General features: G+C 34.3%; 2 protein-coding genes and 4 long non-coding RNA genes across 8 annotated transcripts; 5 read left to right on the top strand and 1 right to left on the bottom strand.

The window, feature by feature from the left end:
- Positions 1 to 11,725: 11,725 nt before the first annotated feature.
- Positions 11,726 to 13,170, top strand: LOC107938054 (uncharacterized). Its single transcript, XR_001694812.2, has 2 exons — positions 11,726 to 12,194; positions 12,452 to 13,170. It is a non-coding gene; the product is annotated as an uncharacterized lncRNA (long non-coding RNA).
- A 12,170-nt stretch (positions 13,171 to 25,340) lies between these two features.
- LOC107938047 (uncharacterized) lies at positions 25,341 to 26,426 on the top strand. The gene is made up of 2 exons (XR_001694811.2): positions 25,341 to 25,816; positions 26,074 to 26,426. It is a non-coding gene; the product is annotated as an uncharacterized lncRNA (long non-coding RNA).
- Positions 26,427 to 30,770: 4,344 nt separating this feature from the next.
- Positions 30,771 to 33,169, top strand: LOC107938044 (uncharacterized GPI-anchored protein At4g28100). Its single transcript, XM_016871078.2, has 2 exons — positions 30,771 to 32,143; positions 32,578 to 33,169. The coding sequence occupies exons 1-2, from the start codon at positions 31,523 to 31,525 to the stop codon at positions 32,914 to 32,916; spliced, it is 960 nt and encodes a 319-aa protein (XP_016726567.1). The 5' UTR covers positions 30,771 to 31,522; the 3' UTR covers positions 32,917 to 33,169.
- A 13,583-nt stretch (positions 33,170 to 46,752) lies between these two features.
- Positions 46,753 to 48,801, top strand: LOC107938049 (putative cyclin-D6-1). Of its 3 annotated transcripts, none has more exons than XM_016871084.2 (6): positions 46,753 to 47,126; positions 47,215 to 47,295; positions 47,413 to 47,508; positions 47,595 to 47,796; positions 47,902 to 48,032; positions 48,123 to 48,801. In XM_016871084.2, the coding sequence occupies exons 1-6, from the start codon at positions 46,941 to 46,943 to the stop codon at positions 48,363 to 48,365; spliced, it is 939 nt and encodes a 312-aa protein (XP_016726573.1). In that variant the 5' UTR covers positions 46,753 to 46,940; the 3' UTR covers positions 48,366 to 48,801. The 3 variants fall into 3 exon arrangements, with proteins under 3 accessions (XP_016726573.1, XP_016726572.1, XP_040938908.1); XM_016871083.2 differs by having other exon boundaries at positions 47,410 to 47,508; XM_041082974.1 differs by lacking the exon at positions 47,215 to 47,295 and having other exon boundaries at positions 47,410 to 47,508.
- A 1,231-nt stretch (positions 48,802 to 50,032) lies between these two features.
- On the bottom strand, positions 50,033 to 50,931 carry LOC121210940 (uncharacterized). The gene is made up of 2 exons (XR_005906228.1): positions 50,656 to 50,931; positions 50,033 to 50,420 (listed from the first exon to the last, which is right to left on the bottom strand). It is a non-coding gene; the product is annotated as an uncharacterized lncRNA (long non-coding RNA).
- Positions 50,932 to 70,062: 19,131 nt separating this feature from the next.
- Positions 70,063 to 70,869, top strand: LOC121210939 (uncharacterized). Its single transcript, XR_005906227.1, has 2 exons — positions 70,063 to 70,206; positions 70,514 to 70,869. It is a non-coding gene; the product is annotated as an uncharacterized lncRNA (long non-coding RNA).
- The last annotated feature ends 1,220 nt before the right edge of the window (positions 70,870 to 72,089 follow it).

Raw genomic sequence — 72,089 nt, 5'->3', positions numbered from 1 at the left:
TTCGTGAGGGAGATGGATTAGCAAGTGCACTATAATTGTGAAGAACGAAGGTGGAAAGATCTTGTCCAAGTTGCATAAAGTTAAGGCAGCTCGATCTTTTACTTTCTCAAGTTCTTCAACAATCAAAACTTTGTCACAAATAGCTTTCATTATATTGGATAGTCCAATTATACAAGACGCCACCTTTTTTGACATACAACAGTGTAAAGCAACTGGAAATAAATCTTGCATCAAGATGTGATAATCATTTGATTTTAGAGAATATAGTATTTGATCTTTAAGACTCACACATCGAGATATATTTGATGCATACGCATCTGGGACCTTTATATCCTTCAACACCGTGCAGAACGCTTCTTTTTCTTTCTTCGACATTGCAAAAATAGAATGCGACAACCGAAAATTTTCATTCAAAAGTAATTGAGGATGAAGATCACGCCGAATTCCCATGTCAACTAGATCAAGTCATCTCTTAATATTGTCTTTCAATTTTCTATCGACATTGAGAGTTGTCCCGATGATGTTCTCACAAACATTCTTTCCAATATGCATGACATCAAGATTGCGTTGAAAAATGTGATGCTCCCTATAAGGCAACTAAAAAAATACTTCTTCTTTTTTTCCACAACTCCACCTTGTTAGGATCATCCTTTTCATCATATTCATCATCACTCTGCCAGTCAACATTGCCAACATACGCCTCCTCCGATTTTTCCTTTGTTTGTGTGTTGGGTGGTTGATTTATCTTCCTATAACTAAAATTGATATCTTTTAACATGAACAATATTTCAGATCCAATGGTTTACTCATGAGCTTCTTTGAACTCTTCAGTACTATCAAATAGAGTCCTCTGAAATCTAAATATATGATTTTAATCTAACTACCGACGATGCCCCATATAAGAGAACTTTTTCCCATTATATAACCACTTCGAACATGTTTGCGCAGCACAACAAGGACAGGCATAACATCCTTTGGTACTCCAACCAAATAAATTGGCATTAGCTGGGAAATCATTAATAGTCCACAACAAAGCTACACGTAAATAAAAGTTCTCCTTTCTCAAGACATTATATGTTTCAGGACTCGCTCATAACTGTTTCAACTCTTCAATAAGTGACTGCATATAAATGACAATTTCTTTCTCAGGATCTTTCTCTCTAGGGATAATCATAGATAAGATAAAATAATATTGTTTCATACAAAACTACGGAGGCATATTGTAAGAAACAAGCACTACAGGCCAAATATTGTACAAAGTACTCATGATTTTAAAATGAATAAATTCATTAGATTCTAGCCCAAGCCTCACATTCCGAGGACTGCTTGCAAAGCTTGGAAATTTCCTATCAAATGATTTCCAAGCTAAAGAATATGCATGATGCCTTAATAATCCATCATCGGTTCGTTTATCATGATGCCACCTCATAGACTAGGCTATCTTTGACGACATGAAAAGCCTTTGAAGCCTTGGTATTAGTGGAAAATATCGTAAAATCTTTACTGGCTTCTTTCTTGAATGTGTCTCACATTCATCCTCATTCATATCTTCTGCATTCCTATTCATACAACGAGATTTACCGCAAACATGACAAGACTATTGGTTTTTCCGATCACCTCAATACAATATGCAGTCATTTGGGGAACTATGAATTTTTTTCGTACCCAAGGCCTAAATCCTTTTATCAGTTTCTTCATATTTTTGTATAAATGAGATATTTTTGCAAATGGAAACATATATCTCAAAAACTCTAACTGCAGTGTAAAAGAGTTTCTAGTCCACCCCATAAACATTTTAAGTGAAAAAGACGAATACAGAAGGACAATTTTGAAAATTTCGATCCCTCATAAAGTTTTTCATTCATTTCATTATGTAACTTATAGAACTTTGTCGCTTCTCCATTTAGCTCTTGATCAAGTGCACTTCTTCCCATTTCGGTAAAAGTATTTCCACCATTATCACAATCATTAGATGTAATAATTTCATGTGGAAATGATTACAAACCATTACTATATATATTAAATACATCTCATGACATACCTTCCATGTCATCTTCTCTAACAGACTGATGGTGAACATTATGAGGATAACACGGATTAATTGCTGAAGAGGTTCTATGATGTGTACACTCTCCATGGAAAATCTATTTTTTATACCTTCAAATAAAGTCATCAACAATTAGATGTTCGTAGACAACTTCATGAATATGCCAATTGATGTTGCCACACTTCTTACACGGGCAAAGAACCATATTCTCTTGGTTTGCATTTTGAAATGCAAAATTTAGAAAGTTTGTACTCCATTTCGATAGTCGTTGCTTACCCTTGACAAATCCATCTAACTCTTATTCATTTCGTAGTTCTTGAAGTCTAAATTTGACAATAAATTACGGTTACTTAAGTGTTCTAAATAGATTTAAATTATGTCATTGTACTAGAATAGATAATATATATCAAGTATCTAATTCAGTTGATTTCTAATTCTCTGTTTCTAATTAAAACATATAAGTAATAAATTTACCACAACCAAATCAAATAAACAAACAATTTCAAATTTTAATTCAATTAAATTAAAACATGTAAGTAATAATAGGTATTTACAAATGCAATTAAGGAGAGCTTAAAATGGAGTTGTTTGATTAGACAATTCAAATGAGCCTATCGAATACTTCTTTTGTAGGGATCCAATTCACTGTTTCAATAAAAAACATAATAAATAAATGATAAGATAAATTGACATTAATATATATATTAATTCATGTTATTTAAATTTATTGAATCCCAAGCAGTTAGATGTACATGCAAAATTGCAAATTGGTGAATGCATAGTAGAATTAAGTCTTGCACATGTACCTGAGATGCCGCACTCAAATCTGAACTCTTCTCAACTATTAACTTGGGATGCTATGCTACATTCAAACCATAATCAACATCATCTCCAAAACAAAATCAACTGCATAAAACAAGTTTTGATAAAGATAATATACTATTGTATAAAGTTGATCCATGCATACCAAGTGGCTAAATTTAAAAATATTTCAACTTCAGAATCTACACAAGACCAAGTTCAGAGAAATACTTTAACGGAACTAATAAAGGCAAAGATAAGCTCAAAAAAGTATAATTGTGACCTATCTTCTAAACATGCAAATACCTTTTGGACTAGCATAAAATGTACAACATCATGCATTTAGAATAAAAAATAATAATACACTCTCAAAAGGCTTCCAGTTATATTAAGCTATGTTACTCGAACTCTGATGTAAGTGACATAGGTGATTTCAATTTTTTTTTAAAAGTTACATATATTTGGAATGCTTAAGGAATATCATATCACTACACTCCCCAGACCAATATTCGAACATGCGTCAAGACATGGATGTTAGACATAGATGCTTCAAGAAAAAATGAATAGTCGGAGCAACATTATTTAGCTTTTAACCAAATAAAAAAGGCTGAACAAAAACGTATTAAGTCTAAACAAAATATGGAAGCTAGATAATTTAGTAAACATTATACCTAACATCTTAATTATCTAATATAAATCAACTACATAAGCTTGTGTTCAAGAAAGCAGCAAAATAAGAAAGTAGAGAGGAAGAATTATTACATGTTGTAAAGTTTCTTCATTGTTTGAATTATTCGTGTAGCATCACCACCAACAACTTCAACCTCCTGTTTTCTTTCTTTAAAGTATTGAATAGTTGGCTATATCCAAAGATGAAGATTTAGTTATGGAACAAAGAATCTGTTCGTGCAAAGAATGAAAAAGACTATTGGAAGCTTAATATGCCAAGCTGAAATTATCTTATTTTAACAATAAAATTGCAACGACAGACATATAACAAGCACTTAAAATCTAGTTTGGTAATTGAGATGCCCAAAATACTTCAAAAAGTTAACAAGATGAAACTTATAATTGACATTGACCACTGTTATACCAAAAATTATAATGCACATAGACATGTTATATAAGTACCATATCAAGCATAACTAATTTAAATTACTAAAAAATCAAAACTAAGATTTCAAACTAAAACTAAATATAAAAATCATGCTTAACTTGGTTCTCATCATTCAAGAGAAGAGAGTAACAGCAAAAAATGCTTGGCCGCCATATATAAATGGTAGCAAATGCCTCATTTTTAGTTCAAGAATTGAACAACCAATAGTTAAAAGAAATGTCATTTACCATAGCTGTAATATTTAGCTCTTTTAGTTTTCTTGCAAGGCCTTCTTGCAACATGTTGACAACACTAATTCCCGTATGTAAAACATATTGTCAGAAAGTGTTTATGAAATGCAAAAGTTAAAAGGGGTAAAAGTTTAGCTTCTATTTAAAATTAATAAAGCCCAATAAAACTGTTACTCAGACTCAGATGAGTTTCAGACACAGATATATGTATGGCACAGATATGTTCATTTCTTTCTAAGTTTTTCCATGTATTTAGATTTCAGATTGTTCTTAAAACATCATATTCTAGTACCCATGAATTAGTCTGAGGTATGCATAGGTGTCTGAAACACGTACTTCATGAAAAAAAAATAAGAAATGGCTGGACATAGCAAAAAAATATTAAATCAATAAGAATGAATGCAATAATAAACAATCAAAAGCTTTCTTAGGTATAGTTTTGCAGAACTTACATTTACAAATAAAATGACTTGAAAAGATAGTAATAACTTATTCCAAAGGAATTTTAACAACAAACTCTACATAATATGCCATTTTATTCTCAAACATTTCAATCTCAAACACGAAATAGAATTATACTAAGTTTATTGCCTTTCTATAACAAATCCTTAAACAGAGAATTAATGAGCAGCGTCAACGAAGGAGACAGAGATCGATGGAAAATGTAATATCAACGACGATGCAGCAGATGGATGATCGGACAGACGACTAGCAACAGACGGATGGGAAAAAAATTATGTTAGGGAATTGGGGAAAAAACTAAGTTAGGGATTTGGGGAAAACGATTTGAGGGAATAAGGGTTGGGGGTCAGCTATCAAAATAGCATCATTTTAATAAAAATTTAAAAATATTCGCAGCGTTTATAGGCAAAATACCGCTATTACTTTACCTTTAACAGCGTTTATGGGAAAACGCTGCTATTGTTTTACCTTTTGCGGTGTTTATGGGAAAAACATCGCTATTGTTGTTATACCTTTAGCTGCGTTTAGGGGAAAATGCCGCTATTTCTTCACCTTTCGCAACGTTTATGGGAAAAATACCGCTAACGCTACTCCCATTCGATGTACCTTTGTGGCACGTAGCATAAAATGAAGCTAAATATGTACTATTTGTGTCGTTATTTCGACAAACGCCACTATATACTGACTTATTGCGGCATTTTTTGGTTAGCACCACTAATGGTATATATTTGTGGCGTTTTTCAAAACAAATGTTGTTAAAAGTTCAACATTTGCGGTATTTTTTATCCAAATGCCGCTAAAAGCTTAATTTGCTATAGTGACTACTCTTATCTAAACTTGGTAAAAATATAGGCCCAATAAATGAGCTTGGGTAAAAAAATATGGCCTGTTTAGAAAGTGGATCAGGCATTGAGTAAGACTTTTTCGGTTCGACCCCGGCTCGAATATGTAAAAAAATTACATTTTTTTATGTTTTTTACTCTCTCTTTTTTTTTGCTATTTCTTATTGTTTTTTCACTATTTTGTTACCATTTTTACTATTATGTTGCTACTACTTTGTTGTTATTTTATGTATAACTCTTGTTTTATTGTTAATTTTGTTACTATTTTAGAGACATTTGCTTGTTAAGTTGTATCTATCTTAGTATTATTTAAGTATATATATTTTTTAAAATTTATTTTCAATTTATTGAGAAACATTTATTTTAATATTTTTAGCATTTTTGATGTATTATGATTTTTTTTAAAATTATATAAAAAAATATAATACGGCTGGACCCAAGTTTTAATATTTTTATCTGGGTCGGGCTTAGGCGAAATTTTATACCCTTTTTTGGGTCAAGTAGGGCCCAATTTTTAATATTTTTATTTGAGCTAGACTTAGGCAAAATTTTAAGCCCATTTTTCAATCTTAGCAAACGGGCCTAAAATTTTGGTTAGGCCCGACCTGAACCCGACCTAGCCCATGAGCATCTCTACTCTTGTCACTAGGCCAAAGAAGTATTGGCATTTAGGATTTTATTTCTTTAACATTTATTCATTTTTTAAATATTTTTTTGTAATTATTTCTTTCTTTTATATTTTTATTGCACAATAAGTGATCCATAAAAATATCTAAGTTATCAAATATCCAAGGTTCAATCGTCTACTCTTGTAACACATTCTTTTCTTTTCTTTTTTACTTTTCTTCGTCTCTTTGTTCCATAGTAACTAGTATCTATTCTTTTGGATCTTACTTGTTACTTGATGGAGAATGTATTAGCAAAACTCTCAATTACTGATATGAGGATGAATCGTTGAAAGAGTCGAGTAGGGTGGAAGATGCCTCAAACCCGTATGAGTTTTGCCTTTGTTAAAGTTGTGTAACTTGAATCTCATTTGATCTAGCTTGAAAAGTTCGAGGTGAAACTCACTTGTTAAAGAAATAAAAAAGAGCGGCAAAATTGGGAATCTATGAGGGCCTGAAAAGTTCAAGGTGCAACTCACTTATTAAAGAAATACGGGCCTTGCCGCACAATTTGAATCCATATAAGACTATGCTTCTTCTATTAGATGGGTTGTTTAACTCTTTAAAAATTGCGCATAGCCACAAACCTTTTGTAATTATTTTTTTCAGTATTAGTGAATTTCTCCTTCTCTGCCATGGTTTTTCCCGATAAGGGTTTTCCACATAAAATCTATGTGTTCTTTTTTTTTTCTTATTGCTTTGCGATAATTCTTATTGCCATTATTGACGTATAGTATAACAACCTTGTTGAATAATAAAATAAATAATATAGAAATATAGATTTATAAATCGAAATATATTAATATAAATAGAATAATATAAATATTATTAATTACTTAATAATACTAACAAATAATATTAATTAATATTAATTTCTAATAACTTGTAATTTGATTAATTGATAAGCATTTGAATTGTTTTATAATTTCGATTGTTAATTGGTTTAGTAGTGGAATTTGATAAAATTGCCCTGAACTGAAGAAAGTATTTTCCTGACTACTACTATTGTTCATTTCCAATCAATGAGAAATACCATGGCTAATATCTGGCATCACATTGGAGGAGTATCAATTAAAGATTTGGGGGAAAAGCATTATATTTTTCATTTTAATTATGAAATCGACACTGACAGGGCAGTGGATGGTGGTCCATAGACGTTTAATAATCATCTGTCACTTATTTAGTGAATTATAGAAGGGAAGAAGCCTATGTAAGTCCCATTATTTTTCGTCAATTTTTAGATTCAGGTTCATGATCTCCCTCGATGGCTTATGTAAAAAGTTATGGCTCAACAACTTGGAAATTTTATAGGGAGTTCCTACAGTATGATGCAAAAGCCATTGTTGATGAAGTTAGAGATTATAAGAGAACTCGAGTAAAGTTAGATATTAGAGTTCTATTGATACATAAGGAGAAAATAATGGTTAATACTAATAAACACGTCTATGCTCAGTTCCATATGAGCGTTTGTCTGTTTTGTTTCCTTTGTGGTCATTTAGGGCATGATGAAGGTTTTTGCCCGATCAGGGCAATTAAGGAGAAGTAGAAGCTCATAATGGAATCGAGTGTATTTCTCATGGCAGCGAGTGGGCGAGCTAAAGGTGCTCAGAGTTGTTGGTTGTGTGACGAAAAGGAAAGGCAAATCCCTAATATTATGATATTTGATACTATTGTCCCTAATATTATAAGAACTAATAAGAGTGTTAATTCTATGCATAATGTTAGGACTAATCTAGGTATTAACCTAGTTGGTAATTTGGTGAATAAGGAAAGTGGTCAAATGTTTTCAATGGAAGATTTTCAACATGATAGTACATGCATGGGCCAACTGACGTGAAAAAGCAACCCATGATGGGCTCATTATTTGTTTCAACTACTTCTGACATGGGTTTAGAAGAGATAGCTTTAGAGCATGGTTTAGTTCCTAATACTCGATTATCGACAATTGCCATTGAACGGGTAGATTGATTGCAATGAAAATCATAAGCTGGAATTGTCGAGGTCTCGACAACCTCCAGAGCAATGAAACAATATAATTCATATGTAATTTTCTTAATTGAAACATTGACTCATAGTGATCGAGTAGAGAATGAAAAGAAAATTAAAGTTTAAGAAGTGCTTTTGTGTTGATTGAATGGAGAAAGAAGGAGATTTGACACTGTTGAGAAATTCTAACAATATTCAGATAAATCAATACTCTCAAAATTTTATTGATTTAAAGATAACTTATCTCAAAAATAGGGAGTGGAAATTGACTTGTTTCTATGAATACCTTGAGCGGCATCGTAAAAGAGTTTTATGGGATTTGATAAAATCATTGGCGAGGGATAACGATACACCTTAGGCCGTGATTGAGGGACTTTAACGACCTGACTATCTCAAGTGAAAAGGAAAGGGGCAGTAACAGCTCGAATTATTTATTTAAAGGTTTTCGACAGTCATTGTTGGAAATAGATTTACAGAATATGTCATAGATTGGCTATGAATTTACGTGGGAGAAAAGTAGGGGTACAAAACAATGGGTTCGAGAAAAGTTGGTAGGGTGGTTGTGAATAGCGCATGGTTTGATATTTTTTGACAGCTGGTTGTTTGTACACTTGTTGTCTTGACATCAGACTATATGCCGATTATACTAGATATTGAAGTTCAGTTTAAACAATCCATTAGTTAACTAGAAATTTGTATAGCCTAAAGTCAATGAAGTTCTGTGGTGAACATTACGGGATGAATTGTCGTCGAAGGCTCGCTTGTGTACAAGGGGAGTGGATGTTTAATTCAGACACCTAACTGTATATAAATTTAAGGGCGTCAATTTGGGCACTTAAACAAGGCTTTGCCAAAAATTAAAAGAACTTAGGGGAGCAGGACTCAAACCTTTACTTCTAAGAAGGATGCATTAGCGCCTAACCATTCAGTTTATGTCTTATTTCTTGCTTATTTTATTTCTTAACCATCTATATTTATTTCGAGGTGTGACTTTATCCTAGTTTGCCAAAAATAATAAAATGGGAGGAAAGGAGATTTTACACTTAACCATTAAGCCTGAAGCCTATTTCTTATTTAACAAATGCCCAATAATAACTTTATATATCAAGACGTGACCACTCTCAGTTTCACAAACTAGACCAAATGTGGCGTCCCACACCCAATCGGGGTGGACCAACTCGAATCTAGAACATTATATTAGTCACTTACATGAACTCTGTACAACCACCAATCACACTACACAAATTTATATACATGCATATTCATCAATCATATAGTTCAAGGTAACATACAACTCTAAAAAAAACATACTTCTGCAGCCTACTCTTGATCTAGCCAACATCAGGGAGAAATCGTCATTTAACACACGACATAAGTAACATTCGTAATTCAACAATTAAATCATATTTATAGTAAAAAAACAATTTAATAAAGACAATATTTGAAAGAAAATATCATAACTGATAAGTAAAACTCATTTAATTTTTAAAGTAAAGTTTAATGACTAAATTGTAAATTTAGTAAAATATTTAGTAAAACTTTTTTGTAAAATCGAGAGTAAAATTATGGACTTATTCATATAAGACTTGATCATGCAAATTTTCAAGTCATTTCATAGCATTTAAGGACTCCAATTGCATAGCATAAAAATCAGGACTCAATTGCAAATATAACAAAACATGCCCAAAAGCTTCATATGACACACTAACACCTATCCACACGTGCTATTTTGCGTTTTATTTCTAATTTTCCTATTCTAACATATCATATAGTATACATGGATTATTCAAATCATGCTCAATTACACTAAAACATACATTAACATGTCAAATTTGCATTTTATACAATTCATGTTACTCAACGTGTCAAATTTCTATTTTATACATTTCTGAGTGCATTATAGGTTCATACCTAACCATTTGGTCTTTTTAAGCTTGTCTCAATGTTTAGCAAGTCATTTAAGCATCTATAATTGTCGAAACCATTTTTATTTTGAAAAATGGGGATCGACTTTAAAACAATGTATGGGGTCGCCACTAATCCTTTTTGTTTAAGTGTGATCGGGTCACCCTGTCGTCAATCATTTTAATAAAATATTTTTGGTTTATTAAAACAACGTTTTTGGTCTACAAAAAACTAGAAAACGGATTCGGGAGTCGATTACGTACGAGGAAGGATTAGCACCCTCGCAACACCTAAAATTGGTACCGTATTGATCGATTAACGTCCTAATGTTAAAAATTTGAAAAGATTTTAAAATAAAATCTTTAAAAACTTTTGGATAACTTGAATTGGATATTGAGGTTCTCTCGCTTAGAAGGAATAAAATATTACGTCCAGCACGATTGGATACAATATTTCGAACCCTCGACACAAGATCATCTCAGGATTTCAAAAACACATGCACTTAAAAAAAAGGATATTTGGCTATTCGGCTCAAACGGCAAATCGAAACCCAGCACTATTGGGCACGATTTATCGAATTTCTAAATACGAAACATTTCCTTATTTTAATTTGAGAAAAAATAAATGAAATTTCAAAAGGATATTTTGTATTTTAGTCGAATGCAAAGTCGAAACCCAGCACGATTGGGCACGATCTCCCAAACTCACCAAATACGAAATACTGCCTCATTTTAATTTTAAAAAGCATGGACGAAAATTCCAAAGGATATTCTGTATTTCAGTTGAACGAAAAAAAATCGAAACTCAGCACAATTGGGCACGATCTCTCAAGCTCCCAAACACGAAATATTGCCTCGTTTTAATTTAAGAAAACATGGATGAAATCTCACAAGGATATTCCATAGTTCAGTTGAATGAAAAAGTCCTAACCCAGCACGATTGGGCACGATTTCTCAAACTTCCAAACACGAAATATGTCCTTATGTTGAGGGTTTTCTTTTTCTTTTTTAAAAACGCAAGTGGTTGTAAAATAAATGAAGATAAAAATAAAATGTAGAAATAATGATTGATGAGAGTGCTTTTCAATTATGCTAAAGTAAGATATTTTTAAAGCAATAGATAAGTACATAAGTAAATCTTCTAAGAAAATCCAAATATGATAAGCATGAGGTTTATAATATACATAAATAAAGCTAATGTCAATTTTGCGTATGCAACAATATATAAAGGTGATCTCATTAAATATCTTACATAATTTCAAAACCATATTATATGAGAGTTTTTTGAACAATAAGAATAACAAAAAAAGGAAAAAAAAAATAACGTTAATGAACCACTATGGTATCTAAAAATAATGGTAAACTAATAATAATAAAAATAGTACTAATACCGCATATAAATAATAGTATAAGAATACAATAATAGAAATAGTAACGATAATAATAATGTATAACAGTAAGGATAATAACAATAATAATATTAATGAAAAGAGTAAGAAAATATATGGGAAAAAATGTAATAGAAATAAATAATAATCATGAAATGATACGAATAATAAAAATAGAAGGTAATAAATAATGATAAAAATAATATTAAAGTGAATTAATCTAAAAAACAAAAAATAATGGAAAAGACTAAATTGAACTTCAAATGGGAGTTTAGGGCGAACTTGGAAATAAGTAAGAGGGAATTGGACCAAATTGAATGCACACATAACAAAGGGAGGACAAAAAGCAAAAATGATCCAAATCCCAATAATACAGTACGCAAGCATGGGCTAAATTAAAACAGTGTAGGAGTTTCGGGGAAAATTTAGTAAATTTAAGAAATACTGAAACACGGCTCGATTCAACACTAGCGCGAAGGGGGAGGATCGATTGTGCAAATGCCCCACTTTTGAGCCAAATGCATGGGTACAACACCAAACGGTACTGTTTTGTTTTGTCTTTTAAGCCCAAAAAAATCTGCTTGAAATCATTTCAATTTTATTTTAAGAAAACCTAATTTCCAAAATCTCTCCCCTTATCAGCCACATACGTTGCACGCCCAAACGGAGAACAGAGGCAATCCCGACTCCCTCCTGGGCCCGATCTCCTTGACGGAGGAAACTTCGACGACCACGTGACCACCAGAAGTCAGGTAAACTCCCTCTTTTTTAATACTTTAGTTTCGTATAAATATAAAAAAATCTAAAAAAAGGAAAAAAAATGGTAGAAAAATAAAACAAAATGACACAAAAAGTAAAACCACAGTAAAATCACCTTGATTTCTTTTTAAAATATGTCTTACTTTGATTTCTCTCATTATATTCTTCAAAAACAAAAAAAAGGTCATCTACAAAATCTGTATATTGGTCTTTTATAGCCAAGTATTTTACATGTTTTTTCACATTGCAGGTACGTGATCGAGCACGTCTCTGACGTGGCGTGGAGTGGCGCACGACGCGGAGGGGTGCGCGACGTGCGGTGCCTGGGGACTGCTTCGGCTGCAAATGGTGGCTCTTAGGGGTTTTTTTGCTAAAATTTGTTTATGCTTTGGGCCATTTGGGCCTTGTAGTTTGGGTTTCAGGATTTGGGTTGGTTTTGGTCTTGACTAAATTGGGTTTTGGTCTCTAGTAGTTTAGGCTGGGAAAATTTTGAGTCCTACAGCTGCCCATCTTTACTCATTGTCGTGTAACGAAAATAGAGCAAATACTTCAAAAGGGGTCAAAATTTCCTGGACCTGTCGAGTCTTGATTTCTTTTGGTGCTCCTCTTCTTCAAGTAGCTTTGCTTTAACCCACTGCATCTCTAGGGATATAGGAACTCATATTCAATCTACTCCACTACTGTTTTGGGGAGATTTGTATTTTCTAGCTTGTTACCCTACTGCTTAGGGAGTTAAGGCTTGCTGTCTTGACCAATGCCCCTGTCCTTTGAGGGACACAATCTGTAAAAATTAGTTTCCTATGCTTATGCCAAATAATTAGGATGCTATGATCGAAATGAATCAAATGTTCCTAACTAGAATGTAATGCTCATGATAAATAACTAGGATTCTATGATAAAAAATGAATCAAATGCTCCTAACTAGATGTATCATGAATGCAAATTATCATCAGAATGCCCTTTAATGTTTAGGCTGTTATTGCTCACTGTTCGTCATTAACGTATTTCTTCTCATTCAACTGATTTCTTTAACAAACATCTGAAGCAATAGCCTTAACTTCAACTTTTTAATTCTCACGTAACTCTAACCCTTAAGCTCGGTAGGTTCTGAATAATTGACCTGTTTCGGGTTCTTGCACTACTTAGAAGCTTCTAGAGTAATATGCAGAACTCCTTTTGTGGAAGTGTTATTAGTCCATTAATCAATATTTCAATAAGAAATACTTGACAAAGACTATCAGAATGGATAAGATGAAACTTTATTTAGAGCGAAGCTCGAAGTAGAAAATTAATCAAGATAACAGATTTTACTAAGGTACAAAAGATGTATAAGCTGGAAAATAGGTGCCCCAGATATCGTAGCGTGAGCTTCTTTATTCGGACTGTTCGAAAATTATTGGGAGACAGATATGTGTCTAGGAGGTCCGAAGTATTTCATTGATGTCCCAAGATGTAATGTTTCCCCTTCCTGTTAATTCTGGTAGAAACAAGGTTGCAACATGCCCCATCTTTGATCACAATTTGAGTTGCCCTTTTTCGGGTTTTCAATTCAAAAACCCCTTTGGTCTTAAAGCGTCCTTTGCGGGTTTTCACCTTGGCCTCTCCGTTCTCTCTTTTTTTTTTCAAAGCGCCCTTTGTAGCTTTTTGCCTTAGCTTCAGGTGAAGTATTTCTTGACCGAATTTGAATTTACCGGGTTGGGAAAGCTTTTACCATCCATTTCTGCTAGTATCAGTGCCCCTCTAGAAAAAGCCTTTTTCACTACATAAGGTCCCTCCCAATTTGGCATCCATTTCCCTCTGAAATCTTTTTGCATAGAGAGCATTTTTTTCAAAACCAAGTCCCCTTCCTGGAATACTCTTGGGCGAACTTTTTTGTTGTAAGCTTGCAACATTCGCTTTTGGTACATTTGACCATGACGGATAGCCTTCAGCCTTTTTTCCTCAATCAAGTTTAGTTGATCGTACTGGGATTAGACCCATTCTGCTTCATCCAGCTTTAATTTTGATAAACTCGGAGAGAAGGGATATCGACTTCAATAGGCAAAATTGCCTCCATCCCATAAACTAGCGAGAAATATGTTGCTCCAGTAGAAGTTCTAACCAACATTCGATAGGCATAAAGGGAAAATGGTAACTTTTCGTGCCAATCCTTGTAGGTCTCAGCCATTTTCCCTACGATTTTCTTTATATTTTTATTGGTCGCCTCAACTGCCCCATTTATTTTCGGGCAATATGGTGACAAGTTGTGGGGCTTAATTTTGAATTGACTGCAGAGCTCTACTATCATGCTGTTATTTAAATTTAATGCGCTGTCAAATATAATCCTCTCTCGCATGTCATATCGACATATGATTTCTTTTTTCAAGAACTTGCTGACTGCTGACTTCGTGACGTTGGCATATGAAGCAGCCTCTACCCACTTGGTAAAATAATCAATGACCACAAAGATAAAACGTTATCTGTTAGAAGCTTTCGGTAAAATTATCCCAATGGCATCCATGTCCCACATTGAGAAAGGTCATGGGGAAGTCATAACATGAAGAGGTGAAGGAGGCACATGAATCTTTTCACCATAAATTTGGCACTTATGGCATTTCTTGGTATAGTTGATACAATCTCCTTCCATTGTAGACCAGTAATACCCGAATCTCATGATTGTCTGGCCATCGTGAACCCATTGGCATGCGTCCCGCAGACACCTTCACGGACTTCTTCTAGGATTTTTTTTGCTTCAACAGCATTAACACATCTTAGTAGCACTTAGTCTTTCCTTTTTTATACAAAATTTTACCGTCTAAAACATAGTCACCGGCCAGCCTCCTCAACATTCTTTTATCGTTTTCAGTTGCCTGATCAGGATATATACGATTTTTCACATATCGTAAAATATCCTGATACCAAGGGTGATCATCCCTCTCTTTCTCTTCGTCGATATTACAGCAATATGCTGGAGCATCATAAATACTCATCTGGATCGGCTTCATATCCTATTGTTTATTTGCTATGATCATAGAAGCTAACGTAGCTAGGGCATTAGCCATCTGATTTTCATCACGCGGGAGGTAATGAAAAGTGATATCATCAAACACCTTAATTAAATCCAGGACCAGCTCTCGGTAGTTGATCAATTTTGGGTCTCTTGTTTCCCATTCACCTTTGAGCTGATAGATCACCAGTGCTGAATCCCTGTACACCTCTAACACCTTGATTTCATGCTCTACAGCCGAACGGATACCCATGATACATGCTTCATACTCTGCCATATTATTTGTGCAATCAAAATCCAATTTGCAAATGAATGGATAATGATCCCCATTTGGGGATATCAGGACTACCCCAATTCCATTACCGATGGCATTTGATGCTCCGTCGAAATTTAGTTTCCAAGGATGATCTTCTTGAGTGGTTGCCACATACATTAGATCTTCATTGCGAAAATCAAAATTCAAAGGTTCGTAATCTTCTAAAGCTCTATTGGCTAGAAAATCTGCTATCACACTCCCTTTTACGGCCTTCTGGCTCACGTAAACTATGTTAGATTTAGAAAGCAGAATTTTCCATCGGGACATCCTTCCATTCAGAGCAGCTAACTCCATCATAAACTTAAGAAGATCTAATTTCGAGATTAACCAAGTCGTATAGTACAACATGTACTGCCTCAATCTCCGAGTTGTCCAGACCAAAGCACAACATAGCCTCTCAATTGGTGGATATCTCATCTCACACTCAGTGAACTTCTTACTAAGGTAGTATATCGTCTTTTCTTTCATGTCTCATCATGCTGACCCAGCACACATCCTATTGAGTGGTCAAATACTGTCAAATACAATATTAATGGTCTACCCGGGCTAGGTGGTGTCAACACCGGGGGATTAGAAAAATATTGTTTAACTCTATCAAATGTCTTCTGGCACTCTTCATCCCACACACCTAGGTTGTGTTTCTTGAGAAGACGAAATATGAGGTCATATTTCTCAGTTAGTTGCGAAATAAATCGGGCGATGTAATTTAGTCTTCCCAGAAAACTTCGAACTTCCTTCTAAATGCGTGGCGGAGGCAATTGTTGTATAGCCTTGACTTTGTCAGGGTCGACCTCGATTCCTTTTTCACTGACACGAAACCGAGCAGCTTTCCTGATCTAGCTCCAAAAGTACATTTTGTTGGATTGAATTTTAGCTGGAACTTTCTCAGCCTCAAGAACAATTTCCTCAAAACCTGTATGTGCTCTTTTTCTGTTCGGGATTTTGTAATCATATCATCCACGTAAACCTCAATCTCGTTGTGCATTATGTCATGAAATAGGGTTACCATATCTTTTTGATATGTTGCTCCCGTATTTTTTTTACCTGAATGGCATCACCTTATAGCAAAATGTTCCCCACAAGGTTATGAATATGGTCTTTTCCATGTCTGCAGGATGCATCTTTATCTGGTTGTATCCAGAAAAACCATCCATGAAGGAGAATAAAGAGTAACCCGCTGTGTTATCCACCAGCGAATCAATGTGGGGCAACGGGAAATTGTCGTTTGGGCTGGCCTTGTTTAGGTCTCTATAATCCACACACATCCGAACTTTTCCATCCTTCTTAGGGACAAGGACAACATTGGCAACCCATTCTGAGTAATTCACCACTTGTAAAAAACCAGTGTCGAATTGCTTCCTAACCTCTTTCCTTATTTTTACTGTAACATCGGGTCTCATCCTTTGAAGCTTCTGTTGAACAGCTTGTACTCTTATTTTATGGAGACTCGATATGCCGCAATGTCGGCGTTTAACCCAGGCATGTCTTGATACGACCAAGCGAAAACATCTTTGAACTCTTGTAGTAGCTTAACGAGGTCTCGCCTTATTTCCTTGGTTATGCAGGTCTCAATTTTCACTTCTTTCCCTTCTTCTAATGTCACATTCTCGGTCGTCTCCTTATGGGGTAGAATTTGTTTCTCTTCCCGTTCTACCATCTTTAACAAATCCAGAGATAACCCACAATCTTCGTCATCCCTGAAATCTTGAGATCCCTCTAAACACATCTCGCTCAAAAAGAGATTCCGAATCCGTAACAGTGTTGCTCGTGACGTTGATATCTGGAAACCTGTTATAACACGAAAAAATATCCAAAGAATAAATCTAAGGGTGGCTTATTTGTATGGCATGATTATGAATATGATGAGAATATGGAGGAAAAAAAAAGATTTTCCATGAATGAGACACAAAAAATGCATTTCTTATTGGGAACAAAGGTGTTTGAACATGAGCCTATTTCACAAAATATTCTTATTGTTTCTAGGCTTAAAACAATAAGTGTGTTCTGAATATTACTCTGTATTAGCTCTAAGAACTACAGCAATTTCCTCCGCAGTCCAGTTATTCAGGATACTTCCAAGCTCATAAGGACGGATGTCTGATAAGTTTCCTTCCATCGCCCTCTCCTCTAATATGGCGTTAATGCTTAAAGTTCTCATCAGCTCTTCAACTGTCTCTTCTCTTGTCCTCTTTAATTCAAGATGAATAATTCCCCCTGACACGAATGTATCAGAAATATGGGGAAAAGTCATCGACTCCTACTTGACTTCTAGCCCACTCAATCGTGCCCTTCGTCTCTCCTGCCTCATCTCTAGCTCTTCCTTCAACTGTTTGGCATCTGGCTTATGCCCTAAGCCAAAACGATCCCGCTTGTCAGCCAAACTTGGCACTTCGACTCGTCCATGGAGATATTTTCCTAGTCCCCTTCCAATCAATGCTTATTTTCCTACCATCAGTCGTAGGCTCATCTTCGTGGCTTCTGATATTTTTGGCATTTGGATATTGCCTCCCTCGATAATAAAAGTTGCATTGACAAATTTTAATGACCGAAAAGAACACTCAATTGCTTTATCATCATTCTCGATGTACGGCGCATCACTTGTAACAGATGCGATAATGTCTTCCTCTGCACTTATAGTTATCAACCGACCCTCTGTCACCAACTTCAACTTCTAGTGCAATGATGATGGTACTACTCCTGCTGAGTGAATCCAAGGCCTCCACAATAAACAATTATATGAGGGCCTGATGTCCATAACGAGAAAGTCTACCTCGTACGTGTTGGGTTCGATCAGAAGGGGAATCTCAATTCTACCCATTACTTTCCTCTCGGTGCCATCGAACGCTCTCACTATATTTTGGCATGTATTTATATGAGAGCTATCTATAGGTAACCTGTTCAATGTGGATAGGGGTAAGACATTCAGTGCCAACCCATTGTCAATTAATACCCCCGGTAGTGTATACCTTTTCCACCTGGTAGTGATGTGCAGAGTCTTGGTAGACCCCATGCCACCTAGCGGTATCTCATCATCGCTGAAAGAAATGAAGTTATCAGCACTTATATTGCTGACAAGACAGTCTAACTTGTTCACCGAAATGTCCTCAGCGACGTAGGTTTCATTCAACACTTTCATTAACGCATTACGATGTACCTTCAAATTTTGAAGCAAAGCTAGTACTGATGTACGTTCTGGTTGCTTGTGCAATTGTTCCGCAACACTATACCCACTGTGTTTTAGGAACTTCAAAATTTTTTTAGCTTCATCCTCAGTTACTGGTTCATTAACCAGTGGTTTCGTCTTCTCTTCCTTCCATTCAAACATCAAAGACTTCCTTTTTACCGGCTCAACTTTAGTACCTAACGTGCTGACCAGACTCTCATCTCCTGATAGTGTCATATTACAGTTATAATTCCAAGGCACCGTTTTGCTATCTTTGTAAGGAAAAACCACGGGTTTCTGAATCACAACTTTTGGCACCGTTCTTGCTCCAGCCTCATTGATTCTCAGTCGTGAAATGATCATCATTGGATGATTGACCTCACCGACCCTCTTTACCAACCCCTCCTCCGAGGTGCATACATCTTCCTCCTCAGCATACTCAAAAAACTCCAGCTCTTCGGTGTCCATTAGACCCTGCACCAGGGTTTTGAATTCATCACATGTTTCGATCTCATGTTTCTCCTTTCCGTGGAACTCACAATAGTCCCCTGCTTCTTGGAATTTGCTCCCAAAACCTCGTATGATTAAACCACTCTCCATCAACTTCTTCTAGACCACCCTCATCGGGGTTTTCACTTCTACCACATCTAACTTAATTCTTTTCCCCACACTATCAATTATTGTGTTTACCCTATTATTAGTATGATTGGGTAACGGATTTCCTATTCCAGGTGTATCGTCAAACTTCACGACGCCTACCTCAATGAGCCTTTCGACTACCCTCTTAAAAGAAAGGCAATTCTCTATCGAATATCCCACTGTCCCCATATGGTATTCACATTGGGTACTTGCATCATACCATTTGGGATACGGGGGCTGCAACGGTTTTAAAAAGATAGGGGATACGACGTGTGCATCAAACAGATTTTTGTACAGCTCTCGGTATGTTACTGGAATAGGAGTAAATCGAAACTTCTTGTGCTTTGCTTTGTACTGGGCTCCTGTCTTGGTGAAACTTGCTGGCCCGTGGTCACTGTCCTCGGTTAGTTTACTGTGATTGGTTTCGCATAACCCACACTCACATTGCCAACTTCGCTCTCTTTCTTTTTTGGGGCTGACCTCTTGGTGCTTTCCCCAGCCTCTATCTTTCTACACCTTATCGCATTCTCTATCATTTCACCGAACATCACTATGTCTGTGAAACTCTTTGTCGTGCCTCCCAGCATGTGATTGATAAAAGGTGCCTTCAAAGTATTAATGAAAAGCATAGCCGTCTCTTTTTCCAATAGCGGCGGTTGAACTTGTGTAGCGACTTCCCTCCACCTTTGAGCATATTGTCTGAAACTCTCATTTGACTTTTTCTCTATATTCTGTAGTATGATCCGATCGGGTGCTATGTCTGTCACATGGCCATACTGCTTCATCAAGGCCTGTGCTAGGTCTCTCCACGATTTAATTTGGGACGACTCAGCTGATTGTACCATTTGGCCGCAGCCCCACTCAAGCTATCCTGGAAACAATGAACGAGTAACTAATCATTATTGACATGACCAGTCATCCTCTGACAAAACATCATGATGTGGGCCTCAGGGCAGCTGGTTCTGTTGTATTTCTCAAACTCCGACATTTTGAACTTCGGAGGGAGCACTAAATTTGGAACCAAACTCAACTCTTTAGCATTCATACCATATTAATAATATGCGCTTTCTAGTGCATTGAATTTCTCTTCCAGCCATTTGTATCGGACTTTCAGTTGCTCTGGGAGTTCTCCTTTTGCCTTCCCTACCTCTGCCATCTTATCAAAGTCGGGGACCGAAAGATTTACTCGATCGTCCTCGGATTAGAACACAAGCCCGTCGGGAAATTTATTGGTGTCAAAATACCAGCCTGATATTGGGGTTTGATATTAACAGACACTCTTTGAGGTGGTACTGGGGTATTCACTGGGGTGAAACCTAGAGGGTAAGTAAGGATCTCGCTATCGCCATCTGGGTTGACTATAGGGCTCTTCCCCTTTCCTGGCCCTCCGAGCAACAACTGAGTTAGCTGATTTATCATGTCCTTTCATGACTCTTGCATCTGATCTTTCATATCCTGCTGAATCTTGGCCAGTTGCTCTTGCATCTGTGCCTGCAGCCGCTCCTGCATTTCTCTCTGTATTTGTTCTAATTTTTCCAGCCTTTGATCCATAGCTTTGGTTTTTTTGTACGTGTAGTATTGATGTTCCAGGGTAACTATAATACAATTACTTTTAATCAGGGTTCCTTTTGTAAAGTTGAATGCACTTGATGCGATGAAATGCAAATGCATGGGATGTATGCAAGACTAAAGAGGTGTCGATTCTGATTCAATTTCAATTAGAAAACTTTATTAAAAAGCAAAAATCTTTACATAAAATAAATCACATATACAGCTTGGCCTTAATGCTCAAAGTTTTAATTCTCTTAAGGAGCCTAGCCAGCTCACGACCCCGGTCTGACTCTAACTCATACTTCACACTTAACACATCAGTTTGAACTGCTAAGGTCTATAAATGATCGGCCACTTCTTGAATCTGAGCCACGGCTTCGCCCATGATGTAATCTCTATCCTTGACTTAGTCTTACGATCGACAGAACTATTCCTTCCATTGTTCATTATTCGTCTCAAGGAATTCAATTTGAAGTTCACAGTTCTGTAATGCAAACTCTAGTTCTTCTACCCTTCCAAATCTTTGATCCTACTTAGGCTTGCCCCTAGCTCAATGTCAAAGTTACGACCACGATTTTAATGCAGCGCCGTTTCTAACTCTGCTACCCGAGCCGCTAACATCTGCTTCTCTTCTTAGCCCTCAGCCAAACTCTTCTTCAATGCGCTTTCACGTGCCCGAGCATCATGGAACCTCTTCTCCCATTGATCAGCTCTGGCTTTTTCTGCTTGAATTTCTTGCCGCCACTACTCTGATGTCTTTCCCAATCCAGCTGTTCTCATTGACATATGCAGTTTTTTGTAATCGGTCTTCAAACTGTCCAAGTCCTCTTCGGCTTTCTTTTTTTCCTTTCTTAGCTTCTCAGCCTCGAGTCTCTGAACATCGAAATCTAACATCAAATACATATTTTCCTCCTCTAATTGTTCTATCTTTTTCCCTAACTCCAAATTCCTCTTTTCGAAGTCTTGTTTTATGATTTCTAACTCAGAGGGGACTACTTGCAGGTATTCTTGCATCGGTCGAGTGCTTTCTTGCCTTGGTCTAGGGATATTATCATTAACTCTTCTACCCTGGCAACTGTGATATTCAGAGGTCGTCATTGGACCTATAGCAACTCTTTTCATTCAACGAATCTGGCTCCAAGCGCTAAAAATCTCTTTAATCTTTTTCTTGCAATTAACTCCCCTATACGTGAATTCAAATTGAGCTAGCTCATGCGTTACCGGTATAAACTGTCTCGATCTGTATTGCCTCTGTGCGAGTAAGGAAGCATATCCAACGGCTCCCCAAATTCCAGGTAGAGGTACCTAATCAAAACTCTCACACCGATAGAGGATCTCATCAGGAACCAATCAAGGAGCTTTCCACTCAACATCCTCCTCTCGGAGATTTTGAAGGAGTGCGATCCAATTCTCCTCTGATATGTCATCTCTCCTGGGCGTAACCACTATCTCCCTTAACAGAGAATAACTTTTAGAGAAAATCTAATAGGAAACTTTATCCACCTTCCAGAAATGGCTATGAAACCAAGCTAATAATAACTAGCGCACCCTATAAATCTGCCTTCTTTAACTCTCCTGTATGCATTCAAAGATCTAAATGTCAACCAAGATTGCCAGAACAGGTGTGACTCCTTTGCCTAATCGGTTAAAGAGATCCGAGGCTGCCTCATCCATATACCCTAATGCTATCGGGAAAATCATTAAACCATAGATGCTCAAAGTAAAAACATCAACTCTCCTCTTCGCATCAGGATGCACTAGAATCAACTCCCTCAAACTCCTCCATAGGATACACTTACATTCTCCCTTTTGCTTGACCCATTCTGCAATCCACTGCTCGCTCATCCCTATAACATTCATCAATTTCTTTACAAAAGGTGGGGCATTAGCAGCCCTGGAATAAACTCTATCGACCTGAACCTTCGGACAATGAAGTAGAGCTGTATATTCTTCTACGATAGGTACCAAATCTACCCTCCCAAAGGTAAAACAACTGTAGGCAGGATTCCAATACTGAGCAAGAGCCTGGCATAAGTGTTCGTCTACCTTGATGTCAAGTAAGTAGGGCAAATCCCCATAACTACCATAGAACAACCGCTTGGTCTCTTCATCCCACTGGTTCCATATCTTCTTTAATTTTCGAAGATCATTTTGCGTCACACTAATGCGGGTGTAATCACACAATTCTGATGTATACCCCTCGGCAAGACTGTCCCCCTTCTCTAATTGTGTTTTCTCAGACCATATACGGACAGCCGCGTTATCTTCTACTTTATTAATAAATTCGTTCTCCATGACAAGCTCCCTAAATTAGTAATCAAATGTGAATCGACACCTCTTATGAATGAAATGACATGCAATCATGGCCAAAATAAAACACAACAAGTCAGTATCGTATACCAAATATAAAAGTCAAAGTAAATGGAAAGAAATAATCAAACACCAGTTTCGGTGATTGCTAAAGTTTGGAGTGGCTCTACCTAGGGTGGGCTCTTAAGGCTCGTTATATGCGGTTTGATTCTAAAGAAAAAGGTACCTGAACCAGCAGATTCCTCGATCCTCACCCATTATAGGCTAATATGGTCCGAGTTCAGTTCAGGGGAATACATTTCCCTATAGCTGCACGGAGGTGAAAACCTCACGAAAGAAATAGTTTCTCACTCTCACTTAAAAGGTGTGACCACAACGGTCATGCAAGATGATGCAATGGGATAAAAACACAAAGTACAGAACATGAATAAAATGATGAACCATAAAACCCATAAAATGCGATGAAAGAATCGTATGTTAAAAACCAAATTTTTAAATTTCGACAAAAGGACAGAAAATAATTCATTTTACGGCTTGACTCTCTTGATGTCCCCAGTGGAGTCGCCAAGCCGTCGAAACCATTTTTATTTTGAAAAATAGGGATCGACTCTAAAACAAGGTATGGAGTCGCCACCAATCCTTTTTGTTTAGGTGTGATCGAGTCACCCTGTGGTCGATCATTTTAATAAAACATTTTTGGTTTATTAAAACAACGTTTTTGGTCTACGAAAAACTAGAAGATGGATTCGGGAGTCGGTTACGTGCGATAAAGGATTAGCACCCTCGCAACGCCCAAAATTGGTACCGTATTGATCGATTAACGTCCAAATGTTGAAAATTTGAAAAGATTTTAAAATACAATCTTTAAAAACGTCTGGATAACTTGAATTGGATATTGAGGTTTTCTCGCTTAGAAGGAATAAAATATTACGTCCAGCACGATTGGATACAATATTTCGAACCTCGACACAAGATAATCTCAGGATTTCCAAAACACATGCACTTAAAAAAAGGATATTTGGCTATTCGACTCAAACGGTAAATCGAAACCCAACACGATTGGGCACAATTTATCGAATTTCTAAATACGAAACATTGCATTATTTTAATTTGAGAAAACATGGATGAAATTTCAAAAGGATATTTTGTATTTTAGTCGAATGGAAAATCGAAACAAAGCACGATCGGGCACGATCTCCCAAACTCCCCAAATACGAAATACTCCTTCATTTTAATTTAAAAAAGCATGGATGAAAATTCCAAAGGATATTCCGTATTTCAGTTGAACGAAAAAAATCGAAACCCAGTATGATTGGGCACGATCTCTCAAGCTCCCAAACACGAAATATTGCCTCGTTTTAATTTAAGAAAACATTGATGAAATCTCACAAGGATATTCCATAGTTCAGTTGGATGAAAAAGTCGTAACCCAGCACAATTGGGCACGATTTCTCAAACTTCCAAACACGAAATATGTCCTTATGTTGAGGGTTTTCTTTTTTCTTTTTTAAAAACGCAAGTGGTTGTAAAATAAATGAAGATAAAAATAAAATGTAGAAAATAATGATTGATGAGAGTGCTTTTCAATTATGCTAAAGTAAGATATTTTTAAAGCAATAGATAAGTACATAAGTAAATCTTCTAAGAAAATCCAAATATGATAAGCATGAGGTTTATAATATACATAAATAAAGCTAATGTCAATTTTGCGTATGCAACAATATATAAATGTGATCTCATTAAATATCTTACATAATTTCAAAACCATATTATATGAGAGTTTTTTGAACAATAAGAATAACAAAAAAAAAGGAAAAAAAAAATAATAACGTTAATGAACCACTATGGTATCTAAAAATAATGGTAAACTAATAATAATAAAAATAGTACTAATACCGAATATAAATAATAGTATAAGAATACAATAATAGAAATAGTAACGATAATAATAATAATGTATAATAGTAAGGATAATAACAATAATAATATTAATGAAAATGAGTAAGAAAATATATGGCAAAAAAATGTAATAGAAATAAATAATAATCATGAAATGATACCAATAATAAAAATAGAAGGTAATAAATAATGATAAAAATAATATTAAAGTGAATTAATCTAAAAAACAAAAAATAATGGAAAAGATTAAATTGAACTTCAAATGGGAGTTTAGGGCGAACTTGGAAATAAGTAAGAGGGAATTGGACCAAATTGAATGCACACATAACAAAGGGAGGACAAAAAGCGCAAATGATCCAAATCCCAAAAATGCAGTACGCAAGCATGGGCTAAATTAAAACAGTGTAGGAGTTTCGGGGAAAATTTAGTAAATTTAAGAAATACTGAAACACGGCTCGATCGAACACTAGCACGAAGGGGGAGGATCGATTGTGCAAATGCCCCATTTTGAGCCAAATGCATGGGTACAGCACCAAACGGTGCTGTTTTGTTTTGTCTTTTAAGCCCAAAAAAAATCTGCTTGAAATCATTTCAATTTTATTTTAAGAAAACCTAATTTCCAAAATCTCTCCCCTTATCAGCCACATACGCCGCACGCCCAAACGGAGAACAGAGGCAATCCCAACTCCCTCCTGTGCCCGATCTCCATGACGAAGGAAACTCTGACGACCACGTGACCACCGGAAGTCAGGTAAACTCCCTCTTTTTTAATACTTTAGTTTCGTATAAATATAAAAAAATCTAAAAAAAGGAAAAAAGGGGTAGAAAAATAAAACAAAATGACACAAAAAGTAAAACCACAGTAAAATCACCTTGATTTCTTTTTAAAATATGTTTTACTTTGATTTCTCTCCTTATATTCTTCAAAAACAAAAAAAAGGTCATTTACAAAATCTGTATATTGGCCTTTTATAGCCAAGTATTTTACATGTTTTTTCACATTTCCAGGTACGTGATCGAGCACGTCTCTGATGTGGCGTGGTGGAGTGGCGCACGACGCGGAGGGGTGCGCGACGTGGGGGTGCCTGAGGACTGCTTCGGCTGCAAACGGTGGCTCCTAGGGGTTTTTTTGCTAAAATTTGTTTACGCTTTGGGCCATTTGGGCCTTGTAGTTTGGGTTTCAGGATTTGGGTTGGTTTTGGTCTCTAGTAGTTTGGGCCGGATAAATTTTGAGTCCTACAATAATAATAATAATTCATTAAGCACGTGCATATCATCCATCGTGTAACCAAAACCTAACAATTATGCTTATTCAAGTTTAAATTCAATAAGTCAATCAACGACAAATTCAATTCTTCTAACCCCATTTTTTTTTTGAGATGGGACAGACTGCATCTAGCAAGACACTTTTTTGTCTATCTCTAAAATCAACCTATTTCTTTAAATGTCACAAAAAATCGATCCATTTCTCTCTATATTTTTTTTAATTTGGCATTTTTATCAAATTTAGCCATGAAATTAGAAGAGCTTGACTGGACCGAGTTTGAAATATTCATCTCAAAGAGCAAAGATTTATTATGGAATCGACATGATATTAAGATAATATAGACAAGTAGAAACGACAACATGGAGGCTAGTAAGTTCGCAAAATTCTTCATTTCTCTTCATGTTTTATTTTTTTATGACTTATTTGATTGTATTTTGGGTAATTAATTATTGAATAAAGGAAGTCTTATTTTTTTTAAAAAAAAATATCTCTAAATGCTAGCATTTAATTTCAAGAGTGAACATAGATACAACTATCATACTATGCGTTGACCAACATATTACTATTACTGTGTTTAATAGTTTTATAGCGTGATTTATATAACTATTTGTAATATTTTAGGCCTTTCAACTTAAAAAAATATATATATTTTAAAAATAAATGAAAAAGTTAACACTTTTTAATTTTGTTTATGTTGATGTTGCATTCATATAGATTGCTATGTGGATAACATATCGGTATTTAATTAATTTTTTAAAATTTAAAATTTAAATATATATATACTATTTTTAAATTAAAAATCATTTTTAATTTTTAAAAATAGATTAAATGATGATGTGTCATTTATATGGTAATCCACGCATATGCCACATCAATAAGGTTAATGTTTATTAATTTTTTTTATTTATTTTAGGGTGATTTGATTAAAGAATATATATTAAATAAAAAAATAAAAAATTAAATAAAAGACTAAATTAATTTTTTTTATAAAATTAAATGCAAAAAAATTTATTATGCGTGTGTGTGTATATATATATATATGTTAGTTTTATATCCATATTCAGTACACATGTGACAGTAATTATGTTAGTGAATTTGGTAGTGGACTCTGCTCTGCTTGAGTGTAAGGAAATTGTAAATATTAGTACCCGACAGCTGTTTTATTTTTTCCTTATCTCTTTTGTTGCTTTTGTAAATGGATCTGAAGTTAATGCTAAGAAAGCCTATCAACCTTTTTCTTTCTCCTTTCCCACAACCTTTTTTATATATAATTTCAAAATCATTTTGCTTTTAGGGGACCAGTTGATGTTAAAAATTAATGTTGAGAGATAGTTGCATGATTGAGCTTATAGTTAAGCCAAAGTCTGCAATAATGTAGCCATCTTTGCTTTACTCTTTTTCTTTTTTTCCTATTAATCTTACTTTAACTGATGTCATAACCCTAATGTGACAGTCCCATGCATGAACAAACAGCGGCGAGCCCAAACGAGGCATCCAAATCCAATGGCTCCTTCATTTGAGACCCATGTTGACAGACAGTCTTTGAAGGTACGACTATAAAACATAATATCCTAGTGAATGTTAGACCCAATGCTTTATTGCTCTTTCAGTTTAAACGTATGGTTTGAATTAATGTACGTAAAATGGAAAGGATATACTCGTAATTTTAGCAAATATTATGTTTCACGTATATAAAATACTGAATTTATATGATAAAGAGGAGTACAAGTATGCATAGAGACGCATGGAAAAGAGGAAAAGAGCAATAAGCATGTGACATACTTTTACTGCCGAAAAGTCTGAAAAGGAAGGCGAGGGAAAAAGAGGTCCAACTCACCAATGCCTGCCTATTGCCAGAGGAGGTCTTCCTAATGGGGCTAACCCTAAAACCATTCACTCACATTAACCACAGGACTAGTAGCTAGTTGGGCCCCTCAACCTGATCCTGGGACACCATGATTAAACCTTTTTTTCATCAACTTTCCAAGCTCAATTACCAAAGATTTTCAAGGTTCTCCCTTTTGAATCTAATCTGCTCCCCGGTATATAATATATAGTATAGACGAGTCTTATTAAAGCCATGTTTGATCCCATTTTTTTTTTCATGTATAGAATGATAGCTATACTCAACAGAAGGTCCCAAACCTTAAATTTAAAGTAAGATATAAAAGTTACAAGTCCTAAAGTGCATAGTGAGTAAAAGAAGAAAAGGAAAAAGAGACAAATAGTAATAATAATAACAAAAACGAGATAAGTGGCTTTTGAATAAATGGAATGATGTTTGAGTGATTGTTGGTTGGATTAGTACATCTCATTTAAATTGACGAGAATTCTTTCACGTTAGCTTGTATTTGAATCATTTTTATTACTTTATGTTGTATTAGGTTGATAAAGTAGTGTAGATGGTGTTTTGTGTAAAAGAACATGATTAAAGAAGGGGGCCAAGCGTTGTAATTTGTAGGGTGAGAGAGACAGGCAAGTAGTGGCTGAAGGCGCGCAACCTAAATCGAATTCCACATACGCTTTAACCTTTCTTTAAAGTGCCTTTGTCTTTTCTGTTTTTCCTATTTCCTGTCATGCCTCTCTTTCTACTTTCTTCCTTCCTTTCTTTTCATTTTATTTTCCCACACATTTTCAATATTGTCCCACTTTCTTCTTCTTTTTTTCTCGATTTCAATTTTGTTTTATATTTATATCATCTTTTTATTGTATTGATATTCAAATTATATGGATTTTTAATTTATTTTTTATTTTTATATTTTTAATATCATGTCAAGTTAATTGCAATTATGATTATTTTTGTTAAGATAACCATTGGATTTAAATTTATTAGCTTTGGCTATGAGTATAACTAGTGCTATATAAGGCTTATAGGACAATTTTAAATTTTATTTATGTTTTCAGGCCGGTTTTAAAAATTATTTAAGGAAATAGGTCGATTTTAAGAGAAAGTGCGTTCAATTACAAAATCAACCTATAGCCCTTATTTAGCCTACAACTAGAATAGTGTTGAATAATTTTCCATCGTGTCTCATTAAAGGGGACAATCAAATATTTATATATATATGGTTATTGTTTATGGAATTGACATTCTTAGTAAACTTTATGCATGTTGGACACGTGTACTGTTTTGGGTTACCTGTTGGACTTTGTGACCCCTACATGCAAATTTCTTGGGTATATGTAAGCTGGGATCGCGAGCTCCCCTTACAAGCACCTCGTGGCATGTGCGAGCTAAGACCGCGAGCTCCTGTTGTTGAGTTCTCACTGTAAAGCTTATGCATATCCATTTAGTAGGGCTTAGCAGTGTTGCGAGTAGGCGACCCGAACCTTATTTAGTTCTCGGATTGGTGATCATAAGTACATAACAAATAGTAAAAATTTAGTTATGATTATAAATTTTGTTTATGTTGTGAGTGAATGGTATTTAAGCTGTAATTAAAAATATAATTATTGGCAACACTGATAAATGATATGTGGAGATTTGGCAATTTTAGGATTGTCAACCAAGGGATGGAATTGTTACTATCAAGATGGGCGCGGTTGGCTTCCAACTTCAAATATACTTTTATGTTCCCTTCTTAATGAAAAACCTTGATTCGGTATTAAAGAATATATACAATTGCAGTTGGAAAAGTATAATAAGTAACATAATTCGGAATTTTTTCTTATATATAAAGTCGGGAATAATCCATTATAATTCAATTATAAAAAAAAAAGTTGTGATTTAAATTCAACTCCTGTAAAATTATCGAAATTGGCTCTTCACTTAATTTTTTTCTTAAAAGCTTAATCATAAACTGATCATAATAATTTGTTTACAACACAATTTACAGTCTAACAAGCTTCTATAATAAACATAAAAGTGCTCTCTCTAACTTAAGTCAACATAAATAACAAATTATCACCATTTAACTAAATGAAGTAAATAAGATAATATTAGATTATGACACAACTACGATATGAGTTGTAATTTTATTTAACAATTAAAAAATTAATATAGTAATTAAATATGACTTTAGTTGAAAAGGTAAAGTTAAAGTTATAAAGTTATTAAAAAGCATTATGTAATAATGTTCAAAGGTTCAAATCTTATTTTATGCAAATATTTTTCTTGAGAATAAGGTCTTATATGATAACTCATTAAAAGGAATGATGATTTAATTTTTTTAATAAATTTGATAAATCCATAATAAAAAAGCAAATGATAATTTTTTAATCTTTTTGGCTTTACCCTTAATTCTACTAATAATAATTTGTTGATATATTTTTATAAATATATATTTTAGTATAAAATATTTTTATTTACTCACATTATCATTGGGTCTGATAAAATTTAACAAAACTTAAAATTTTTATTAATTATTTTTTATATAATCCTTCTCAAATTTTTAAATAAAAGAATAAAGTTTTTATATATTATCTAAATAAAATATTAAAGCGTAGCTAATTTTACAGTTGCAAAGAGTGAAGGTGAAAGAGGGGAGCTGTCATCACATTCAGGCGGATGGGATGGAAAGAAATTAGAGAAGGAAAAGAAGACGAAGAACAATTTCTGATCAGACAGACCTATACGGCCTTGCTTTACAATCTCTCCCCTATAACCTAGCCAATCTCTTCTGTGTCTTTTCGCATGGAGTGGACCCATCTCTTCTCCCTCTTTCCATTCCAAACCTTCTACTATTATTTCTTTAATCGACTATTAATGTAATTAATTTTTTACTAAAAAGGAATGAAAATATATAAAATTATTTGATTCCCGACCATGAACCTAGAGACATCTCTGTTATCCTCTTTCTCTCTCTCGTTTCATGATATTATTTAGGATAATCTGTCATTTCTCATGCTCTTTGGACAGAAAGATATAAGGAGGAGGTAACCTCCTCAATTCCCGATTGAATGAATACACAACTCAGAGAAAAGAAGAAGAGACGCCCTCTCTCTCACCAAACATGCTGTTTAAAGATTCTTTAAAATTCATCAACCTACTTGCTTAGTGCGGGTAGTTTTCAAAGCGCCCTAATCTTTCTTTCTACCTCTCGAGTATCTCTTTCCCTTTTTCTTATCTAATATGAACAAAAGGAATGGATGATTATTATGGAATTACAAGATTCAGAAGAGTAGCCACCCCAACTTTTACCATCTAGCTCCCATTTTCCAACTCCCCCCTCCACCCACTTTTTCCAAAACATGGTTTCTCTTTCCCTCCTCTCATCCTTTGTACTATTATTTTCTTTCTTCTCCCATTCCTCTCTGGCCACTTTTCTATCTCAACCGGTTTCCGGTCAACATCAGCCTTTAAAACCTGGAGACTACTCATCCACGGACACGGTTCCCGCAATTCCAGCTCAAATCCAAGCTCAAGTTTGCCGTCTCGACCTGTCCGCTGAACTATTTGGCGGCGTCAACGACGCTTGTGGCAACAACCTGGACCGAAGCCGCTGCTGTCCCGTGTTAGCAGCTTGGCTCTTTGCAGCTCATGCCAGGTATGCTTTGGAAGTGTCGGCTCCCGCTCCTGCGGGATCGGAGCAGCCCATGAGGCCGGATGATTCTCAAAAGTGTGTGAACTCGTTGCAGAACGCATTGCTAAGCAAGCGCGTGCAGATTCCTCAGCCAAACGCCAGTTGCGATCCAATTCTATGTTTTTGTGGGATACGGCTACATCAGATTAGTTCCTTGAGTTGTCCCGCTGCGTTTAATGTTTCCGGTTTCCGGAACGCCACACCGACAGCTGCAGTGAAGAACTTGGAGAGGAGTTGCACCAACTCTTCTTATGCTGGGTGTACCAAATGCCTCGGTGCTCTTCAAAGGGTATGTAATTAATGATAATTCTTTCTTATCATTTTCTGGCTACTTAAAATGACCCAAACAATCAGTTCAGTTCATGGGGAATGAATGCATTCATTCCAGATCCCACTCTTCTTTTTTTTTTCTTATCATTTTCAAGGAATGTCGTCAGTCTTAAATCCGTTCTGGTTCATGAGAATATAATTGCTCTAGCAGTTACCAATTTCTGAATTCTACTGTTAATTAATGAAAGTGGCTTCAATGAGCAACTGATAACACGGGAAGCAAACTCGTTCCGGTAGACCCATGAAAGTGACATTGTAATGTGGATGGAGAAGCCAATATGCATCACCCTTTTTCTAGATTGCAAATCATTAGGACCCTTGCTCATTACCTTTCAACCAAACCATGATCTGTAAAACATCTTGTTCCTTTTTGCAATTTTGGTAACTTTACAGCTCAAAGGCGGATACAGCAAGAACAGAACACAAGACAGGAGCACGAGCGAGAGAGTCAGCAAGATGTTCAACCGAGACTGCCAGCTAATGGGACTCACTTGGCTCCTTGCACGCAACAAAACGGCTTACATACCCACCGTTTCGGCCGTACTGCGGGCCATAATGTACAGTGCGCACCCTCATGAGTCAAGGTGCAGCCCAGATCATGAGAACATGCCCTTAGCTGTTGATTCCCTGCAGTTGGAGAAAGCTCAATCGTCTGCATCGCCACCACCATCGTGGCAATCTTTTACATTCCCGACTTTACCCCTTATCATATTGGTTTCACTATTTGGGTAGAGCGTCGGAGAGTGGTGATGGAGTGGCACATTGCTTTTTGGGTAGTCCTTTGAGACTGATGGGGGTTCACGTGAACCTTTTAGACCTATCAGACAATTAAAGATGGGGTTACGCAGGGGTCTTTCTTCTCTTTTGTGTATGGCCTTTTCGCCCTCTGTAAATTTCAACTGGCCTTTTTAAATACTATTTGTTTATGTAGCAGACGAGAATTGAAGCAGATTTATATAATATAAAGTGTTAGTCCCCTTTGCCATTTCTTCATCATATCTGACAGGTGGGTGGTGTGATAGATCATAGAAGGCAGATGGGTTTGGGCAGAAATGATTATATAAGCGTTTACTACGTGGAAGGAAGAAGGGAATCGCAGTGACTGAGTATGTTGGTCGCCTACTATAAATATCAATCAGTATCCAAAAGTAGTAAAGTAGTTATATAAAACCCCTCATAAACTGACCTTTTTTATTCTATAAATTAATTCTACTTTACTTCTAACCAAAATATTATGCTAAATCTGTCTGTCATTTGGTGTTTAAAATGGCATGGGGGTGGGGTAACATGTCCAATAACTGTGATTTCGATCCTGTTTTTGTCGTTATTCAGTGTATAACTTTCCAAAGGCCCCTCTTTTTTGTTTTTTTTTTAAATTCATTTTGATCATATAAATTTAAAAAAAAAATACAATTTGGTCATTAAACTATTTAAAAAGTTTTTATTTTCATTTGGTTGTTAAGTTTTTTTTTAAAACTTCTATCAACAAGTTTTAAGTGATGATTCGATGATAGGTATAATGGACCAGTGCCTGTCGACGAATAAAAAAACATATCTTATATTGAAGTTGATCTGATAATTAGTGTCAGAGATTAAAGAAAAAATTATTTGAATTTGAATTTACAAATTCATGACGTCTAACGTTGTTTCACGAAGAAAAACTTATCTTTATAAGAACAAGGGACTAAAATAAAATTTTTTAAATAATTAAATGACTAAATTATAACATTTTTAATTAAGTGATCAAAATAAAAATTTACTTATAATTTAATAACTAATCACGTAATTTACCTATATTTTATCAACTCCAAAGGCCCTTTCACTGTCGGCCAGACGCCAAGGAGGGATTTTGTATTTTTTTTTTCAAAGTATGAATACAATATGAAAAAATAATTAAAAACAGATAATATCAAAGTTAATTAATTAAAGCTTATATAAATAATATATTGAAATGAAAACCAATTGAATAGCATGCAGTTGCATGCCCACCAGACTCAGCGGCATCAAAAAGTAAAATAAATGAATAAAATGCTTATAAGTAGGGCGTAATTAGGGGCTGGCTGGTGCCCATCTTCTAAAATGAAAAAAAATTCTTTAAAATTTTAAATTAATAAAAATAAAATTACTCTTTAATCTTTTTAAACATTATAAAAATTTAGTTTAATTATTTAAAAATTATTAAAATATAAACTATTAAGATATTAAAATTATAATACAAATTTTTTTGGCTTTGCCCCGCATAGAAATAAGACAATCAAGAGTTGGGTATTTAGGAGTTAAGTTGCTAAGATTGTAGTTACAGTGATATTGAAGTCCAGTTTGTCCTTGAATTGCATGATTAAGGTTAATAGAAGGGTAAAGAAAATTGCAATTTGGATTGGGGAAACGAAAACAGATTGGAGAATAAATAAGTACAAAAAGTGAAGGGGCCTACGCCAAAGCGTGATGTAGGAGCAACTTTAATCTCTGCTTTTTGAGAAATCAACAACCAAGTTTGGTAGAAGTTAGGTAAGACTCAGAGCCCCTCCGGAAACGTGATATCGGACTCTAGTAATGCATGCATGCGCCAAATATTTTGTTTTGGTTTCCATATCTATGTAAGGTAGTCTGTTATAGATATGCCAATTCCTTTATTTATTTATGATTGGAGCTAGGTATGTGTTGTGTGTATCTTTTATATCATTTATAGATCTTATAGTTTTTCCTTTTTTTGGTAAAAAAAAAAAACCAAAGGTAATCAAGCCAAATCTGGGAGAGCCACATCAGAACAATCATCATGTAGAGGATGCAATATGGCATCAGGAGGCGCGAAATAAACATGAAAACAAGCTGATTATTATAAGATATGGAAGCCATGCCATCCGCCACTTTATTTTCCTCTCTGTAAGAGTGCACAAGCTTCACCTCCAAATCTCAACATAGCAATTGACGTATGGGCCAAATAGTAGAAATTCAAGAAAGAAACTAATAGCTTAGCAATAGTTCAGCTTCAAGTACCACCTTTCTCAAACCCATTCTCCCAAGCCCCAGAGTTCAGTTTCAAATACAGATCAGTACCCGATCAGTCCATTACAACCACATACCCATTTCACTTCATGATATTCAGTACTGCACTGATAGGGGGTTTTACCTAAATAATACAAAAAATAAAATTAATAACTAAAATAGTATGCCTATAAGATTATTTACCAAAATGGTATAGTTTTTATTGGTGCCGCCTGTCAGATTGGCGTCACTGGACTGCAATAGGCGTCACTGGACTGCAATAGGCGGCATTAGACTGAGATGTAATGGTCTAAAGTATTTAAGGACATGTAATGGAATTTTTCTATTTTAGTATGTTTTGCGAAAAGAAACGGAAATGGTGCCGCCTAATAGAGTGGTGACACTAAACTTTAAATAGGGCCAATTCCCTTTTAAGCCTTCCTTATTTATTATTTTCTTTTTATTCCCCTTCAACTCACTATATTGTGTTTAAACAAACTCTTAATCTATTTTTGTAGTTAAATAAGCCCTTAACTTATGGTTTTTCTCATAAAACCCCTTTATTTTAATATTAAATTAAATATATATTTTGAATTTTAAGCTCTTATCTTAATTTTTGTTGATACAATAAAAATTATATACAACTTTAACATCAATGTAAAACTAAAAAAGTAAAAAAAAAAATTTCAAAAGAGTAGTTAAGAATATCATGTATATAAGCACTCTCAAGAAATTTAAAATTTTTATTTTTTATTTAATAAATTTTTCTCATCAAATTCACATCAACATAAGATGTGAATTAGTTTATATTTTTTTAAATAACTTTACTTTGGGTAAAATATATTTACTTTAATATTAAAATATAGGGATTTTATGAGTAAAAACCATAAGTTAAGGGCTTATTTAACTACAAAAATAGATTAAGGTTTTGTTTAAACACATTATAGTGAATTGAAGGGAAATAAAAGAAAATAATAAATAAGGAGGACTTAAAAGGGAATTAGTCCTATTTAAAGTTTGGTGCAGCCACTTTGGCACCCTTGCCCTTTCTTTTCAACAACCATACTAAAATAAAAAATTTTCATCACAAGTCCCTAAATACTTTAGACCATTACATTTCAGTTCAGTGTCGCCTATTGCAGTCCGGTGACGCCAATCTGACAGGCGGCACCAATAAAAACTATACCATTTTGGTAAATAATCATGGGCATACTATTTTAGTTATTAATTTTATTTTTTGTATTATTTAGGTAAAAAACCCCTTAGTCATATCGTGCGTTTATGTTTCATTGTCTTATCCACTTGAATGAATTGAGTTAAACTAGAAAAGTTTATTGAATTCTCTCGAATAATATTGGTGGCTAGATTGATATTAAAAATTCACAACCTAGCTACTTTATGCAGCTTGATGTAGACTGGCCTATTCTCTTTAGCTATATTTGTTGGAAATTATAGACTAAGAGGAACAACCTGGTTTCCAACAAGGACTTCACAGATTGTGGGAGCATCATCAATAGCAGTTGGGATTTGATGTGGGAAATACATGCAATTAGTGAACAATGTAATACGAGAATAAAGAATTGCTACTAGGTTCATTAGAGGAAACTAGAATAGGGTTGGCATAAAGTGGACTCCAATGGGGGTTTGTGATTAGATACAAGCCTAGCGACTTCAGGAGGAGTGATAATAAGAGACCGTGAAGCATCGTGGTCGATTCTTGTTAGGATCGTCCCGATTAAGCAACAAACAAGTAAAAATAGTAGAAGAAATTGAGAAGATGAACACACAAATTTAACGTGGAAAAACCCCTCAAAAGAGGATAAAAAACCACGGGCAAAGATAATTTTACTATAATGGCAAAAGAATGAAGAGTACAAAAGATGGAGATAAAAACTAAACCCCGAAAACCCGAAAAACAAAGAACCCTCAAACGTAAACACAAAATTCTCTGAATGTGTTATGAGTTCTAATCTAATGGGTGTCTCTTAATTCTAAGATTGTAAAGGAGCCTATTTATAGGCTAAATTAGTAAGTCAAATAAACTATACTAATAAATGCTAAATATATTATACTAATAAATACTAAATCTTCTAGAAAGAAAATATATTTTTGTTTAACTTGACTTGCAAGCAATCTCTTAGAATTTGGGTCACACAATTCTAACAATCTCCACCTTGACACGAATTCTTTCAATGCCATCTTTGCCAAAACCCGCCACGGGCCTATCTTGAACTATGCAGGGAATTAACTGAGTCGAATCTATGCTTAGAAGCTGGAAGACTTCTAGCCTTCGACTTGTGCACTGCCAAATCAAAACTAACCCGGGTCTGATTTTCACGAATACAATGCCCTAACTTTTCAAAACCTGCATCCAAAAGAGAACCTCTCTTCAACGAAACAGTCATACCTTTTTCCCTCCTATGACCAAGTTGCCTCCGCTTCAAATGAGTTGACTTTGACTCCATAACGGACGAGGGACGTCCGATTTCACCGGTCACTGTAGAACCTTCCAGAATATAAAGACTGCCGGTTCTTTTACCTTTTAACAAAACGAGAGCTCCACGAGATACTTTAATGTCGCTTGACTCGATGTTGATTCTGCATCCTTTCAAGTCTAAAATACTCAAGGAGATGAGATTCTTTCGTAAATCAGGTACATACCTGACATCTGAGAGTGTCCTAATCGTCCCATCGTGTATCCTAATTTTAACAGTACCAATACCGATTATTTTACTAGATGAATCGTTTCCCATGTGCACAACTCCACCTTCAACTGAACTGTATGTGGAGAACCATTCTCTATTGGGACACATGTAGAAAGAACATCCTGAATCTAGGATCCACTCAGACGTAAGCTTGGAGTTATCGCTCGTTGACACTAACAAGAAATCATCACCGCCTTCATCGACCAAATTAGCACCAGCTACATCTTCCTCGTTACTCTCAGCAGCTCTTTTATTTCGCAGTTTATAACAATCTGCTTTGACGTGACCTAACTTTTTGCAATAGCGACACCTTTTGTCTCGTTTCTTTGATGCTACCAAAACAGAAGCTTGTCTATCTGCTTTGCTATTCAAATCAAACTCATTTTCGAGTTTGTCTCTACTCAACAAATGACCCTTCACATCTTCGAACGAGAGTTTGTCTCTGCCATAAATCAGGGTCTCCCTGAAAGACTTGTATGAAGAGGGTAAAGAGCACAATAATAGCATAGCTTGATCTTCATCGTCAATATGAACCTCAACGTTCTTTAAATCATTTAAAAGAGTAATGAATTGACTGATGTGATCTTTAAGAAGCTCACCTTCGTTCATGCGAAACGTAAATAGACGTTGTTTCAACACTAAACGGTTAGCCAGAGACTTAGTCGCATAAAGAGTTTCTAACCTTTTCCACAAGGCGAATGAAGTCTTCTCCATCAATACCTCCTGCAATACTGTATTCGCGAGGCACAACTGGATTGCAGACAAGGCCTTTTCATCAAGCTCTTCCCATTCTGTTTGATTTAGATTATCAGGCTTTTTCCCTGTAACAACCTTTTTCAAGCCATTTTGAACTAGAATTGCCATCATCCGAACTTGCCACAGATTGAAATTTGTCTCATCATCGAACTTCTCAATTTCAAACCTTGTTGCTGCCATCTCTGACCGGGCTGATCTATGAAAGTTAAACTAGCTCTGATACCACTTATTAGGATCGTCCCGATTAAGCAACGAACAAGTAAAAATAGTAGAAGAAATTGAAAAGATGAACACGCAAATTTAACGTGGAAAAACCCCTCAAAAGAGGATAAAAAACCACGGGCAAAGATAATTTTACCATAATGGCAAAAGAATGAAGAGTACAAAAGATGGAGATAAAAACTAAACCCCGAAAACCCGAAAAACAAAGAACCCTCAAACGTAAACACAAAATTCTCTGAATGTGTTATGAGTTCTAATCTAATGGGTGTCTCTTAATTCTAAGATTGTAAAGGAGCCTATTTATAGGCTAAATTAGTAAGTCAAATAAACTATACTAATAAATGCTAAATATATTATACTAATAAATACTAAATCTTCTAGAAAGAAAATATATTTTTGTTTAACTTAACTTGCAATCAATCTCTTAGAATTTGGGTCACACAATTCTAACAATTCTGCACTAGTGTGTACCACTCCAGTGCTAAAATGGAACATCAAATTATCCTTTTTCGCACTAAAAAAAATTCCGGCCCGTACCAGTCACACTGGCCCGTTCTGATCAATTTTGATCATATGGGGTGGAACATAGTGCACCAAATAATATTTAAAAATATATTAATTTTTATCGTTTGCTTTGTTTTAAACTTTGAAAAGTCAATACTTGCATTAACCAATGAATAGAAGACTACACTTAATTGCACAAACTTTAAAAATTAAAATATAATAAAAGTAAACTCACTCGTAGATCAAAAAAAAAATCTGATGAATGCCTAAATCATTAAAATTTCAGCCTCCAGCTTAGTTTCAAAGCTTGGTTTCAAACAACTCTTTCAACCGTTGATATGTATGTTAGTATTGAATGGGTTGATGTTGTGAATTATATTGTCCTTTAATAAGATTTATTGAAGGATAGATTTTTTTATTTTGGAATTTACAGAAGAGTGTTTTATATAATTGATATATATTTTATATTTAAATTTTATTTAATATCATTCATTTAATATTTTTAAATATTAAAATATACATATATTAAATATTTTTTTAAAAAATTTGATAAATTTGAAACGATACGCCAAAACAAACCGATGCGTACCAATTTTAAGAGAAAAATGATGCGCCTATCAGTGGATTTTTTACAAAAATAGTATAAAAATATAAAAATACCAAAATAATATATTCAAGAAATTATGTACCAAAATGGTACATCTGGGGTGCTCACACCTCTGTCATGAGCGGCACCACCCTAAGTCTTCTGACAAAAAAAAATACAAATCTGTTGACAAAAAAAAAACACAAATCTTGTATTTTTATTTTTTTGGTACTATTTTTGTAAAAAACCCATATGACTAGTGTCTTCAACATCATGCCTAGATATAGAATAGTTAGGATCATCAGTCAAATGTTGCCTCATACAACCTTCATTAGTTAGCATTTTACCTGTACTCACAAGCCAAAGGAAGACTTTAACCTTTTGAGGATTTTTGCTCTTCCAAATATTTTTCCACAACCTCCCATCGTTGACATTTAGGCCACCATAAAGCATCTCATATGTAGACTTAATTGAGAAAAAATGATTCTTCTCCCATAGCCAAATTGGGAATTCTTCAACATCTAAAGGAGAACGAACCCCTTGTACTACAATATTAAGGCACAATAAGGGTGAGTTTGGATGAGCGGTGCATTTATTTGTGGTTAGTGTAAAAACAACGGTGGCAATGAGATTAGATACTGTAACGATATTGTAGCGTGAGACAAAAAGTAAGCTAAATGCACCACATCGCACCACACCGCACCGCCACCCCAAACCCACCCTAAGTTTAGTAACATATCTTTGAAGGTTTCCCAATTTCAACTCCTATTATGAAAAGCTAGCTCATTAACATGCACATCGTAATCATGGACGACTCTAGGGTTGGTACTTAATTAACGAACCACTCTCTTTGTGTAACACCCTCTACATAACTTGTTCGCCAGGACTGTGTATTGGATGCCACACTAACCCGAGTGACTTGACAAAATATCTTTTCTGGTTTAAATTACATACTTAACCAACTTGTATTGACGGGTAATAAAACTTTAAAATTTTATTTCCATCAGTCGATTATAAAATTCCTTTGGACAAAGATTCAAAAATGTAAAATGACAACTAAAACCCCAAGGAGAAGCCTCTACAGGTGCCCCTATATAAACATGCATAGCTACCGTGTTTCGCCTAGCCCTTAATTAGCGAAGTTGCATAAGATCCTAAAAAAAGATATAAGCAAATCGTCAAATTTTTTTGATCAAATATGCCAGCAAATAAGACAAGTTATGCGCTTGGCGCAATTGATATTGATAGTGAAAATGATCACTTTTATTGACACATGAACAACCACTTTAAAAACTTATCTCAATAGAGTTTAATTTATTTAAATAAAGTAGTGAAGTTTAAGTTTGTTTAATATAGGCCTAAAAAATCAGAGACCCAAGTTTGTAGGGTTATTTTTCTAAAATTATATATAATTGAATTTCGGTTTCCGATTTCTTATTGTTTCTAATATTTGCTCATTTTCCATAGTTGATGGTCATGTGGTTAGATATTCATTGCTTGAATTTTTTTCTTTTTTTGATAAGATTGGGCTTAACCACAACTTCGAACTTGACCGCCGTTGTGGTTGGGCTTAATCTTAAATACATTATATACCACATAGGTCAAGCTTAAGTCCATATTGACTTGTGAATTCTTTTTTTGGCTTAATTACATTTAGCCTATGAAGTATACTCAGTTTCTTAGTTTGGTAGTAATTTTTTTTGTCCTAATTTGGTGCCTAAATTATCAATTTTCTCTATTTTTTTATCAATTTTGTAACCAACATTAAAAAGTCTGTTAAGCAACTTTGGCCAATAAAAAAAAAATACCATGTGGCAATTTTATTTAAAATAAAAATTTAAATTTAAATAAAAAATTATAAACACTTTTGACTTTGACTGATCGTTGACCAGTCGTTGATTGACATTGGCCATTCACATGGAGCTATTAGAACATGCCACACATCCTTTTTTTAGTATTATATATATTATATTGATTAAAAATGTAAATATATATAATGTATAAATATATTTTTGAAAAGTTTAAAACTATTTTTTTATAAAATTATAAAATTTATAATTATAAATTTTAAAAATTAAAACTAATATATAAAAATTGAAAATGTTATAAAAATAAAAAATATTTAAATTTCAAGTAATTGCAAAAAAAAATTAAAATTTAAATATCTTTTTAGAAATTTATAATTATATATTTTATAATTTTATAAAAATTTACGTTAAAACATTTTTTATTTTTTATAATTTTTGTATAATTTTTACAATTTTTTAATTTTTGTAATAATATTATTAATTCCAACTAATTTCTTTTTGATTATCGTAATTTTTTGTAAATATTATTTTTATAATTCATATTTTTTTCTAGATTTTATATATATTTCAAATTTTTTATATATTTATTCTATTTTTATATTTTTTTAATGTGTCTATACATTTAATAAAAGAAAATGTTTATTCTTACATAAAGATGCCATGTGGCGCTTTGTGGTTATCTAAAAAATAGACTAAAAAATATAACAGAGGCATACTTTGGGCACCAAATTGGAAATTTGAGTGTACGTCAGGAACCAAATTAAGATAAACAAAAGTTTAAGTATCAAAATGAAAAAACGAATATATTTTAGAGACTAAGAATTAATTATTATTTTTTGGTTAAAAAAAAAGGAGGAGAAAGCATTTTCAAAACTCGTGAATATTTTAGTGTTAGAGACGATTGGGCTTAATCAACTATATAAAAATGCTGAAATTAGAGTGAATTTATCTCAGTTGGCCTCACTTAACCGGGAAAAATATTGGATGCCCCGGTTTCTTTCTTAAAAAAATATACATGTTGGGATAAGCTTGAGCACCTAGTAATAGCTCCATTGGATTCCTTGCTTGGAACTGAACCCCAAAGGCTATGCTTAAATATAAAGCTATGTATATTCAACATTTAAGCTCAATTAAAGAAGCATTAAGTACTCAATATCACTTGATTCCTCTCGTTTGTGCATATATTTTTATATTAATCAACCAATCTTAGGCTTTAATTGCTTGATACATGAAAAGCTTAATTTTCATCTCTTGTAAATTTCTTGCGATGGGAAACCTTTATTAGTAATCTTGTAATTGTAATTCGTCTCTTCTCCCTCATTGTTGGAAAGAAACATAAATGTTGAAAGAAATGCCCACTTTAGACTTGGGACATTGTCTAGGTTTGAGTATTATAAAGTGAGGGAATACAATGATGGTGTTATCTGCTGGTGATATGGCGTGTTACATACACTCATCATGTGATTGCATGTGTGTGTCTCTTTCTTGTCTCTTCCCATTTTTTTGCACTCTTCACTTTAAAACTCCATAAGTTTATTTGCACAAAATTGATGTTCACACAATAAGGGAGATAGGAAAAGCAAAAGGCTATTGGTCTTCCAATATGTGCAAATGGGACTCTTGCACCAATGTAGAGGAAAGGAGAATCGATTGCTATAATCCTCGAAGTCAAAGAAGAAGACACCTGACAGAAAGAAGTAAAAATACATATCAGAGCACTTTTTTAAAATTTAATTAATTTATTAAATATAGTATTGACAACTTTTGTAATGCTTTTAATATATTGAATGCTGAGAATAACCTTAACGGGTAATTTTATTGCAATTGCCAGCAAATCCCATAAAATAAAATGAAAATTGAATATAGGAGGTGGAGCAACTTTGAAGCAAATCCCAAGAAATTGGAACGTTCTTCAAAGGCATATCGAAGTTATGGAAGTCACTGTAAAGTTATTTGGCTTCTTCCCATATCTATTTTTATAAGGCAAAAAAACCCTGCAATATTGCATTATTTTAGCATCTAGGATTAAGAGTGTAACCCATTTAAGAAGAATCCTATGGAGTGTAGTATTAATTACAACGAGAAAACAAGGGACATTCAAGATAGTGTTGCCCATTTTCTTATAGGAGGACTGCTTCGTTGGATTCCATCAGGACTTAAAGTAGTGAACCCTCGAGTTTGTTTCAAGTTAATAATACCTAAAGCCTAGCGTAAAATTTCAATTGTTTCAACCATTTCTTATCCTTTAGAAAATGGTAGCACTGTTATCTATAATAAAAAAATAAAATGATATCATTTCTAAGAGATTCATGTATATGTTCCAGGTAATTGTTCCAACAATGGTAAGAAATGGCTTCTACCATCAACACGTGCGTATGACTAATGTGCATGCTTATAAGATATAATTAAATAGCAACACTAGAAGATGGATATTTCAAAAGGCTGTTTGGCCGGGGGGGGGGCATTCTAAAAGTCCTAATAATTGGATTGTCGCCCAATTATTAAGATTTGCAGACTAATTACCAGCATTATTGAGGGACTAATTATCAAAAAATATTTAGCACTGATCACCAAGTTAAAAGAAAACTGTTTTATTTGTCTACTTACCCCCATCCCGAATTCTTTGCGCCTTTGGACCAGCAAAGGCAACGCCAAGTTAAGATCCCAAGATTATTCCACAACATTTCTAAGAAAAATCCATAGATGGCTGCTTTTGCAATATTACGCTGCTAGTTGTGATCAATTTGCAGGCAACATCAATATATAGGAGATCTGCTCTAATACTAGCTCCTTAATTAAAAAAAGGAAACTAGCTCCATGTGGGTTTCAAGAACTAAAGGCATGAGTCAAAGTTGTTAAATGGATTGGTGTATAATTTCAAAAGTAGTTGCATTTGAGAGTCTTGTTGGAATCCTTATCTCACATAAAAATGACTATTTCATTGTTTGGTCTCTATAATTGGACTATCTGTCATGTGTTCCCATTAGCTTTTGGTTGAGACATTCATATCCAAACTGACCAAAGAAAGGGGCCAACAATTTTGGATCATATTAAGGAACAAAACAATTTCAAAATAGTCTCTCCATTTTTCCTTAAAATATTATTATAAAGTTTCATCTTTATAGGAAAAAACTTTTTTTCTTAAATTCACAACTATAATCAATGTTCATTTATGTTGCAACACGGTTTGTTATAGTGTGGTTTTAACCACGGACGGTGATTTTTAGGATTCTTATGAACTTATAGAGCTTTTTAAGAGAGATTTAGCAACACTTTTACCTATATCTCAAAGCCTTTTTTCTTTTTCTTGTGATGGAGAGTGCTTTTATAGAGGAGAAAAGGAGCATTGATGTAGGTTCCATTAGATTGACACCATACTATATATATATATATAAAGTGGCTATAGAGGCATGGATGCTTTATTAGGATGTTATAGGTTTAACTTGATGGTAGTGTAAGAGACTGGGTATACAATTGCCCCCATTTGAGGGGAGGTTATAAAGCGATTTGCCCCAAAACTATCAAAATGTGAAGCGTAGTTGGGAGTTTCATGTAGATACACATTTATTAGTAGCTTGTACTTCTTTAAGATTCCCTAATCATGTTGTTGTTGTATTGTTTGTTGAGGCTTGAGGAGGTCACTTCCAACGGAACATTAGAGTCTTAGAAGGGTTCATTGAAAGCAACATTAGAGCCCTTAGAAGGCTTTTGCCTGATGGGACATTGGAATCTTAGAAAGCTATGTCTGATTGAGTCAATGAAGAGTTGCACCCTTTATGAGTATACTTACTATAGAGTAGTGTTGAAATCCCTTATATGATACCTTTTTGTTGAGGTAAAATATATAGAGGGGGAGAGTAGAGGTTGTGTGTAGTTCACACCATATAAGGTGCAGGGAGACACTAATGACTTCCAATACTTATGAGGTTTCTGCGTGATCTTGGTGGAATTTTTTGGATATAGAACACACCTTTTGAATTTGATCTTCAAGGGAAATCCATAAATACACCTTTATTTTTTTTATCTAGCCTCTTTTTTAGCTACTTTTTTTTTTGCACTCTTTTGGGTAGCTCCTTTATTTGTAGCTTTGTAAGCTTAGTCAAGCTAGAAATATATAATGAGATTTATATAAATAATGGATTCTTACCATAGAAATGTGTGTTTAAGTAGATGGGGTAGATATATAATGAGATCCTCCCTAGAAAGGTAAGTTTGAATAAATGAGATAGATATATGATGAGCTATCCCCTTAAGTTGTTTGCCAAAGTAGATAAAATAAGTGATTGATGAGCTCTATAAGTGTAGATATATAATGAACTCTTCAATGAAAGAGTTCACTTGAAGGAGTGATCCTTGTAAGAATAGATATATAATGAATTCTTTAATAAAGGGGTTCACCTAGAAAAGTGGACTCTATACTAAATTGGATGTATACTGAACTTTTATGGGTGTCTGAGATCCATTGTTAGACTCATCAGTTGAAATTCTCTTTCTTGATCTCGAAAAACTTTAACAGTCAAAACTTTATACTAAACTCAACACCTATAGATCTTGAGATACTCCAGAAAAACATATTTAAAAAAAAATTAAAGATATTTAGTTGAGGAAAGTATAAAAAAATTCACCATTTTCAAGTAAAAACTATATCTTATTTTATATTTTCTCTATAAATATTATTAAAATTCTAAAGTGAAAAAAGCATTTGAAACAAGTGTTTGGTGCATTGTAATAAACATTGTTGTAGGTAAAAAGAAAAAAAATTAAAATCAAAATTGAAAGATAACATTATTAAGAGAGCATACTCAAAAACCTGGAAAGAAATAATTTTTATGATCCATAAAAGATGATTAATTCAATATCACAACCTCTTTTTTAAAATGTTTGCCTATTTTTATTATTTTTATAACCTATCATTTCGCGCTTCAAATTTATTTTTTTTCTTTATTTATGAAATAAATAAAAGAGTGTAAGATATAAGATATCTATATACCGGTAGCAGCAGAGTGGTGAAACTCCGAAGTCTCCACGCAGAGAAAAAAGAAAGCCGTAAACTCTCTCTCTCTCTCGCTCGCTCCCTCGCCGTGCTTGTTATCATCATTGCACTTCTCTTATAACAATGTACATAGGGATAGTACCGCCGGTCTCTCTTCAACGCCACTAACCTTTAACTATAATCATATTAATCTATTGATGGAGTTCGATCTTGAAAACCCATTAGCTAACTCCAATCACTTGTGCCCTCCCCCTTCTCCTAATTCTACTTCCCTCTTCCTGCTTGAAACCGATCATATGCCCTCTCACCATTACGTACAGTCTCTCAAAGCTGGAGCTTTTCCTACTTCTGTCCGACGACATGCTATCGCTTATATCTCACTGGTAACCAAATTTACCTTCTTTCTTTCTCTTCATTTCAATTATGCTTCTGCATATTCACTGAATTTTTATTTATTTATTTTGGTTTTAGTTTTGTTGTCGATTTGGCCCTTTCTTACCTTATCTCGCTGTCAATTATCTTGACCGGTTCTTGTCAAGCCAAGGAATACCGGTAAAAAATCCTTAGCCGCTTCAGTACTATTCGTATTAATTAGTAATTAACAATATTTATGCAGTTAATAATAAGAGGTGCAGAACTAACAAAACATTTGATTTGATGTTGCAGCAGAAACCTAAGACATGGTTTGTAAGACTTGTTGCATGCTCCTGCGTCTCCTTAGCTGCCAAGATGACCAAAACTGAGTTTTCTCTCATCGACTTTCAGGTAAACATTCATATCGGCAACGACAAGTTTATATGGTAGAAGCTAGGTGGGCTTTATCTAAATATTTGGTGTGGGGATTCATATAGGGCGATGGCGGTTTCAATTTTGATGCACAAGCCATAGAGCGAATGGAGTATCTAATCTTGGGAGCACTCAAATGGCGAATGCGTTCAATTACTCCTTTCTCTTTCATATCCTTTTTCATTTCATTCTTCAATCTCAAAGACCCTCCTTTAAGGCAAGCCCTCAAAGCTCGAGCTGTTGAACTCATCTTAAAAGCTCAAATGGGTAGGTCTACTTGTTTAAAATACCAAGAATACAGGCTTCTATCCTACCACCACTTGAGTCTCCTTCTCTTTCTCATTGTTCCAACTTGGTTGGTGAAATTAACAGATACAAGGCTTATGGAGTTGAGGCCATCAATAATTGCAGCGTCCGCACTTCTCTCTGCTTCCCATCAACTTTTTCCCTTGCAGTTCCCCTGCTTTAGAAAAGCAATTTCCAGCTGTTCGTATGTAAATAAGGTAATCCCTTGTTCGTAACTTTTCCATCGCCTTAAAAAGAAAACAACCAATTGATTATTTAAATTAATTCATGCGGTAATTTGGGTGCAGGAAAACATGTTAAAGTGCTGCAATTGGATGCAAGAGATGGAGAAGGAAGGAGAGCAATCAGAACCAGTGGATGAGATTATGGCGTCGAGCTCTAACACGCCTGTTAATGTGCTTGACCAGCATTTTTCATGTTGGGGAAGTGAAATTGCAGCCGATGCAACAAAGAGGGACATGAAGAGACCAAGAATTAACGATTACCCTGACAATCATTCGGTCCACTTCTCTCAGCTCCAACACTGTTGATGACACCTTTATGTGTCAAAAGTTTTAATCAATGGCCCATTTTGAGAGTGACCCTTCCTCGCCTTCAAATAAGTATAAAATACAATGGAAAACGAGAAATGGGTAGCTCGGCTGGCAAAGTAGATGTTTTTGGTTTCGTAGATGATGGATCAATCTCTAGTGCTGGGCTACGTTACTGTGGATATTAGATGAAAAAAGAAGCGGAGAATCTTTGTTTTAGGTACAGAACAAAGACAAAACATAACTTTGAGTTGTAGGGTTGGTGTTTTTGTTACTCTATTTGGTGTTACTATGGTCGTGTCTGGCAGATGAATAACCGTGTGAGTGCTAATATAACAATAATAGTATTATTATTGTTTATTTATATGTGTTTTAAATACAATGTGAGAATGTGACTTCTTGATTAAGTTTGAACTAGTGATGATTTTTCTTTTTACATTTTAGGATAATTTAAATTTTATCTTATGGTAGCAATGGCTGAATGTTCATTTGGGCAACAATTCCCAAAGAAATATGAGGGTGAAAGTGGCAGAAAGATAATATCTACAAAATCTAAAACACTCACTAACAAATGATTTGCTATTATGATTCTTTTAATCTTTTGAATACACAACAATTTTAGTTTATAGTTTTTTTTTATTATTAACCAACTAAAAAAATGATTTTCGTAATTTAAAAAACACTTAAATGAATAAGAAAATAAATATTTTTTTATTATAAATTTAAAAACATTATGTACTTATATACAATACTCACTTTGTTTATTTCAAGTTACATTTTAGTCACTTACGTTATCGTATTATAACATTTTAGTTACTGAACCATTAATTGTCGTTAACGGTGTAACAGTAAGCTGACATGTCACATTAAATCATCATTTCAAACAAAAAATTTAGGTTAATTTATACAATAGCTCCCCATGTTTTTTTCATTTTCGGCAAATTTTTTTCATGTCCTTTTAACTTTTTATTTATTTATTTTTTATTATCTTCTGTTTCTCCCTCTATTTTCTTTCCTTCTCCATTTCTTTTAACATAGTTTTTTTATGTTTTCCATTTGTTAAAACCAGTCTCTATTCTTTTATTTTTTTGAACAATTTAATCTTTTCAAGTGAGGTGAGCTTGCGGATTAGTTTTAACAAATAGAAAACATAGAAAAACTACGTTAAAAGAAATGAAGAAGGAAGAGGAAAATAGAAGGAGAAACAGAATAGAATGAATAAATAAATAAATAAAAGAAAGTTAAAGGTGTATAGAAAAAATTAAATTGCTCAAAATGAAAAAATAATATAGGGACCAATCATAGAATTTAACCTAAAATTTTCGTTTGAAATGATGATTTAACATGACACGTTAACTTACCGTTACATCATTAATGATAATTAACGATTTAGTGACTAAAATGTGACAATACGATAATGTAAGTGACTAAAACATCACATTTCAAACATAAGTGGCTAAAGTATAACATAAGGCAAACAAAAATAACTAATTTGATAATTTACCCTATAAATTATAATATAGCATTTGTGTCATATGATAGTTGAATTAAATTTGTCATAATCTAGTATTAGTGTTTAAAATGATGGGGCCTTGTATATAAATCTCGAAAGATCTTTTCTTATGTGGCGATAGTAAGAGTACACATACTAAAGTTGGGCCACTACCAAAGATAACAGAACATCTATCTATTGATATAATCATTAAACATTAAGAAAAGATTTTAAAATTATTTCTAAAAAACAACAAATATTACTGTAACGGGCCATTTTTGCCCGGACCCAAACCAAAACAAAAATAAAAATAATAGCAGTCCAAATTACAGGCCCAAATGATTTAAACAAAAAAATACATCAAACCCAAATGAAAAAAGGCCCAGTGGCACAAAATACTTAAACATTCTCAGCAAAACAAAAAACCCTAGCTCTAGGTGCGCCGCTGCCCTCAGCCACGTTAGCATGCTCGTCCCAAGGCTCTTGGTCCCGAGGTCTGTCGCTTTTTCACCAAAGAGGCAAGAAGACCACCTTTCCCGCTTCCATTGACTCTCCATGGATGCCTACAAAAAAGGAAAGAAATAGTAGCAGAAGCGAAAGCATAAACAGTAGCAAAAAAATAAAAATAAAAACAAACAATATGTAAAAATAGCTATAAAAAGCTGGATCCAGATTGTAAATTTTTTACGGAGAAAAAAAGCAATCAAAAAAGAAAAAATATATACAAAGGTGATTCCCTTTTAATTTTTTTGTCTCATTTAAAAAAATAATAAATAAAAGTAAAAAGACATTTCTTACCTGTACCGCTTCATCTACCCCGTCATCGAAAACTTTCTCCGGCATAAAAAATGGCCAGGAGGTCGAAGATATTTCTTTTTGAAAAAATGAGGGCCTAACGTTCAAATCCGGGATAAAAAATGGCTAAGGAGAGTTTTCATTTTCTCTTTGGCCACCGGAGGTGATGGCCACCGGAGGCGACGGCTATCGTCGCCGATAACCAATGGCCACGGCGGAAGGACGAATGCGCCCATGGCCGAACTATAGACGAAATTAGAGAAACAAAAGCTTTTTGGTTTTTTTTTTTGAAACTGGGATAAAATGAATTTTTTTTGTTTATTTTTTTATTTATAACTCATGTAAAGCGACACTATTTTGGGCCAATTTTTCATAAGTCAAAATGACGTCGTTTTGATGAGACCCGCGCGTCGACCCGACCCACTCTAGAGGATCAACAAAGGGTCTATTTGCAAGATCAGTCCTTCCGCTTTTACAACGCGTTTCAATTTAGTCCTATCTCATTTTTCTATTTTTTAAATTTTATCACAAACTTTTAGTTTTGTTTCAATTTGGTCTTTGAGCCGTTTTAATGGGTAAGCACCAGAAAAAGTGCCGTTTTGGGCTGACCCATGATCCGACTTGACCCATTCCAGGATCCGAGTATTTTGGACTAAGGGTCTATTTAGCCTTTTAGTCCTTTCGCTTTTTCGGCCTGCTTCAATTTAATACTTTTTTATTTTTTTTAATTTTATCACTAACTTTTACTTTTTGTTTTATTTTGATCCTTCGATTATTTGGCTCCTTGGAACGATGCTTTTAGGGGGGTCTAGGAATAATTTCCCATTTGATCCTTGCTCTTTCTGCGCGTTCGTATTTGGTCTTTTATACTGTTTTTTTATTATTTTACAATTTATCCCCTTAAACCTCATTTTAGTTTCGATTCAGTCCTTATTTATTTATTTGTTTATTATAATTTATTCCTGAGTTTTCGTTCTAATCTCGATTTCATCCTTTATTTATTTAGTTTCGATCCTTTTTCATTCTTTTTTCATTTTATTATTTATTTATTTATTATTGTCTTGCTTTCATTTAAAAATGTATATTGTTAATATTTGTACATATCGTTATATTGTCATTATTATCTAATTATTATTTTATTTTATTTTTTTGTTATTTTATTTTTCCTTTTATTATTTTTGGCATTTTTAAGTCGTATCTTTTAAATCAAATATTTTTATTTTATTTTATTTTAAGTTATTTTATCTATTTATTATAATTATGTTATTAATATTAAAATATACCCTTATTTATTTATATTTTATCATTCCAATATTCTATCCATATAGTCATTTTATATTATTTCGTCATCACTACATCATGCATTATGTCTAAATAATTAGTTGTTTTTATACTATACCCCAAATAAGATAAATACACATATTTTTAAATATTACATTTTTTATTATTAAAGAAAATGAAATTTTAAAAACAGGCAATGTTTCGTATTTGGGATATTCGAAGAGTCGTACCCTAACTTACGGGGTTTCAATTTTCTCGTTGAACCTAAATCACCGAGTATCCTTTTAAAATTAAAATAAATGACATTTAAATAAAAAAATAAAAGACAAGCTTATTCTCAATAATACAAGGTGTCGTGTTCTAAGTTACGAGATGTGACATTTTGTTACTTCGAGATAAGGAGGAATTTTATATATTTTGATTTATTCGAGTAATTTTAATTAAAAATAACATAATATAAAGAAGGATTGTATTTTAAATTCTTTTTGAGTTTTCAATTTTCGACACCAAGACATTAGGTAATCAACTAGGTACCAATTTTGGGCATCACGAGGGTGCTAATCCTTCCTCGTGCGTACTCGACTCCCAAACCCGTTTCTGAATTTTTGTAGACCGAAAAATATTATTTTAATAAATTAAACCTTTTATTAAAAAGATCAAGTTTTGAGGTGATCCGATCACACCTCATATAAAAAGGATTGGTAGCGACTCTCATTTTCGTTTTCAAAATAAAAAAGTTGATTTCAAAAAACTGATTTCTTGTCTTTTTGTCGAAAATTGATAATTCGGTTTAAATTTACGGTTCTTTCGTTGCATTTCATTTTTATGGTCTACATCATTTTGATATATTTGCTTTACTGGTTCGAGTCTTTGGATATATTCTCACATATTGCATTTCATAATTGGTTGGTTATACCCTTTTAAGTGGGAGTGAGAAACTATTCCTTCGTGATGTCTTCACCTTCGTATAAGATAGTAGATCACTTTCGGGATACATCCGTACCTATGCCTTCGTGAGAATTTCATCTCCGTATATTCTTAGGGAAATGTATTTCCCTGACCTTAACTCGGTCCGTATGACCCTATAATGGGTGAGGATCGAGGAATCTGCCAGTCCAAGTATCATTACTTTAGAATCGAACCACATATAATGAGCCCTAAGAGCCTACCCTAGGTAGAACCGCACTGAACCTCTAGTGGTCACCTAAATAGGTGCTTTATTTATTATTTCTTGCTTGCTTTAAATTTTAGCTTTGTATAAGATGTACTGACTTGTTTTGTTTTGCTTTGACTATGATTGCATGACAATTTCAACATAAAAAAGGTGTTGCTTCACATTCAGTTACTAAATAAAGAGCTTGCCATGGAGAACAGATTTCTTGATAAAGTGGAAGATAATGCGGCTATCCGCATATGGTCTGAGAAAACGTAACTAGAGAAGGGTAATAGTCGATGGAAGGGTAAGTGTCAGAATTGTGGGATTTCACTCGTATCAGTATGACTCAGAACAATCTTCAAGAGTTAAAAGAGATATGAGATCAATGGGACAATGGAATCAAGCAACTATTCTACTGTAATTATAGTGACTTGCATTATCTACTCGATATCAAAATAGACAAGCACTTGTTTCGAGTTCTGGCTCAATTTTGAAATCCCGCCTACAGCTACTTTACCTTTGGGAAGGTAAATTTGGTACCTATTGTGGAGGAGTATACAACTTTGCATCGATGCCCGAGGATTCAAGCCAACAAAGCTTACTCTAGAGCCACCAATGTCCTGACTTTCTTAAAGAAACTAATGAGCATTACAGGGATGAGTGAGCAATAGGTCACGGTCTGAATGAAGCAAAAAGGAGAAAGCAAATGTATCCCTTGGAAACATTTGTGAGACTTGATCCTAGCACACCTAGATATGAAGAAAAGGGTCGATGTCTTTGTTTTGAGTATTTATGGGTTGATCGTTTTCCCTAAAGCACTAGGGCACGTGGATGAGGCAGTTTCAGATTTGTTTGACCAACTTGATAAGAGGGTCATACTCACCTCGATAATTTTAGCAGAAACATTTAGATCATTGAATGCATGCCGGAGAGCAGTTGAAGGAAGATTCATTGGATGTGCACAAATCTTGCTAGCTTGGTTTCACGGCCACTTCTGGAAGATGAAAAAAGTTTCTTATTGAGTTTTCTCTTAGAACTACTTTCCATTAAACCGAGGCGAGACGATATTTCTGAAGAAAAATAGATGGCGATTCTCTAAAATCTCCAAGACGAAGATGTTGAATGGAAAGCTCTTTGGATGATCCCTGATGAGATTTTGTACCGATACAGAGACTTCGACTGGGTTCCTCTACTTGGGATATGGAGAGCTGTTGGATATGCTCCTCTACTTGTGTTAAGGTAGTATAGATCGAGGCAGTTCATACCAGCAACACAACGGTTGGTTCAGTGTGAGTTTTCGTATAAGGGTGATAATTACAAGAAAAAGGCTCGAGAAATATCAAACGCCTAAAACCAAACCCGCAGGATGAAAAGATTTGCTGCGAGTCCCTTGACGACTCTTGAATATGATTGGTGGTAGGGTCAAAGAGTCAAGGACAACATCTCTGTACCAAATAAAAAATCCACTCGACCAATAGAAGAACACCTGCAAGTGATCCCGTCTGAGCTAGAGAACATAAAACAGGATTTTGAAAATAGGAATTTAGAGCTAGGAAAGAAGATAGAACAATTATAGGAGAAAAAGATACAATTAGTCTTAGATGTTGACGTCCAGAAGTTAGAAGCCAAGAAATTGAAAAAAAGAAAGAACAAGGCTGAGGGAGACTTAGACAGTCTAAAAACGGATTATAAGAAGTTGCGCTTATTGATGAGAACTGCTGGGCTAGAAAAAACATCAGAACAATGGCAGCAAGAGATCAAAGAAGAAAAAATTAGAGTTGATCGATGGGAAAAGAAATTCCAAGATACTCAGGTTTGAGAAGAGGCTTTAAAAAGGATTTTGTCAGAACGCCAAAATAGAAAGATCAAATTAAAAGCTAGAATAGCAGAACTAGAAAAGTTACTTCATCAGTATCGTAGTCGTAACTCTGTAATTGAGCTAAAAACGAGCCTAAACAAAATTGAAGAACTAAAAAGAAAAATATAAGAGCTCAAGACCGCATTACAAAATTGTGAACTCCGAGTTAAACTCCTTGAAGCAAACAATGAGCGTTGGAAAGAGCAACTCTACCATTCTCAGGGTTAGGTTATGGATAGAGATCATATCGTGGGTGAAGCTGTGGCTTAAGTACGAGAGGTAGCCGATCATTTGCAAACCCTATTAGTTCAGACTGTTGTGCTAAGCTTGAAATGTGAATCGAAATCAGATAGAGGCCGATAATTAACTTTGCTTCTTAGGAAAGTTAAGGCTTTGAGTATGAGGGCAAAGCCATATATGTAATTCATTTTATGTAAAGAAAATTGTTTTCTAGTAAAGTTATTTTAATAGAATTGAATTAGAGTCAATGCCTTTTTTATTGCATTCATTCCATCCATTTGCATTACATTGCATCATATGCATTAAATTTCACAAAAAGACCCTAATTAATCGAAATTATAACAGCTAACCTGGAAACCAACGAAAGACTACCAACCGAACATCGTTACAATATTCACGCCAAAACCAAAGTAATGGATCAAAGGTTAGAAAGGTTAGAACAGATTAAAAAAGACATGTAAGATCAGTTGCAAGCACAGTTACAAGAACAACTAGCGAAAGTACAACAGGAAATGAGGGATCAAGTACAGGAATCCCAAAGAAGTATGATAAGCCAATTGAGACAGTTACTGATTGGAGGACTCAAAAAAGGGAAGAGCACCGTGATCAACTCAGCGGATGATAATGAGGACCTCACTTACCCCCCAGATTTTATCTTGAGAAACATCCAGGCACAACCGGATGTGTACCCATGAAGGGTACTAGTTACAATCAGACCCCAACAGTATCAAGCCGGTACCTCGACTCCAATAAACTACCAAACATGCTCAGGTTCTAATCTGGAGGATAATCCAACCAATCCTGTTGTTCTTGATATAGATGATATGATTGAAATAGAAAAAGTAAAAGTGGAACTGCCAAAGCAACTTGAAAATTGGTGCAAATGGTTAGAAAAAAAATTCAGAGCAATTAAAAACATTGATTATCACTGCGAAATTGATGCCAAGGACTTGAGTTTGATCTCAGACCTAATACTCCTTCTAAAGTTCAAAACTTTAGAATTTGAAAAGTATAACGGGACCAGCTATCCTGAAGCTCACATCACGATGTTCTGTAAAAGATGATAGGACACATTAATAGTGACCAATTACTAAGTCATTACTTCCAAGACAGTCTGATCGGGTTAGCAGCCAAATGGTACAACCAACTGAGTCGTGCTAAAATCAATTAATAGAAATACTTAGCACAAGCTTTTATGAAGCAATATAGTTATGTGACGGACATGACACCCGAAAAAACCACATTGCAAAATATAGAGAAAAAGCAAAGTGAGAGTTTTAGGCAATATGCCCAAAGATGGAGAGAGGTGGCAACGTAAGTCCAGCCACCTCTTCAAGAGAAAGAAACCACAATGCTTTTCATCAATACTTTGAAAGCCCCGTTCATTTACCATATGTTGGAAACTGCCACCAAGAGCTTTTTGGATATAGTAATATTTAGTAAAATAATTAAAAACGTAGTGAGAAGTGGTAAGATAGATGCAGGAGAAAACGCCAAAAGATTAGCCCTGAGGAAGAAGGAAAATTAGCTGAATAATGCAAGCATATATAACAAAGGTTATTAAAAAACAATCACTGTAGGCTCGCCGAGGACAGTAATTACTAGCCATCAGGGCCCCCAAGGCAAGAATATAACCCAAGGCCAAATACAGAAAGGCTCCAGTTCACACCTATCCCAATGACATAGAGGGAGTTGTATCAGAGTCTATTTGATGAACATGTGGTATCCCATTTCTACTTGAAAGCTATGCAACCTCCATTCCCCAAATGGTACGACGCGAATGCTTAATGCGAGTACCACACGGGAATCACGGGACACTTAATTGAGAACTGCACTGCTTTTAAAAAGTTAATTGAAAGGTTCATCAAAATGAGCATTGTGAAGTTTGATGATCCACCGGGACCTAATGTGGCAGGAAATCTGTTACCCAGTCATTCTGATAAAGGGGTAAATACGATAATTGAGAGTGGAGGAAAAAAGAACCAAGATGAATGTAGCAGAACTGAAAACCCCACTAAAATGGGTTTGGAAAAAAAGGTAGAGGAAGGATTAATCATACAGGATTTAGAGGAAAGACCCGAAAAATGAAGAACTACTATGAGTTCCAGTTGAAGAAGGTCATAAGATCCAAGAGTGCGTTGAATTCAGGGCCCTAGTGCAAAATCTGAAATACCGCTAGAGGGCATGGGATCTACAAAGGCTCTGCATATCACACCCAACTGCAAATGATATACACTGCTAGGGGTGCTAATAAACAATGGCTCTGCACTAAATTTTTTACCTCTATCCATCCTAAACAAATTACCAGTGGATAGCTCTCACATGAAGACATGCCAAAACATAGTGAAAGTATTCGATGGTACGAAAAAGAGGGTGATGGAAAGGATTGAGATACCCCTTTTGATTGGTCCAAACACGTATGAGCTAGATTTCTTAGTGATGGACATCAAGCCTTCTTATAATTGCCTGTTGGAGATGCCCTGGATTCACTCAACTAGGACAGTGCCGTCATCACTGCACCAAAAGCTAAAGTTAGTAATTGAGCATCGACTGGTAACAATAAACGCGGAAGAAGATATTATTGCATCCGTAACCAGTGACACGCCATATATAGGAGCAGATGATGAAGCGATAGGATGTTCCTTTTGATCTTTGGAATTTGTGAAAGTAACTTTCATTATTGAAGGAAACAAGGTCCCGATACCTAAAATATCCAAAACCACAAAGATGGGCCAACAACTGACGGTTGGGAAAGAAGCCTTGCTTGGAAGGGAACTTGGAAAACACCTTCAAGGGAAGATTGAGGCACCCATGCTAATGCACAAACGAGACTGTTTTGGTTTAAGATACAAGCTAGATGCGAGGCAAAAGAAGAGAGAGCTAGAGAAGAAGCAAGAAATGAGAAGAGCACGACTGAGTGAGGAAGAGGTTAAGTGAGAATCGATGATTTTTCCCCGTATATCCAAAACTTTCGTGTCAGGAGAAACTATTCACCCTGAATGGAAGATGTTAATAAAAGAAACCGTAGAAGAAATGTTGGGAGATCTAAACATTAACGTCATATCCGAAGAAGGAATTGGGGGAGAAAGTTTATCAGGGATCTGCCCCTATATACTTGGAAGTGTTCTAAACAATTAGACTGCAGAAGAGATTCCAGTAGTTTTTAGAGCTAATTTAGAGTAATGTTCAAAACACACTTATTGCTCTAAGCCTAGGAGCAATAAGAATCCTTTTGTGAAATAGGCTTATGTCCAACATATTTATTTCAATAAAATGCATCTTTGCGTATCATATTAAGCAAATATTCTTTTATTCTTTCCATTTCATTTATAATCATACCATACAGATAATTATTCTTAGATTCTTTTGTTTTTTTGGATCTTCCTTCATCCCTATAACAGGTCTCCTGATATCAATGATATGAGTGACGCTACTACTGACTCAAAGTCTCCTTTTGAGTCAGATATGTGTATGGAGGATTCTTAGGATTTTGAAAATGATCGAGACTGTAACCTATCTTTCAATTTGTTGAGGATGGTAGAAGAAGATGAGAATCAAATCCTGTATTGCAAAGAGTCAGTGGAAATTGTGAGCTTAAGAGAGGAAAAATATGTGAAGATTGGAGCTTGCATTACTGTAGAGACAAAGTGGGACCTCGTTGAGTTACTGCAACAATTCAAAGGTGTCTTCGCGTGGTTATATTAAGACATGGTCGGGTTAAGCACAGATATTGTGGTACACCAACTCCCCATAAAGAAAGAGTGTAAGCCAGTTCAACGGAAGTTCCGAAGGATGAGGCTCGACATTTCTTGAAAATAAAAGAGGAGGTCAAGAAGCATTTCGATGTTGGTTTCTTATAAGTAATTAAATACTCAGAATGGGTAGCTAAAATCGTCTTCGTCTCTAAAAAAGATAGGAAAATACGAATGTGCATAGACTACAGGGATTTGAACAAAGCCAGCCTGAAAGATAATTTCTCATTGACCAGATAAAGATGCATCCTGAAGACATGGAGAAGACCACATTCGTAACCATGTGGGGAACATTTTGTTATAAAGTGATGCCATTCGGACTGAAAAATGCGGGAGCGACATATGAAAGAGCCATGGTAACCTTGTTTCATGACATGATGCACAAAGAAATTGAAATTTATGTTGATGATATGATATCAAAGTCCCGAATAGAGAAGGAGTATGTACAAGTTGGAAATTGTTCTTGAGATTGAGAAAATTCCAGCTAAAATTCAATTCAGCAAAATGTACCTTTGGGGCTAGGTCAGGAAAATTGCTAGAATTTGTAGTTAGTGAAAGGGGATTGAGATCGACCCAGATAAAGTTAAGGCTTTACAGGAGTTGCCTCCGCTACGTACCCGAAAAAAAGTTTGAGGTTTCCTAGGAAAACTAAATTACATTGCCCGGTTCATTTCACAATTAACTGAGAAATGCGACCCTATATTATAATAACCCGAATTTTACAATTATCGGTAAAGTGCATTTTTGGGTCTCCATTTCTGAAAAATGGATTCGTAAATAGTTATTAAAAATATTTATGAAGTTAAGTGAGTAGTTAATTAAAGTTTAATTAAGTAAATTTAGCTTAATTAAGGATAATTAGATAAAAGGATTAAATTGAATATAGTGTTAAAGTTTAGTTCTAAAGTAATAGAAAAAAAAATATCAAAATGACAATTAAGCCATACCCATGAAATGAGGCTGTAAATGGAAGAAAAATCAAGATTTTTCTTGAATTATGTATATTAAATGTTATAATTGTTATTATTATTATGGTTTTATATTAAACTATTATTATTATTATTATTATTTAATAGGTATTATTATTAAGTTAAAGATATTTACTAAATTAAATAAATAAAAGAAACATAAGTGTATGGTAAAAATAAAATACATGTGTAATAAATATTGTACATACAATTATAATACATGAATGTATAATTTACTTATTATTTAAGTAAATATTAATGTATTTATTATTGTTTAATTGATATTATATTATGAAATAAATTAAATAAAGACAAATGTATGGTAATGATTGGATATAAATGTATTAATGAAAATACATACAATTGTAATACATGTGTTTAATTATTAAAAGATAATTATTATTTATAAAAGATATTTATATGATAAATAAAGAAAAGAATGACAAATGTATGGTATGTATAATGAAATGTGTAATATTAGTATACATACATTTGTAAAATACATGTATGTTTACTTATTATATAAGTATATTATTAAGTTATTATATATATAAAAGAAAAGAAAAACAAGTGTATAAAAATAATTTGTACAAGTGTTAAATAAATATTTGTTATTAAATAGATTTTTATTATAGTTATTATTGTTATTATATATATAAAAGAAACAAAAGAATAAAAAGAAGGAAAGAAACAGAATAGCATGGGATGGAACAGAGAAGGGAGAAAGAAAGAAAAGATAAAGGGAAAAAATAAGGTTTTAAAGGTTTCAAGTTAATTTGGTAAGTCAATTTAGCCCCTTTTCTTATGACTTTTGAGTTTTTGGAATCCTAGAGATAAATACTATTTATTTTAAGTGGAAATTTTGAAAGTTATTAGATTTCTAAGTATGGTTCATGTTGAATAAAATGATGGAATTGGGGGTTTATTTGATAGAATTTTTTATTGGAATTGAATAAAGGATTGAATTGTAAACTAAGCTATAAGTTTTGAGTTTTAGGGATTAAATGGAAATAAATTCAAAATTATGAAAATATACTGGAAATTTAATAATTAAATTTGAGTTTGGATAAAATTTGAATGGAAATAAAGAGTGAATTTAATTAGGAAACTGAGTAAACTTAGTAAGGATTAAATTGAGAATAAAGTGAGAATTGATTAGAAATTTAATTATTTATTATAATTAATACTGTAATTAATAGTATAATTATTTTAATTACCATAGCTAACATTGTGTCGGAAGCCTCGGCTAAGCAAGGAAAAAGGCAAAGACAACGGGAGTTAGCTTGGAAATTACGGTTTGTATTTCTATAATCCGAACTTAGTCTTTAATTGTTGTATTTTTATTTAATGCATATAGAAATTGTTAGTGTTAGAATTATTGTGTTTTATAATTGAAATGGATTGATTTGATATATAATGAATTTATTGAATTTATATTGATTGAATTGAATTGAATTTATATGATATATGTGAGTGAGGTAAAAATTTAATATTGAATGTATGTTATATTGAAAAATTTAATGATTGAGAATATGATGAAATTGATATGATTATTGTGAAAAATGTGTAAATAAATGGATTGAAAATTGATTGAAAGGTGGAAAAATGATTGAATTGTAAATGTGAGAAATTGTGATTGAAATAAGATTATATGTGATTTAGATACCCTATTAACAGTATCGGGCTAGGTCGGATATAGTTGGCATGCCATAAGATTGGAAGTGTTCAGGGATACTTCGACCTTGAATCGATGAGACACTGGGTGTCACTATATTTCTTCGGATAGATTTGATGAGGTATTGGGTACCAACTTTACTCCGGTTAGGCCGATGAGACACTGGGTGTCAACTATTGCTTCGAACTATCCAATAAGGCACTGGGTGCCAATCTGGTGTGTTTGGTTGGATCCGTGTATCTGCCAAGGTCCGAGTCTTGTTAATAGGGGTAAATAAATGAAGAGATAAATCGAATAAATTTGAATGATTGAGCTATTGAAATGAAATGAGAAATTGAATTAAGAATTGAAATTGAGATATGAGATTGAAACATGAACCAAAGGTTCATGAAATGATTGAAGTTCGAATTGATGAGATTTGATGCCATTTGATGAATTGAAATGTGAATTGAGATATATGAATCGAATGTATATAGTAGAAGTTATCTGGAATAGCAAGATAATGATATGATATGAATAATAATAACTGTTAATGAAATGAATAAGTATAGAACGGTGATTGAGAAGTGAATAATATTATTGTTTTAAAATGACGTGTGCACGGATTACGGAAAGCTATACAGGTTAGTAAGTAAAAAGAATGAAATAAGTTATAAAGAATTTATCTACGAATTAAATAATTGAAGTATTCTAATTATTATATGATTTTTAAGTGTTTGTTATATTTTCATTTTATTTGGTGTTCGAATTATAGAAATACCATTGAGTATATCCATACTCAGTGTACGGTTTGTTTCCATGCACAGGATAAGTTAAAGCTGGAACGTTGAATCAGCATCCTAGACCGATCCCGAATTCAATAAGCTAAAGTGTGCTAATTATTGGCAATGGCATGTACCTAGGGTGTCTTATGTGTATGTCATTTTGAATTGAGAATGTAAGGATGAAATAAGTAGATTTAGATTTCGTAATGGTATATAATAGGATTTGGCTAATTTGGTGTGAATTTAAATTATTTGGTGATATTTGATAAGTAATTAGAATTGAATATTGGATAATATATAAAATGTTTAAATTTGGAAAATTATAAGCGTATTTGATTGTGTCTGGATTGATGGAACATAAGTATTTTATGTTGATTGTGGTTGAAATTTGCAGAGTTGGAAAATTAAGTGTTAAATACTCATTTTGAGTCTACACGGCTTGGCACACGGGTGTGTGGCCAGACCGTGTGACCCCTGCGTCTTGAATTTTAGCTTCGAAATGAGCATACGAACAAAGACACGGGCACGCGTCTCAGTCGTGTGAAGGACACGGTCTAAAACATGGGCGTGCGATGTGGCCGTGTGAAATCCACTTGATGACGACGTCATAAACAGAGAGTTACACAGGCTCTTAACACGGTCGTATGACTTAATGACAAGGTCGTGTGAGTCACACTGGCAATCCACATGGGCGCGTGGATATTGCTCATAAGAATAATTTTGAAATTTGAGGAAAAAAATCATAGTGATTTTAATTTTAGTCTCGAACTGATTCTACTGTTTATATTGGACCTCGAGGATCTATCTGTGGGAATTTAAGATTATTTTATGTGTGTATTAATGGTAAATTGTCCAATAGGTTTGGTAATACTCTGTAACTCTGTTCCAATGACGGTTTGGGATTAAGGGGTGTTACACATATTCTGTCTCCTTAATAAACACAATTCAGGCGTTTTGGATGAGGAGTGCCAAAAGACTTTCGACAAGGTCAAACATTACTTGTCCAATGCTTCAGTACTGATGCCACTTAGCTAAGATAAGCAGTTGATACTGTACTTGGCAGTATTTGGAAATTTCATGGGATGCGTGCTTAGTCAACATGATGTGTTGGAAAGAAAAGAAAGAGCAATGTACTATCTAAGTAAGAAATTCACTAAATGTGAGACAAGATTTTCGCCAATCGAGAAGTTGTGTTGTGCCTTGATCTCGAAAACCCGAAGACTGAGACAGTACATGTTGTATCACACAATGTAGCTCATCTTAAAATTGAACACTCTAAATTACATGATGGAGTCGACTGCTTTGAATAGAAGAATGGCCCGGTAGCAAATTCTGCTTTCTGAATTTGATATGGTCTATATGAATCAGAAGGCTATAAAAGGGAGAGCAATAGTAGATTTTTTAGCCAGTAGAGCCTTAGAAGATTACGAGCCTTAGAACTTTGATTTTTCGAATAAAGATCTAATGTATGTTGCAACCATTGGAGAAGACTCTCAAGAAGGTCGTCTTTGGAAGCTAAACTTCGACGGAGCCTCAAGTGCTGTGGGTAACGGAATTGGGGCAGTCCTGGTATCCTCAAACAGAGATCATTATCCTTTCACTAGTAAATTAGATTTTGATTACACGAACAATATGGCAGAATACGAAGCATGCATCATGGGTATTCGTGTAGCCATAGAACGTAAGATCAAAATGCTAGAGGTATATGGGGATTCTGCACTAGTGATCTATCAACTCAAAGGTGAATGAGAGACGAGAGACCCCAAATTGATCAATTATTGAAGGCTAGTTTTGGAGCTAATTGAAGAGTTCGATGACATCATCTTCTGCTATCTCCCACAATATGAAAATCAAATGGCTGATGCCGTGGCTAACTTAGCTTCCATGGTTAAAGTGAACAAACAAGAGGATTTAAAACCTATCCAAATGAGTATTTATAAGACTCTGGCTCATTGTTATAACATTGAAAAAGAAGAAAATGATGATCACCCTTGGTACCGCAATATACTGTGATATGTGAAGAATTGTGAATACCCTAACCAAGCAACTGAGAACGATAAAAAGATGTTGAGAAGATTGGCCAGTGACTATGTCTTAGATGAGGAGATCCTATATAAATGGAGAAAGGATCATGTGCTACTAAGATGTGTAGACACTGTCGAGGCTAAGAAAATCATGGAAGAAGTCTATGAGGGTGTCTGCGGAACACATGCCAATGGTTTCACAATAGCCAGACAAATCATAAGATTCGGGTATTATTGGTCCACCATGGAAAGAGATTGCATCAGTTATGCCAAGAAATGCCATAAGTGTCAGATTTATGGAGATAAAATTCATGTACCTCTCTCACCTCTTCATGCTATGACTTCTCCGTGGCCTTTCTCTATGTGGGGCATGGATGTCATTTGGCCAATCTTACCTAAAGCTTCTAACGGGCATCAATTCATCTTCATGGTCATCGATTACTTTACTAAGTGAGTAGAACCCGCTTCATATTCTAATGCCACGAAGTCGGCAGTTAGTAAGTTCTTAAAAAAGAGATCATATGTCTATATGTAATGCCAGAAAGGATCATATCTGATAATGCACTAAATTTGAACAACAACATGATATCAGAGGTCTGCAATCAGTTCAAAATCAAACACCATAACTCATCACTATATCGCCCAAAAATGAATGGTGCAGTGGAGGCAGCCAATAAGAACTCCAAGAAGATCGTGGGGAAAATGATTGAGACTTACAAAGATTGGAATGAGAAGTTACCATTTGCCCTCTATGCTTATCAAACATCTGTCAGGATCTTTGGTTTATAGAAGGGAGGCAATTTTACGCATTGAAGTCAAGATTTATTCTCTCCGTGTTTTGGCAGAATTAAAGTTGGATAAAGTAGAATGGATCCAATCTTGATATGATCAGCTAACCTTGATTGAAGAGAAAAGGTTGAAAGCTATCCGTCATGGTCAGATGTACCAAAAGCAAATGATGGGAGCTTACAAGAAAAAGGTTCGTCCCAGAGAATTCTATGAGGGGGATCTAGTATTGAAAAAGATCTTACCCATACAAAAGGATTTCAGAAGAAAGTGAATATCAAACTGGGAAGGACCTTATATGGTAAAGAAGGTCTTTTCTAAAGGAGCGTTAATTTTGACTGAGATGGATGGTAAAAGCTTGCCTAATCTTGTGAGTTTAGATTCAGTCAAGAAATATTTCACCTAAAAAAAAAAGGAGAGGCCAAGGTGAAAACCCACAAAGGGCGTCTTGAGACCAAAGGGGTTTTATGTTGAAAACCCGAAAAAGGGCAATTCAAATATTGGTCGAATGTGGGCCGTATAGAAGTCCTGTTCTATCAGAATTAACAAGAAAGAGAGATGCTACATCTTGGGGCATCAACGAATTATTCTAGATCTCATAAAACACATATCCAGCTTAAAATGGTTCTTGAAAAGTTTGTGCGAAGAAACTTATACTATGATATCTGGGGCATTTGTTTTCATCTTATTCCTTTTGTATTTTAGCAAATTTGTTATGTTGATTAATCTATTTCGAGCTTTGCTCCCAATAAATTTCGATCTTGTCCATTGTTACAACCTTTTTCAAGCAATTTTACATTAAAATAACGATTAATGGACTAATAATAATAAAGTAAAAGGAGTTCTGCATATTGCTCTGAAAGCTTCTAAATAGTACAACGACCTGAAACGGGACCTCTAGTCAGAACTAACCGAATTTAAAGAGTTGAAAATATTTGGGAAAGAATAATTTAAATTGTGATTATTTCTTCGGGTTCTCTGTCAAAGATACTAGCTGAACAAGAAGGTAGGGTAATACGTCAATAATAGAACTTGGTGAACAACGAGCAATGTCAACCTAAGGATTAAAAAGGGATTATTCTAAAAAAAATGACATTCTACATTCATACAAACATCATTCATACGCATCTAGTCAGGATCATTTGATTCATTCTGATTATAACATCTTAATCGCTTGGCATAAATATAGGCCTATGGAATAGATTCTACAGGTTATGTTCCCCAGAGAACGGTGTAACAGATCAGTAAAACCATAAATCCTATACCCCTGAAATTACAGTGGGACGGATTGAAACCATTATGGTGAATCTTATTTCTCTTAAGTTGCAGTGGAATAGATTGAAGCCGTTAATCTAATCTCCCTGAAGTTGCAGTGGTGTAGATTTAAGATAGAAAATTTTATCTATCTGAAATTACAGTAGAGGAGATTAAAGCTATAAATCTTTTCTCCCTGAAGTTGCAGTGGAACAAATTGAAGTTATCATGGTGAATTTTATCTCCCTGAAGTTGCAGTGGAGCAGATTTAAGATAACAAATCTTCTCTCTCTGAAATTGCAGTAGAGGAGATTAAAGTTATAAATCTTATCTCTTTGAAGTTGCAGTGGACCAGATTAAAGTTAACATGACAAATTTTATCTCCCTGAAGTTGCAATGGAGCATATTGAAGCCACAAATCTTATTTCATTGCAGTTGCAGTGAAGCAGATTGAAGCCATAAATCTTATCTCCCTGAAGTTGCAGTGGAGCATATTGAAGTTATCATGGCGAATCTTATCTCGATGAAGTTACAATAGAGCATATTGAAGTTATCATGGCGAATCTTATCTCCCTGAAGTGGCAGTGGAGCAGATTGAAGCCACAAATCTTATCTCCCTGAAGTTGTAGTGGAGCAGATTGAAGATAGCAAGTCTTATCTCCCTGAAGTTGCTGTGGAATAAACTAAAGCCTAAAGCTACTAATCTTATCTCTCTGAAGTTGCAGTAGAGCAGATTAAAGCCACAAATCTTATCTCCCTGAAGTTGCAGTGGAGTAGATTGAAGTTACTAATATCTCCTTAAAGTTATAGTGGAGTAGAATGAAGTGACAATTCCTATACCCCAGCATGCTCGTCCTAAGGCTCTTCGTCCCGAGGTTTGTCGCCCTTTCACCAAAGAGGTAAAAAGACTGTCTTTCCCCCCTCTGTTGACTCTCCATGGATGCCTACAAAAAGGAAAGAAACACAGCAAAGAAATAGTAGCAACAGCGAAAGCATAAACAATAGCAAAAAAATAAAAATAAAAATAAAAACAAAAAATATGTATAAACAGCTATAAAAATTCGAATATAGACTGTAAATTTTTATGGAGAAAAAAAACAATCAAAAAAGAAACAAAATATATACAAAGGTGATTCCCCTTTTATTTTTTTCGTTTCATTTCAAAAAATAATAATAAATAAAAGTAAAAAGACGTTTCTTACCTGTGCAGCTTCATCTACCCCATCGTCGGAAACCTTCTTCGGCATCAGAAATGGCCAGAGGGTCGAAGATATTTCTTTTTGAAAAACAAGGGTCTAGTCTTCGGATCCGAGCTAAAAAAGGGCTAAAGAGAGTTTTCATTTTCTCTCCGGCCACCGGAGGTGACAGTCATCGTTGTCGATGACTAGAGGCCACGATGGATGGACGATGGCACCTATGGCCGGTGTCGAAACCATTTTTTTCTAAAAACGGGGATCGACTTTGAAAACGAAGTACGGAGTCACCACCAATCTTTTTATTTAGGTGTGATAGGGTCACCTAATAAAGCACTTTGTTTTATTTAAATCGATTTTGGGCTACGTAAATTTGAGAAAACTGGTTCGGGAGCCGGTTACGTATGAGGAAGGATTAGCACCCTCACTACGCCCAAAATTGGTACTAAATTGATTAAGTACTGTCTTATGTCTAAGTTCTAAAGTTGTTTTTGGAATATGGTTTCTTTTGAAGCATTTGAATGGCTCAAGTTGGTCGTTAAAATTCTCTTGTTTCAAAGGAATACAACATCATATCCAGCACGATAGGACACGATCCTTTATACCCTCGAAAATACGATAAGTTTTGACTTCCAAAAGTTTATACGTTGAAAATTACAAAAGGATACCCAATCATTTAGTCCAACGAAAAATCGAAACCCAGCACGGTAGGGTGCGATTCCTCGAATTTCCAAACATTGAACCTTGCCTCGCTTTAGAATTTAGAAAACACGAGTGAAATTCAAAAGGAATATTCAATTATTTTTGAACAAACAGGAAATCGAAACCCAGTATGATAAGGCACGATTCCTCGAATTTCCAAACATTGAATATTGCCTTGTTTTAAGAATTGGGAAACATGAGTGAAATTCTAAAGGAATATTCGATTATTTTGAACAAACGGGAAAATCGAAACCCAGCACGATAGGGCACGATTTCCCGAATTTCCAAACATCAAACATTGCCTTCGTTTTAAGGAATTTTTAAACGAATAATTGTAAAACCAGCTTAAAACGCATTAATTTGATTTTAAATAAAATAGAATTATTAGTTTAGGATTAATAAGTTGAAAATTTCAATCGTAATATGATCGTGAATGAGAGGTGAAATTATAAGCATGTGACAACATACATGGATAATGTACTATACTTCACGAAAGATAATAGCATAAACATAAAAACGAATTAATAAATACACCAAAAACATATCAAAGCAAACTAATCAAAGCAAACTACAGTAAGCTTTCGAACATAAAATAATAAAATTGAGAAAGTAACACCAAAAGCTAATTAACAACATGAAATAATAACATATAAAACAATATGAAATCTATAGAACACACATGATATACAAAATAGTATAAACACTAGGAACTAATATGATGCGAAACGATATAAAAACTATATATAATAAAATTTATAGGTGAATGACACATGCAAAATTTGGAATAATTTTATATATAAAACTAAGTATATACATAACTTATTATTAAAATAGATATTATAAAAGAGGAAATTTGAGTCAAATAATGTACCAAATATTTTTAAAATGAAATGTCTATTTAAAGCTAACCATATACATATAATAAAAAAATTTTAAGAACATATAAATTATGAAAGGTTTTTAAATAACAAAAAAAGTATGATAAAATATATTTTATATACATAAGGTTTTAAGATATATATGTAAATAGGTTGAAAAGAAATCATGTATGTAAAGTAACATAGAATTAATATTATATATATAATAAAAACTAATTTTATCATGAACTGCTTATGCATAATAATATATAAGAATATTTAAATGAAGTATTATACAAAATTTTTAAAACAATATGATAAAAAAAAACTTTAAAATAAAGATTTTATATAAAAAGCGGGGGTAAAATTATCAGGATAACTCAAAAAAAAAGCATGTATATTCATATATATAAAAAAATAGATATTAAGTTGATTTAAAAAATAATGAACTATACAAATCAAAAGGACTCAATTAAAATAAAATTAAACTAAAAGGATATTTAATAAATAAAATACACTGCTGAAATTAAAGGAAGGGTTAAAGCGCAATGCGTTCCAATGCTCAGGGATCTAAACTGGATATATACGAGACCCCAAAATGCAGCGTTGAGGCACGGATCAAATTGCATTTACGCGCTAATTACAGAGATCAATTTAAAAAAGAAAGAAATGCGAATAAGGCATGATTGAATGCCAATGCGGAAGGGAAGGACCAATATCGAAATATCCCTTCACTGCTAAAATGTGTGGGTCCTGAGGGTAAACGGGTCGGGCAATCGGGTTGCATCATGAAACGACGCCGTTTTAACGCCAATATCCCCAGCTTAAAACGACGTCATTTTTAAACACATATAAAGGCTAAAATCTGCCTTAAAATCAATTAACAGATTATTTCATCACTGCATAAAGGGGAAAAAAGAAAGGGAGAAGAGGGAGAGAGAGAGACGATGCCCACTGCGTCTCAGTCTTAGCCGATTTCGGCGTTCATCGGCGTTCGATGCCTCTGCCTCCGCCATGGCACCAGTCCGAAACCCCCAAAATACAGTTAAATTTTCTCCTCTTTTATATTTTACTAAAATTTTTATCTACAAAAGAAAAAACTGAAAATAAAACCCAAAAAAAAATATGAATCGAAGAGCCACCTTCAATCTTTTTGAATATTTTTTTTCAAATGTATGTATGCGTTTGTATTGATTTTTTTTGTGCGTGATCTCTGTGTAAACATTGTCTTTTCTTTGGCTTTTTATAGTCGAAATAAAAAAGAAAAAATGAGATTACAAAGAGCTTTTTTTTCATTTTTCTGTCGTTGCTGTTATCTGCTGTCGTTCCTTCATTTGTTTGTAAGTACCAGGTATCGTGGCAAGGCAGCTGGCATGTACGGGCGTGGGGCGTACGGAGTTCATGGAGATTGGGGCTGTTGGAGTCGTTGCGGCGCAAGCAGAAGCTGCTAGGTTTCCTGGCTATGCTTTTGTTTTGGGCCATGGGGTATTGGGTTAGGTTATTTTGGGTTGGTCTTAGTAATTGGGCTGAGGTTTGGGTTTAATGGTTAGGGTTGGGTTTTATTATTTGTAAAAAGGGACTTGGACATTTAGTATTTGTGCTTTTTAGTTGTTTTGGTATTTTGGTATGGACCCGGGCGAAATTGGGCCACTACAGCCGGACTATAGACGAAATCAAAGAAAAAAATAAAGCTTTTTGGTTTTTTTTTTAAATTGGGGTTAAAATGAATTTTTTTGTTATTTTTATTTATTTATAGCTCATGTAAAACAACACTGTTTTTGCTGATTTTTCAGATGTCAAAACGACGTCGTTTTGACGAAACCTGCACGTTGACCCAACCCACTCCAAAGGATCTGCGTGTTTTCAACAAAGGGTCTATTTACGAGATCAATTCTTTTGCTTTCACAGCGCGTTTAATTTAGTCCTATCTCATTTTTCTATTTTTTAAAATTTTACCACAAACTTGTAGTTTTGTTTTAGTTTGGTCCTTGAGCCGTTTTAATGGGTAAGCACCTGAAACGGTGCCGTTTTGTGTTGACCCATGATCTGACCCGACCCATTCCAGGATCAACGTGTTTTTAACAAAGGGTCTATTTGCGAGATCAGTCCTTCTGCTTTATAACGCGTTTCAATTTAGTCCTATCTCATTTTTCTATTTTTTTAAATTTTACCACAAACTTGTAGTTTTGTTTCAATTTGGTCCTTGAGCCGTTTTAATGGATAAGCACCTGAAACGGTGTTGTTTTGGGTCAACCCATGATCTGACCTGACCCATTCCAGGATCCTCGTGTTTTGGACTAAAGGTCTATTTACCCTTTTAGTCCTTCCGCTTTTTCGGCCTGCTTCAATTTAATACCTTTCTGTTTTTTTTAAATTTTATCACTAAATTTTACTTTGTTTTTATTTTGATCCTCCAATTATTTGGCTCCTTGGAATGATGCGTTTAGGGGGGTCTGGGAATAATTTCCCATTTGATCCTTGCTCCTTTCCTAGCGTTCGTATTTGGTCATTTATTCTGTTTTTTATTATTTTCCAATTTATCCCCTTAAATCTCATTTTAGTTTCGATTCAGTCCTTATTTATTTATTTATTTATTATAATTCAGACTTGAGATTTCGTTCTAATTCCGATTTAATCCTTTATTTATTTAGCTTCAGTCCTTTTTCATTCTTTATTTTATTTTATTAATATTTATTTATTATTGTCTTGCTTTCATTTAAAAATGTATATTGTTCATATTTGTACATATCATTATATTGTCATTATTATCTCATTTTTATTTTATTTGATTTTTGTGTTATTTTATTATTTATTTTATTGTTTTTGGCATTTTTAAGTCGTATCTTTTAAATCACGTATTTTTTTTATTTTAAGTTACTTTATCTATTTATTTATTATAATTATGTTATTAATATTAAAATATACCC

This window comes from Gossypium hirsutum, chromosome A12 (assembly GCF_007990345.1).
Source record: "Gossypium hirsutum isolate 1008001.06 chromosome A12, Gossypium_hirsutum_v2.1, whole genome shotgun sequence".
NCBI classification, from domain to species: domain Eukaryota; kingdom Viridiplantae; phylum Streptophyta; class Magnoliopsida; order Malvales; family Malvaceae; genus Gossypium; species Gossypium hirsutum.
This window is presented reverse-complemented; position numbering and strand designations above follow the sequence as displayed.

Coding starts and splice junctions, on each gene's coding strand:
- LOC107938044 (XM_016871078.2), top strand. CDS start 31,523: ATGGTTTCTCTTTCCCTCCTCTCATCCTTTGTACTATTATTTTCTTTC. Junction 32,144..32,577: donor GCCTCGGTGCTCTTCAAAGG/GTATGTAATTAA, acceptor GTAACTTTACAG/CTCAAAGGCGGATACAGCAA.
- LOC107938049 (XM_016871083.2), top strand. CDS start 46,941: ATGGAGTTCGATCTTGAAAACCCATTAGCTAACTCCAATCACTTGTGC. Junction 47,509..47,594: donor TTTCTCTCATCGACTTTCAG/GTAAACATTCAT, acceptor GGATTCATATAG/GGCGATGGCGGTTTCAATTT. Junction 48,033..48,122: donor GCTGTTCGTATGTAAATAAG/GTAATCCCTTGT, acceptor ATTTGGGTGCAG/GAAAACATGTTAAAGTGCTG.